General features: G+C 40.3%; 1 protein-coding gene across 1 annotated transcript; it reads left to right on the top strand.

The window, feature by feature from the left end:
- Positions 1-22,733: 22,733 nt before the first annotated feature.
- On the top strand, positions 22,734-58,925 carry LOC119422036 (acidic repeat-containing protein). The gene is made up of 6 exons (XM_037689377.1): positions 22,734-23,629; positions 36,580-36,665; positions 50,749-50,817; positions 54,426-54,477; positions 58,561-58,597; positions 58,679-58,925. Exons 1-6 carry the CDS (start codon positions 23,119-23,121, stop codon positions 58,716-58,718), a joined length of 795 nt encoding a protein of 264 aa, XP_037545305.1. The 5' UTR covers positions 22,734-23,118; the 3' UTR covers positions 58,719-58,925.
- Positions 58,926-65,362: the final 6,437 nt, after the last annotated feature.

Raw genomic sequence — 65,362 nt, 5'->3', positions numbered from 1 at the left:
ATGCTTGATAGGAAATATAAAAAGGTATAAAAATATGAAATCCAACAGTGGCTTCAAGCATCTGTTAAGTTCCTGGCAAAAACCAATGCAGACATGTTCCTGTTTATAGTTCTCTACATCGCCTTATAATATAGATGTTTTTTTTCTCTTTTTTTATGTTTATTTCATTTTTAATGCCATTTTCTTTCATTTGTTCTTCATGATTGTCTACTGTTGTCATCACTCTTTGTTAGAATCAGGTGTCTCTTGTAAATGAGTCCCCGAGGTTCAATGGGACTAACCGGTCTAAATAAAGGTTGAATGATAAAATTGTCTGCACCTTGTCAAACTGAGCAATCCTCACATGTGAGTTGTTCTGAATTAATTTGCTGATCTGACACTTTCTTTTCAGTGATAATAAAGTTTCTCTTAGACAATTCACTTTGTTTTTATGCTCCTCACCTGTCTTTGCTCTTCACTCACTGACATGTGTTTACATCTACATGTGACAAAAATATACGGAACTTTACAGTTTACACTGAACTGAAGTTGAGATGAAATTGATGTCGTCAGGAGGTGGAAGATATACTTCTTGGATCTTCTCAATCCCACCGGCACGTCTCCCATGGAGGAAGGTGAGCCAGGGGACTTCGGAGTTGGTCTGTCCGTAACTGTGGCTGAGGTCATCGAGGTAGTTAAAAAGCTCGGCGGCAGCGGAGCTCTGGGATGGATGAGGTTCACCTTGTTTTCCTTAAGGCTCTGGATGTTGTGGGGCTGTCTTGGTTGACACGCCTTTGCACATCGTGTGGACATCTGGGGCAGTGCCACTGGATTGGCAGGCTGAAGCGGTGGTTCCCCTCTTCAAAAAGGGGGACTGGAGGGTGTGCTCCATCACTCTCCTTAGCCTCCCTGGTAAGATCTATTCAGGGGTACTGGAGAAGCGAGTCTGATCGTTGGTCGAACCTCAGATCCAGGAGGAGCAATGCGGAAACATTTGAAGAAACTATACTTTTAAGTATCCTGATGCATGCTCAATAATCCAGGTAGAAACATCTAAAAAAGTTAAATCTGGTCCTCTGGACATTCAAAAAAAAAAAAAAAAGCAAAACAACAAAAAATGTAGAAACGTTTTGTTTCTCATCCAAGAGACTTCCTCAGTCTGAGGTGCTGTTTTCAGCTCAGTGTCTTAAATAGCACCTTCTCAGAGTGGATCAACCAGTTTTGCTGCTGACAACCAAAACCAGCTGATCACATGCTCAAGAAGGACCATCAGCCCAACAATGGATCATTAGCACACTGATGGCTGTGTACTATTCACAGAGGGCTGAGTGATACTAGCAATCACAGCATTGTAAGAGGGGGACAATTGAACACATAGGCCTCCACCCCTGTTTAATGATGGACGGTTTCTTTTCACAAAGATGGCCTCCTTTACTCCTCTCTCAAACCATCGTTCCTCTCTGTCCAGGATGTGAACATCTTCATCCCTGAAAGAGTGACAGCTGGCCTGGAGATGAGTGTAGACAGCAGAGTCCTGGCCTGATGATGTTTTTTTGTTGTTTTGCTTTGTTTTGGTTTTTTTTGAATGTCCAGAGGACCAGATTTAACTTTTTTAGATTTTTCTACCTGGATTATTGAGCATGCATCAGGATATTTTGAACCACTTTGGCCAGGATTGCCTCAAACTAGTTAGAGAGTTTGAGAAAACAGCAAGGAAGAGGGCAGACTACAGGAACCATTTGCGATTCAACCTCAGATGTCGACAAAGTGGCATCATTCCCAAGAGCCTGGAACTAAAATCTTCGGTCAGCGGGCACCGGGCCAGCAATATCCTTCAGAAGGCACAGACACAGCTGCTGAATGAACGGGTGAGACAGACCAATTTTACTATTGAGGCCTTGAAGGCCAAAGAAGAGCACATTAAACAGAAACTAACTATGTGTCTAGATCAGACCACATTTCAGCAAGTGATGGACTGTACAGATCAGGCACGCATAGCACAGCATGTCAAGTCCAAGACTCGACAACAAAACAAGTTTAACTTACTAATAACTCATCAAAAACATCACTATTCCAATAACAACACATTCAGTGTAGGACAACACTCCAGTAGTCAATTACATGCCAGAGAGACAGAAAAGTGGGTGAAGAATTTATCTGACAGACAGCTCACCCAGCCAGAGACAGAGATTCTTGCCAGGGGACTGAACTTTGCGGTTGCACCAAGTACAATTCCTCTGGTGGAGATGATCACAGCTACTGAGTCAGCCATCCGCAACAACAAAATTAAAGAGGCTGAAGCAGAACAGCTCAGAATCAAAGTTTCAGCCTGCCTCAGCAATGCCAAACCACCACCTTCCAACATCAGTAGAGAGGAGAGGGACGCACTCACCACTCTTAGCAAGGACAAAAACATCATCATTCTCCCAGCAGACAAAGGAAGGTGCACAGTGATTTTGAACCAGAAAGACTATCATGAGAAAGTTATGACACTCCTTAGTGACATAAACACAACCTGTATAAATAAAGGCTAAATGAAATGAAAAAAAAAAACACTTATGAACCTCTGAAAAGAGATCCAGGAAGTGGTTACAAGAAGAAATTGATAGATTGCCTGAAAATTTTGGAGCAGGACAAGGCTATTGACCGTTTTCTGTACCACAGACTGTACCCAGGGGAGGCCACACCTAGTCTGTATGGTTTACCTAAAATCCACAAACAAGGTGTACCTTTAAGACCAATCGTTAGCATGATTAACTCTGTCACTTACAATGTTTCCAAATATCTGGCGTCTGTACTCATCACTTTAGTTGGCAGCTCAGAACACCACATACAGAACACCATGGACTTTGTGGATAAGGTGAGGGATGTCATCATGGAGACTGATGAAACAATGGTCTCTTTTGATGTCACATCACTCTTTACGTGCATTCCTGTTGATGATGCAGTAGAGGTGGTCAGTTTAAGATTAAAATCAGACACCACTCTGAGCAGCAGGACCACGCTTTCCACAGAACAACTGTGTCAACTCTTGAAACTGTGCCTGCAGTCAACCTACTTCACATATGGGGAGCAATATTATAGGCAGAAACATGGGTGTGCTATGGGGTCTCCAGTTTCTCCTATTGTTGCCAACCTGTACATGGAGGAGGTAGAAAAGAGAGCCTTGACGTCCTTTTCAGGGACACCACCAAGTCATTGGTTCAGGTATGTTGACGACACCTGGGTTAAAATCAAATCTCAGGAAGTCCAACATTTTACTGACCACATCAACTCTGTGGATAAATACATCAAGTTCACACGAGAAGATGTAAAAAATGGCAGGTTGGCTTTCTTGGACTGTGAGGTCTCAGTCTCTGATAGAGGACATTTGCAAACTGAGGTGTACCGCAAACCCACCCACACAGACCAGTATTTGCAGTTTGACTCCCATCACCCTTTGGAGCACAAGTTAGGAGTCATCAGGACTCTGTATCACAGAGCAGACAGCGTCCCCACTAGCTCAGGAGCCAGGCAGAAGGAGAAATCCCACACAAGACAGGCTCTAGAGCAATGTGGATATCCTAACTGGGCCTTCCTGAAAGCAGAGAAGAAACCCAAACAGGACTCCAGTCAGCCAACAGGTGAAAAGGAGGAACCCAGACCCAGACCAGTGGTCATTCCATATGTTGAGGGAGTATCAGAGAAACTGAGACGTTTATTTTCTAAACATAACGTCCCAGTGGCTTTTAAACCCCAAAATACATTACGGCAAAGACTGGTTCATCCCAAAGATCCAGTCCCCCGGCACAAACAGAGTAATGTTGTGTATGCTGTTCAGTGTCAGGAGGGCTGTGATCAGTCTTACATCGGGGAAACAAAACAGCCACTGGCCAAAAGGATGGCCCAGCACAGAAGATCAACATCATCAGGCCAGGACTCTGCGGTCTACACTCATCTCCAGGCCAGCGGTCACTCTTTCAGGGATGAAGATGTTCACATCCCGGACAGAGAGGAACGATGGTTTGAGAGAGGAGTAAAGGAGGCCATCTTTGTGAAAAGAAACCGTCCATCATTAAACAGGGGTGGAGGCCTACGTGTTCAATTGTCCCCCTCTTACAATGCTGTGATTGCTAGTATCACTCAGCCCTCTGTGAATAGTAAACAGCCATCAGTGTGCTAATGATCCATTGTTGGGCTGATGGTCCTTCTTGAGCATGTGATCAGCTGGTTTTGGTTGTCAGCAGCAAAACTGGTTGATCCACTCTGAGAAGGTGCTATTTAAGAGACTGAGCTGAAAACAGCACCTCAGACTGAAGAAGTCTCTCGGACGAGAGACGAAACAGTTCTACATTTTTTGTTGTTTTGCTTTGTTTTGGTTTTTTTTTAATGTCCAGAGGACCAGATTTAACTTTTTTAGAGTAAGATATAAAAGTCACAAACAATGTATAATTCATTGCATTTCATTTCCTGTAAGAATTAATAGATAGTGTCAACACAACACAAATCAATTTATACAAATGGAAAACTAATGATTGTTTACTTTTGGTCAACATTATTTAAAGCAAATGTAACTCCCCACTGTCATACGTGCACACAGGAACACCACTCCCCTTGGGTAACTGTATCTTGAAAAGTGATTTCCCTTTTTAGGCAGTCCTTACAAGGATAGAGCTCGGGATGCATTTGGAACTTAGCTCGAAGAGGAAAAATAATCCTGCTTGGGAATTTCAGATCAGGATGATGAATGGGCCGATGAACTTACTTGCTGTCAACTCTTTATATCACACCAGCTCCTTCTCTCCGTTTCAAAAACCCAGATACATCTTATGTGTTAAGGATTACCTATTTTACTCTTCTTTCAACATTCACGTTAAGATATAGGTTCAATTATTACAGTGGGATAATGACTGTCAATTTTTTTTAGTGAACATATGACAGAAGAGGGAGTTAACTAAATAAGCTTTGTGGGTCAACGCAAGCACAGTCATAGGCCAAAGTAAGAGAGAAGAAATGTCTTTGGTATGTCTGAACGCTTCTCCACTTTCAGCCACTTTGCAGTCTTCATCTCGACCTGATCTCCTCTCTCATGCTGCCCTCTGCTCAGTCTAACTCAGCTGTTTCTCTCTGCTACCATATTACCTTTAAGCAAGTGCTACCCTCCAGCCTCTGCTGAAGAATGCAGTCTACAAAGCTAACTTTGTGCAATATAAAGCTAAAATAATAACTGATACTGGTGAGTGATGCTGTGAATTGTCAAATACTGTGCTAAGTTGTGGAGTCTTTCAGTGCACAGGTTTGTTACTGATGTATGATTATGATTATGAAATTAAAATAGAGTTTATTCATAAAGAGCAACTGCGTAAGCCCTTTGACTATTCGGCTATTGGTCCTCTGTTTCTGTCATAGTTTTAGACTTGCTATTCCTCCCACAACTTTGGATAAGCACATCAAAATATGCAGCTCAGTTGGTTTTAACATGCTCTGATGTTGCGCAGCAGCAAATTATATGATGAAAATAAAATGTGAAAAATGTCCCCAGGGAAAACGACAGGATTATTTAAGTTTAAGCAGGTCACAGAGAGTTGGTTTTTACATGTCTGAACTGGCATTTTGATATCTTTACCAGTTTACCTATGAATGTTCCCCTGTGTTTTGTGGATGTGGAGAAGGCTTATGATCAAGTTAAGAGATATTCTCTGAGGGATGATGCAGGATTATGAGGTGCCAATGTTACTTTTAAGAGCTATCCAGTCCCTGTACAACTGAAGCAAGAGCTGTTTCTACATCCTCAGCTCAAAAAATAAGCTTATACCCAATGCAGACTGGATTCTGCTAAGGCTGTCCCTTTCTCTGATCCTGATGTGGTGGTGTTCTTGGACTGGATCTTAAGGCACAGTCATGGAGAGGAGGGTGTCTTGTTTAGGAACCTCAGGGTGTTGTCTCGGCTTTTTTTTTAGATGATGTGGTTCTGTTAGTGTCTTTAAGCCATGACCTTCAGTGTGCATTGTGGTGGTTTGTTGCTTTCTGTGTGTGGGATTGCAGTGTTTTCTCCTCTGCAGCGCCCCCTGTGACAGGCAGGCTTCAATGGGCAACACCTAAGACCAATCCAGTTGTTGAGCTCCAGGAGTATTTAAGTCTGTTGAAGCGTTCCTTCTGACACTGGAACATTACATACCAACTGGTATGTTAACAGCCCCTGGTATTTCTCTGTGTTGCATCTTTGACTTACCAGTTTTTCTTGTGTCCTACTAGTTGTTACTTTTTCCTAAGAACCAAGGCCCTGGATTTACCTGTGCATTCTCTGTGTACGCAAACTATGTTGAAACCAAGGAATCAGTTGCCATCTGCCGGCCTTCAACTTACCTACAGATCCATTCATAACCCCTACCTGCTTGGAATCCCCTGCCTTACTCTTTCCGTGGATTTACTTGGAGACTATTGTAAGGAACATCTCTGAGTTCTCTGGATCCATATTTCTCTGGAGACATACTTACCTGTGACTCTTCGCTTCCACATCCTACCAGTGCCCCTGTACATATCCTCCTACTAATCACTGTAAATAAACTTTATATTTGTATCTCAGTCTCATGTCCTGTTCCTTCTCAGTTCATTGTTTTGATTACTAAAACATTGAAATCATTATAAGATTGTGAAGCAGCTGTGACAACAGTCAGGTCCTCTAAGTTTGCAGTCTTTCCCTTTCTCTGGATGGCATTATTGTGGCCTCCAGTTCTAACGTTAAAATGTTGGTGTTATTTTTGATCAGGACATGTCTTTTAACCCCATATTAAAAATGTTACCAAAATCGCTTTCCTCCACCTGCATAATATCACTAAGATTAGAAACATCTTGTCCAAAAATGATGCAGAAAAACTGGTTTATGTATTTGTCACATTTAGACTGGACTAATGCAATGATTTATTATCTGGGTGTCCAAAAACTTATTTAAAAAGTCTTCAGTTGATCCAAAATGCTGCTGCCAGAGTCTTAATGAGTTAGTAGGAGAGATCATATCTCTCCAGTTTTAGCTACCGTACTCTTCATTGGCTCCCTGTCAAATCCAGAATTGAATTCAAAATCTTACTTCTAACCTACAAAGTCCTCAACAACTTAGCTCCATCTTATATTACAGATCTTACTGTTTCATATTTTCGTAACAGAGCACTTTGCTCTCACACTACAGGCTTAAGGTTCCTAGAGTTTCCAAAAGCAAAATGGGAGGAAGATCTTTCAGTTATCAGGGTCCTCTCTTGTGGAACCATCTTCCAGTTTCTGTCTGTGAGGCTGACACATTGTCCAGTTTTAAGACTGGGATTAAGACTTTCCATTTTGATAAATCCTATAGTTAGGGTTAGTTTGGGTTTCCTGAGCTATCCCTTATGCTGCTATAGGCTTAGACTGCTGGAGGACAAAATGACCACATTTCTTCACTTTACTACTGTCGACTTACTCTGCTCAACCTGTTTTTTATTTGTAATTTTTTTTTCTATCCTTAACATGTGTTTTGGTCTTTCAGGTACACCTGCACCTACACCTGGACTTACCATTCTGTGTTTGTTTGTCTCTCCTTCCTGTTCCTCTCAAACCCAGCTGGTCAAAGCAAATGGCCGCTTGTCCTGAGCCTAGTTCTGCTGGATGTTTTTTCCTGTTAAACTGAGTTTTTCCTTTCCACTGCTGTCTTTATGCTTGTTCAAGAGTTTCTGGATTCCACCCGCTCCCCCATCAACTCTTATCACCATCAAACTGGTTGGCCCACTATGTGAGTATGCTACTTATGTGACTGAGTTTGATGCAGCTCCTCGGACTGACAAAGTCTTTTGGATGAAAGATGAAATATTTCAACAAAAAAAAGAAAGAAAGAAAGAAAGAAATTGTCCAGAGGACCAGTCTTAACTTTGTTGGGGTTTTTTTTTTACCTGGATTTTTGAGCATGAATTTTAAGAGCAGATGCTCTCTTCTTACAGATTGTGAAGTGGTGGCAAGTGTAGAGAGGAGAGTGGAGATTTCCAGGAGCAAAGGAATGAAGGTGAGTGGGTCTTAGTTGGAGTGGCATGATGGAAGCTATGAAGATTGACCCAGTGCTGTTAATTGTACAACATGGAGGTGGTGATCTCACAGGGGCAACTCTCAAAGGAACTCAAGGGACAAAGAGTGAGAAGATGCCATCTCCTCTGTGGTCCAATCTGCTCTCACCCACCTGGAGCAGAAGGACTCTTACGTCCATATGCTCTTTGTGGATTTCACATCTGCCTTCAACGCCATGATCCCTCAAACCCTGATGGACAAACTACTCACACTAGGACTAAGCCCCTCCATTTGCAACTGGGTACTAGACTTCTTAACAAACAGACCACAGTCTGTGAGGATCCACAGCTTCTCCTCCTCCACCATAACCTGCAGCACTGGCTCCCCTCAGGGGTGTGTCACTCTGCTCACGTACAACTGCACACCTACTGGGGGTGTAAATCACCAGCTTTATGACGATACAATATTATATTGATTTGTTTGTATGATGATATGATTTTTCTCGACATTACAAAGTCTGTCACGATACAATTTTGATTCTATTCGATTCACAAGTCTGCGATCGATATATTGCAATATCAAATGCCCATCTCATTTACATATAAATACATTTACTAGACCAATTCAAATATGATTTAACCATTTTATTTCTGTTATTACAGGCACCAGACATTTAAATAATAATAAAAAAAAAATTCTTAATTAATGAAAAAATAAAAATAAATGACCTGCTCAGTGTAGCAGTGTGATGTTGTTACACTAGATTGTGAAGTGATTATTCCGGTAGGTATTCATATGAGCACTAGCAGCTTTTATTTTGAAAAGATGACAGATCCATTGCAAAACAGCGGGTAACTTCGTGTTTCGAAATTATTATTTTAATTTTAATTTAGTGTATTGTGAATGAACATGTGAATTATTATCTCTACTGTTAAATATATTGTGTTCATGGATTTTTGTTTAGAGTGTCAATTCGAGGTTTAAAAAGAAAAATTAATGGATCATACCATTATAGTCCGTGAAAGGTTTCCCCATGCTCTCCGTCGCGCTCTTTCTGTTCGGATTCCGTGGGGGAAGGTATGAAGTTTTGCTTTCTGTGTTCAGTAAGTGTATTTTAAGTATAATAAGTGTTAGCTTAATTACTGTTGTTGTAAAATAATGTGCTTTGTAGCACTTAAACTGTTAAACGGTGATAGAACTGTGTTATCAGATATTTAGCTGCTCTTATGCTACATGAAACATTGCTAATGAAAATGCTATATCCATGTGCTGAAAATAGTACTGTTCATGGTTAAACAGGCGCTGTGGAACACTGATAAAAGCCTGTTTTTGACTACTATTTTCTGCTATGTGAATTCAGGTATGTGATGTCTTGTTATTTTTGGTATGGGTTTATTTTGTTTAATTATTGTTTTTTTTTTTTTGTTATTCGTGTATTGTTTGAGATTATTATGTCCATGTTTGGGCTTAATTATTGTTGTAATTAATTTTATTTCATTACGTGTTATTTTACACAAGTCACACGCGCTCTCTCTCTTTCTGTTCGGATTCCGTGGGAGAAGGCGCTGTGGAACACTGATAAAAGGCTGTTTTTGACTACTATTTTCTGCTATGTGAATTCAGGAGCATTAAAAGTGCCTTCAGATCAGCTGTTGTCTGGCTGTTATTTCCCACAAGAAACAACGCAGAATCAACTACGCTACAAAACTGGTGCTGTGACCTGTCGTCTGGTCAGCTGAAGCAGACCACCGGTGTTGCTGGACGACGTCTTCTGGTTCCATCTGCACCTTGGAGACACTGTCAGTGTGGAGTTCCTCGGACACTTTGGGTTGGGATTTTCTCGTTTCTATTTTTTTATTCTGGACATGTTCATGTCTTATTCCCATAATGGGTAACAGTAAAGTCTCTGAATGGAGGGTCGCAATGTGAATGAAATGTCAACTCCTAGTCATGGGGAATTATCCATGGGTAGAGGGAGAGGGGTTTTGCTGTTAGCAGCTGCTAGGCAGCCTACTCCAGAAAGTCCAGGGGTTTTGGGTTCAAAATTTTCTGGGTCAAGGAGGACAAAGGGGTTTGATGACCTGACTAGTCAACCTTTAAGTTTCACCCCGGGCTTGAGCCCAGTGACTCTTTATCCTCTCCTGTGTTTTCACCTGATGGAGAAGTGGCCTCCACCCAATTAGCTGATCTAATCAGGTCCATTGGGTCAGAAATAGGAGAGTCCATCAAGAAGTCATTGATGCAGAACGCTGCTTCAGAGCCTCAACCCCACCCAACCCCGGATCCCAACAAGAACACTTCACAGTCATTTCAAGGTTCTACTACCGTTATTGATGCATCAAAACTTAATCTTGTGTTACGCTCTGATGTTTATGTTCCACCATATTTCAGGGGTGACAAATCTGATAAATGTTCTGTTTTTGAGTGGGAGGATCTCATGCAGGTCTACCTTAGACAGAAACCTTCCACTAATGTTGAACAGGTTGAAGTGGTTATGAACAGATTGATGGAGAGGGCAAGAGATGTCATTAAAGTTTGGATGCGTAGTAACGCAAAGGCTACAGATGTTTCTGTTATCTTTAGTATTCTCAGGCAACATTTTGGGGACACCGTTTATTCAGATCTACCTCTAGCTGACTTCTACGCTAGCAAACCATACACAAATGAGGGACCTCTTGATTATTGGATTCAACTTAACAAAGCTGCAGAGGTTGCTGAACGGTGCGTGGCTAGTAAAGGGGAATCAATGACTGCCCTGAGTTCACATCTGGTGCTCATGTTTATTCGCCATTGTCCTGACAGAGAGCTGGCACTGGTTTTTAAGACCAAGCCTTCTCGCGACTGGACAGCTAGTGAAGTACAAGAACATTTGGATGAGTATTTAAGAGACCATGTGATTGTTCGGAGCCGTGGGAAACAGAAAGTGGCGGTTACCGAGCTTTTACACGAGGGGCTGGCCGTCAATGAACAAACTGTGTTGCCCACTTCTAGGTTTAGATCTGTTCTAGAGCCAGACAGTTCTAAAACAGTCATTGAAAACACCACAATGGACAGGGTCTTGAGCCTGCTGGAGACAGCTCTGATCAGTTACACTCAGGCTATAGGCAACAGGTCCAATAAGCAGATCTTCAGACGCTCACGGGAATGTCAGATTTGTGGCAATCTGCATCATGACACTAGGTCACACTGTAGGATGCACAGATTATGCTTCCGATGCTTCTCTCCAGAGCACATCAGTGTTCACTGTTCTCAAACTCAGAAACCTCAAACGCATCCGATTGGTCAGGGACAGGCTGATTTGCCTCAGGAAAACTAGATGGCCCTCATTTAGCGGGGGATGGTGTGGGCCTCTGTAGTGTTTCCCCCAATTTTGACGATGACATTCAAACTGTGTACACGGTGGCTTGCAACACAGTATCTACTGATAAAACTGTCATTTTCCAAAATGTGGCAAAACTGCCTATCAGTGATGGCCTGTTTTTCACTACGGTGCTAGTTGGCAACAAGATTGCGCTGCGGGGGATGTTAGATAGTGGATCTATGGCCACATCTGTACGTGCAGACGTGATCCCTCAGCTACGTGAGGCAGGAGTGGTGATGGGAGATGTAATCCCTCCCACTAACATTGTTCTTGTTGGGTGTGGTGGCAAACAGACTGTTCCGGTGGGTATCTGTGAACTGAAACTTAAAATGTTCGGGTTTAACTATGTTGTTCCAGTTTTGGTGGTTGAAGGTCAGGCTGATGAGCTCATTGTTGGCACAAATGTGATGAAACCGCTCATCAAACAGTTTAAGTCTGATGAGGCCTATTGGCGGGTATTGAGTAGACCTGATTCTACCCGTCTGGATGACAATAGCCAGTTTTTCAGATTTTTGGCCAATCTTGAAAGGTGGAGGGGGGAGGAAATCCCGGAGAAGGTTGGGACTGTCAAACTGAAGAAGGCCGTGACTCTTGAACCTATGAGTGAACATGTGGTGTGGGGCCGCCTTCCACCTAATACTGAACTCTCTGTGGGGAGTACTGTTGTGGTTGAACCGAGCACTTCACGCTGTGTGCACCGTAGCGTGATGGTTGGCAGAGTAGTTACTCCACTTTGGAGAGGGGGTTGGCATCCTGTGAAGATCATCAATCCTACTATGTCTCCGATTATGTTGAGAAGGAACGCTAAGGTGGCTGATGTGTATCCATGCATTGCCCTGGAGGATTTTGATGGTAGCATGGAGGTGAAGGTACATCAGAATACAGGTAGGACGGGCAGCTCTCATGGCAACCTAACGGCAGAGTCATGTTGCAGTGTTAAGACAACAGGTCGACTTGGCAAATTGGCTGAGTTTGGGGCTGCAGGATCAGTTTGTTGGTGACTGTGAAGTTTCCGAACATTGGAGAGAGAAGCTGACTGACGGTCGTAAAGTATGAAGATGTATTTTCAAGACATCATTTGGACTGTGGCAAGGCTGCCGAATTCTGCCATCGAATCAGACTTACCGATGAACGCCCTTTTCGTTTGCCTTATCGTAGGCTTTCTCCTGCTCACTACCAAAAATTGAGAGAGACTTTAGATGACATGGAAGAGCGTGAAATTATCAGGAAGTTGAGCAGTGAGTATGCTTCTCCACTCGTTCTTTGCTGGAAGAAAAATGGTGACTTGAGGTTGTGTACGGACTTCAGGTGGTTGAACGCCCGTACAGTCAAAGATGCGCACCCTTTACCGCATCAAGCTGACATCCTTGCAGCATTGGGAGGTAACGCATTTTTCAGTTCAATGGACTTGGCTTCAGGATATTACAATGTCCCCCTTCATGAAGATGATAAGAAATACACTTCTTTCTCCTCTCCTCTTGGATTACATGAGTATAACCGCATGCCACAGGGTCTGTGTAACAGCCCGGCTACTTTCATGCGAATGATGCTCACAATCTTTGGTGACCAGAACTTTTTAAGCCTTCTTTGTTACTTGGACGATCTGTTGGTTTTTGGCAAGTCTGAGGAGGAAAGCCTGCAGAGGCTTGAGATGGTGTTCCGGAGGTTAAGAGAACATAACCTAAAGCTGTCTCCATCCAAGTGTCAGTTTTTGAGAAAGTCGGTCAAGTTCTTGGGTCACATTGTTACGAGAGACGGAATTGCAACAGACCCTGATAAAGTGCAAGCAATCGTAGACGTGTCGGAAGCAGATTTTGTGGAGCAAAATGTATTGTCGTGGTCAGATTTGTAAATTTTTCTTGGTATGTTTATCCTTGTTGTTTTGTTTTGTTTGTTTTGTTTTGTTTTTCTTTGTTATTTGGGTAAGATGCCTGCAATCTAGTGTAAAACAGTGGGGGTGAATGTAGCAGTGTGATGTTGTTACACTAGATTGTGAAGTGATTATTCCGGTAGGTATTCATATGAGCACTAGCAGCTTTTATTTTGAAAAGATGACAGATCCATTGCAAAACAGCGGGTAACTTCGTGTTTCGAAATTATTATTTTAATTTTAATTTAGTGTATTGTGAATGAACATGTGAATTATTATCTCTACTGTTAAATATATTGTGTTCATGGATTTTTGTTTTGAGTGTCAATTCGAGGTTTAAAAAGAAAAATTAACGGATCATACCATTATAGTCCGTGAAAGGTTTCCCCATGCTCTCCGTCGCGCTCTTTCTGTTCGGATTCCGTGGGAGAAGGTATGAAGTTTTGCTTTCTGTGTTCAATAAGTGTATTTTAAGTATAATAAGTGTTAGCTTAATTACTGTTCTTGTAAAATAATGTGCTTTGTAGCACTTAAACTGTTAAACGGTGATAGAACTGTGTTAGCAGATATTTAGCTGCTCTTATGCTACATGAAACATTGCTAATGAAAATGCTATATCCATGTGCTGAAAATAGTACTGTTCATGGTTAAACAGGCGCTGTGGAACACTGATAAAAGCCTGTTTTTGACTATTATTTTCTGCTATGTGAATTCAGGTATGTGATGTCTCGTTATTTTTGGTATGGGTTTATTTAGTTTAATTATTGGGTTTTTTTTTGTTATTCATGTATTGTTTAAGAATATTATGTCCATGTTTGGGCTTAATTATTGTTGTAATTAATTTTATTTCATTACGTGTTATTTTACACAAGTCACACGCGCTCTCTCTCTTTCTGTTCGGATTCTGTGGGAGAAGGTGCTGTGGAACACTGATAAAAGTCTGTTTTTGACTACTATTTTCTGCTATGTGAATTCAGGAGCATTAAAAGTGCCTTCAGATCAGCTGTTGTCTGGCTGTTATTTCCCACAAGACACAACGCAGAATCAACTACGCTACATCAGTATAGTCACACATTTCTCATGTTTAAGTACATTTTTTAAACCAGTTAATTAAAAAGTGCCCTGATTACCTTTCATTTATAAAGAAACAAAAATGGATATTGAGCTTAAATAACATGACTATCAGTGCTGTGTTTCTTCTTCAGGTGAACTGACAAATTTGTTGTTCCCTGAATATTTGAACTTACACTGGCACCTGTTGCTACGGCATGAGTTTTGTCTGTTGAGCCGTCCTTCTGTTGGAATCAAAATATTTCCACAGTGTTGATTTAAATCCAGCAGGAGAGTGAATTTCAGTATCTGTGTTTTCTGCCTCATCTGCCATGTTGCTGAGGCGGCTGCAGAGCGCAGCCATGCACGGAAATGGTGACACAGATGTGCCTTGGGAATTTCAAAATAAAAGTGTATTTTAAAGATGACGATATGAATCTATGTTATAACAACAAAGTCCATGCTCAATAATCCAGGTATACAATCCAACATTTTTCAGTCAGGTCATCTGGACAGTTTCTTTTTTGGCTGAATGTTTCACCTTCCATCCATAAAGGCTTCATCAGTCAAGGAAACACACAACACAAAACTGATTCTTCCCCCAAACAGCTTACTCCAAAGTGGAACAAACTAATTATGTTGGTGCTAAGATGGTCTCTTTGGCATGCCCCCTCCTCCGTTGCCGGCCCTCGTCCTCGTCGACAGTCATGTCAAACTGGTTCAAAACAACACAGTCCATGCTCAATAATCCAGGTATACAATCCAACATTTTTCAGTCAGGTCATCTGAACAGTTTTTTTTTTTTTTTTTTGTGCTGAAACATTTCACCTTCCACCACTTTGTTGTTTGTTGATTTAAATCAATGTATTATTACACCCCTAGTACCCATCCAGGCTGTCATATTGTAAAGTTTGCAGATGATACAGCGGTGGTGGGATGCATTACAAACAATGATGAGTCCAGCTACAGGCAGGAGGTGGAACACCTGGAGAGCTGGTGCAGGAAGAACAACCTTCACATCAATGTGAAGAAGATGAAGGAGATGGTCATGGAATTCAGATGGAACAAATACACCTACCCCCCCCCCCCCCCCCCCCAAACCCCTTAATATAGAAGGATCTGTGGTGGAGGGGGTCTCCAGCTACAAGTACTTGGGGGTGCACCTGAACGACAACCTCAGCTGGAGAAACAACACTACCAGGCTGATCAAGAAAGCTCATCAGAGACTACTTCCTCATGCGGCTGAGGCAAAATGGTCTGGGAAGCTCAGTCCTCACCTCCTTCTACAGGTGTTCAGTGGAGAGCATCCTGTGCTCCAGCATCAATGTGTGGCATGGAGGCTGCACAGCTGCAGAAAGAAAAGCTTTGCAGAGAGTGGTGAAGGCTGCACAGAAGTCTGTTGGAGTCAGTCTCCCCACCATCACAGACATCTACACCTGCAGATGTAGGAAGAGGGCCACCTGCATCATGAAGGACTCCACTCACCCAGCACACACTCTTTTTGCCCCACTTCCCTCAGGCAGGAGGTTCAGGAGCAATAAGTGTAGAACCACTAGACTGAGGAACAGCTTCTACCCTGAGGCTGTTAGACTCATGCATTTCTAATCAGAATAATCACTGTAATGAAAATTGATTGTTGATATGTGCTGCTGACTATCCATGATACTGATCTTATGCTGCTGATCTATTTCACGTTGCTGTATTCATTCGTACTCACTTGCTCACATAGACTCATACTCGTGCTGCTGTTGTTCGGCGTATTGATTTTTTACTATCAGCGCTTAGTGTATTCTTAGTTCAGCAAATTTCTTAGTTCATATCTTAGATCCTAGTACATTTTTTTCTTTACAATTAATACTTTTGTTGGATGTAACTGGGACCCTGTGTACACAGTGTTGTTCCACCACATGTGACACATGTGGTGGAACAACAAATGAAACTTTTGTCTTGGACTTCCCCTCTACTGGAGGACACCAACATGCAAGGGCTTGGAAAACACAAAGGATCCAAAGGTTAGAATCACTAGATTGAGATAATCTGTCACTAGGGTCTGTCACACAGTTTCCAAAAGGTTTCACTGTTCCAGGGCCAAACTACTAAACTGCAGCCTGCAGGACCTTCACAGCAGTAGTCCTCATCAGCATTCAGGGACAGGTGAGAAGGATTGGTTCTGCCCTGACACTCAGGAGTTGCAAGACTATTGTTAGCAGGAGAAACATATAGAATCTCCACAGGAGCAGAATACAGCTTTGATGCAAACTGCAGGTTTACTTAGATAAATTAATTTTACTAAGTTTCATTGCAGGGTAGCATGGTGGCGCAACTGGTAGAGCTGCTGCCTCTCAGTGAGCAGGTCCTTGGTTCAAACCCTGGTCCAGGGGCCTTTCTGGGTCGAGTTTGCATGTTCTCTCCGTGCATGCGTGGGTTTGCTCCGAGTACTCCGGTTTCCTCCCACAGACCAAAAGCATGCATGTTAGGCTGATTGGTAACTCTAAATTGTCCCTAGGTGTGAGTGAGAGAGTGAATGGTTGTTTGTGTCGTTTGTCTCTATGTGGCCCTGTGATGGACTTGCGACCTGTCCAGGGTGTACCCCGCCCCTTGCACAGTGATTGCTGGACACCGACGACCCCCGTGACCCAAATGGAATAAACGGGTAAAGATAATGGATGGATGGAAGTTTCATTGCATAATAGAATGCATACCATGCAATGCCATAACAGCTTTATTTATAAACTAAAGCAGTCACAATATGGAATTAACACAAACTTTAAAGAGTCAATTAAAATAGCCTTAAAAACAAAAACACATTAAAAAAATTAAAATAAACTAAAATTAAACTAAAAGTCAACATCTCAGATGATGTCAAAAGCCAAGGAGAAGAGATGGTTTTAAGATGATTTAAAAACAGACGAAGCCAGAGGGAGCCTGTCTGATGCTCAAAGGCAGGTCATTCCCTGTTTTAGGAGCAGCAGAAATCATGATCCTCTCAAAGCTTTCATTTAGATTTTGGGATGTTCTGGAGCAGCTGGTCTGCTGACCTGAGAGAACAGGATGGTGTTTAAGAGTGTAGCCGCTCAGTGAGATAGGGTGGGGCAAAACCATTTAGGATTTTAAAAACAAATAAAATGACTTTAAAATTAATCCTAAAATGTACAGGCAGCCAGGCAGTGAGGTTGAAATAGGAGAATAGGAGAAGAAGTATTGACCCCTTTATAAAGGGCATTACAGTGATCCAACTGAGTGGTTAGGAAGGGCTGGAGTCTCAAAGTTCCTCCTAGAAAAAATAGGCTTTACTTTTAGCTAGCTGCCTTAACTGACAAAAAAAATAAATTAATTAATTAATCACTGTTCTGACCTGATTACCTAATTTAAGATCAGAACCCAACATCGACCCAAAGGTTTGTGGTGACCGAGCCAAGGAATGTACACAGGGTCATTAATATGTGGTGGTGCCAGTGGAGGTGCCATAAAACAAACTGTATCTTCTTCTCATTAAAATGTAAGAAGTTTACAGACATTCAGGTCTTTAAATCCTCAAGATTCTTTTTCTAAAGTGGGACATAAACCTGACAATCGTCTTCGTAGAAGTGTGTGTAAATTATGTGCTTTCTAAAAATGGGCCAAAGTGGAAGTAAATAAAAACAGAAGTGAAGAGTCCCTAAAACTGAACCCTGTGGGACTCCACAGGAGAGAGGAGCAGAGAAGGGCACATGATTACCATAGCTGACATGGAAAGTTCACTCTGATAAATACTAACTCACTTCAGTGCTGTGCTCGTTATGCCCACCCACTGCTTTAAACGAGAGAGTAAATCTGAAAGTCCACAGTGTCAAAAGCAGCAATTAAATGTAAAAGCACAAGAACAACACAATCTCCAAAAGTCAGTGGGTATAAATGTCATTAAAATCTTTTAAAAGGCTTGATTTCATACAGTGTAGTGATTTAAAGCAAAAGTGCAAAACCTTTCACAAATATTTTGCTCTATCAAGAAGGCCATCAATTTGTTGTAAACTATCTTCTCAATGATCTTTGAAAGAAAAGGTAATTTTGAGTTTATAGTTAACAACTGCGGGATCTAGAGCAGGTTTCTTAACCAAACTGCTTTTAACAAGCTCAAGAGCACAAGACCCGACAGATGAGGTTTAGGTTTGAGATTTAGATGAGTATTTTTCTGGACCGGAATTACTGTGATACTTTACTTGCAGGTAATGCAAGTAAACCTGAATGTCCTTGGTGCAAGGTGTTGAAGTGGGTAGGAGTTTCACTGTGGAGAAGAACAGGAGAGGTTATTTTTATTTTGCTTGTCTGAGGCAGCTCAGAGTGATGGATCTTGGCGAGTGGAGAGAGCAATTTTATCCACCACCAGGAGCAATGGAGAAGCTAGGGGGTGGTCAGTGGTGGCCTTGGGCACCATAGATTAATCTTTGCCACCCCAAATACCACCCCGATCATTTAAAGAAACTATACTTTTACAAAAGTAGGAAAGAAAAAAGCATTTAGTTTTCTAAAATAATAGGTGTGGACAATTTATGTATAAGTGGCGGTGGCCATCTTGGATTTTGATGTGGCAACCCAATTTTTGATAGTGACCTTTATTATGTCTAGATGCAGCCACATACCAAAATGGAAGTTGGCACATTGCCTAATTTTGACCCAATCACTTGAGGAAACTATACCTTTAAACAATATAAAAACTAGAAAGCATTGTTTCTTGAAATGATTGGGGTGGCTAGTTTACATATATGTATGGTGGTGGCCATGTTGAATTTTGGTGTGGCCACCCAATTTTTGATAATGACCTTTCGTACATCTAGATGCAGCCACACACCAAAATGGAAGGCAGCATGTTGATTTTTTTCTAAGTTATCATGCTTACAACATACACAAACAGCTGGAAAGGCTGATGGATGCATGGACAGAGAGTATTTCCAGTTCCTCCATTTTACTTTGTGACAGGAGACAAAAGGCAGTGAATCCATAATGAAACCTTGGATACCGTAAAAGCAGTGGTGTAGTCTACGCGATACGTGGGCATGAGGAGTATACCCACTAGAAAAGCTTAAGAATTTCAGTATACCCATTTAAAAGTGCCCAGTGATATGTAACATATCACTGGGCACGTGTCATTGATACGTTAAACAGAAGTTAAATGCTTCCGTAACAATCTGTCTGTATGCAGCTCTTGTTTATTACATTTGCTCATCCAGCGAATTATTGTGTAATTCTGTACTTACTACTTATTAATACTTGAACATATTTTGCTTTGATACTGTTTTATAAATTCTATAACATATTTTAATACAAAACCAATTGTTGTACAAAGTTTGTTGTGCATTTATTCAAATTTAAGCATCAGAGAAATTTGGAAATGTTCAGCTTAAAAAGCAAAATAAATTACATTGAACTAACCGGTGTATTTTGGTTTCTAAGCACAGTATACCCACTACAGAAATCTAGATTACACCACTGCATAAAAGTCAGATAATATGTAAATGTAAAAAGTCCTTTTGGCCAGGTAGAATTTAAACTAGGATAAAACTGTCTTTGATAACAACAATCTACTTGAGTTGAGATATTACATTCCACAAGTCAGGTCAGATTTATTTATAAAGCACATTTAAAAACAGCAGCTGTGACCAAAGTGCTGAACAATAAAAACAATGGCAGTAATTTAAAGAAAAACAAATATTAATTTAAAGCAACAAAAGAAAAACATCAAACGCAAAATAATAAAATACTTAAACAAATCACACTGCGTTAAGCGTCAGTGAGAACAGATGTGTTTTTAGAAGAGATTAAAAAACAGGAAGTGAAGTGCCTGTCTAATGTTGGGGGGCAGATTGTTCCAAAGTTTAGGGGCCGCGACTGAAAAAGCCCGATCTCCTCTGAACTTCAATCTGGTTTTTGGTAAAACCACAAGCTAAAGAACTGCAGAGGGTCTTTCCTGTTATACTTTCTTATTGAAACTGTAGTTCCTCGTTACTTCATGGTTCTACTTTTGCGGACTCGCTCTTTCACAGTTTTCAAAAGTAAGATTGTACAAGAGGAAAAAAATTGTACACAACACAAAATTGTCAATTTTGTGTGATTGGGACAGTATGGGATATAGTAAAAAGTTAATCAAAAAAATTTTCGTACAGGCGCCACCATTTTGTAGTTTTCTTTCAATAAGCCTATACTGTATCACCAGTCAAAGGGACTACATATCCCAGAAGCCAACAGTGCTTTCAGTCGTTGCTTTCTGCTGAAATGGAGGGATAGTTCTGATCTGATCCGAAAATGTTTGGTCCTTATTCAAAGTGACTTTGGCGCCCAGTGGATGCAGAGAGCCGTATGGAACCGAACCAGAACCGGACCTCCAGACTCATCAGTCAATCTGAGGGCTGCGTGCTGACCCACAAGGGCTTCTGAGCGGGGAGGCACCACCCGGAGGTCCAGCGTTCTCTCCAGAACCCACTGGGATTTCTCCCATCTGGATTTGGACTCAATCGGGACCACCATGTGGTCCCGTGCTGGCCACCCTAAGGTCCAGCTCCCTCCAAAAGCATTTTGGTGCTCAAGGGCTGCAGAGTCAACCAGAACCGGCAGGGTAGATCCAGCAGGGTAGGTCCAGCAGGTTAGGTATGTCAAACCAGAACCGAGCCGAACCGGAACCAAGCCCCTGTGTTCTGCAGCACTGGTGAATATAATTTTGCAGTAATGCACAGTACATATACTCGTGTTGTTAAAATGACGTAGGTTTGAGAGTTTCGAACATTGTGAGCTTCATTGCAGGGTAGGTCTGCAGAACCGGAACCGAGCTGCTGTACACTACTCACTCAACTTAAAATTTCAAGCTGAGCGAATAAACATTACCAAGTTATCCTGATTTATAAATGATTGCTAAATAAACGTTTGCTTTAGTATAGTTGATTTAAATTTATTAGTTGACTGAACTGTTTTGGTTTGTTGTTTCAACTCAGAAATCTGTGTCAGTTTAACTTAAGTGTTAAATAAAAGAAATCCTAAAATAAATATAACGTTTCTACTTCCCCATTTTTCACTTGTTGCAGGGGTGTCCGGAACGTAACCCCCATGATAATTGAGGGACTTCTGTATAAACTTAGATTATACTTCCCTCCTTCTATAAACATTTGGAAGAAAGTCATTTAAACTATTTAAAGGCCTGTCTAAAAACAGATTGCAATTTTAAAAATTTTTTGGCTGTCTGAACGTTCCAAGATCTTTGAAAACTCTTTGAAAATTCTGATTCACATTTCTACAATTTTTATACAATTTATAAATTGTGGGACTTCAAACCAGAGTGCAAACATCCAAACTCTCATCAACTCATGTTGTATATATGCTCAAAAATTTGAAACAAATTATAAGTGTCAAAGAAAGTGTCTCAGATGTTCCTGTCATCAACCACTTTTTCATGCATGTGGAGGTGAGAAATGACAGAGGGCGGGGGTAAAACTGTTGGTGAGATGAACGGAGCCAAGGAGGCTCATATTACACTGACTCCGACTGTGTGGTTTTAAATAGCGTGGGGTTTCAACTCCTCCCTTTACAAATCGTGCTATTTTGGGGATAGTATGTTTGTGGGGTAGACAGGTTGCAGATCATCGCCTTCACTTGAATCAGAAACATGGTGACATATAGGACTTGGCTTGATCAGCAAATTTGAGACTAGATTTTTGAGGACCGATTTGTAAAAATTTAATTGTAAATATTAATCCGACCCATGTAGGCCTTGCACAAACATTAAACTTTGTTAACTACCATCAAGATAATGATCTTTCTTTATGACCATTGAATTTCAAAATATGCCTCAAATCCAAAACTCTATAAACTTTGGATTTTAACTGTGTTCCTTCAAAAGCAACTGAATGTGGGAGTTGGTTTTAGAGCAATGATGGCGTTCTTGAGCAAAATAAGATATTTACCACAACTGTCACCATATACCCGCTGGAAATGTAAAAAATATTTACTGGAAGTCATAAAACCTTGGCCAGAATGTTGTGTCATCTAACTCTACAACAAGTAGAATGGTCAGCCGCTCACCTTCCAAACTCATCTACTGACACCAACCTACTCTTGTCTGAGCTGCCGGAGGGATAGCAAATTTATTGACCTAAGCCTCCAGAATGTTGCAGCATGTTTGTGCGGTGTATTCTAGTCATGTTCCATGTTCATGTCCATACACCTGTTCCTAGTCATGTTTTCCTTCATATGGCCATCTTTGCCTGAACCTAACTCTATAGTCTGACTCTCTAAAGTAGAACCTGAACTTTTGATGATGCTGGAAAATTAAGTCAGCCCCACTTATTCCTTTAACCCCCCTCAGCCACTCCTCTTTCCTCTTGGTAACATCACTTATGAACGGTGTAGACCTGCCCACCAACATTTGCCCCTGTCCGTCAGCCTGAGTGCCCCCCTTCTTCTCAGCTTACCTCTTTTTCTGTTCGCTCTTGCATTAGTCCTGTCTGTGCCTTCATCGTTGACCAGTTACTGACAACTCTCCTCTCAACGTCTTCCAGCACTCTTAACTGATCAGACAAAGGCTCCACCGGACCATAAGACAGCCTGTCTGAAAGTGGCCCCAGACTCAAGGCTAGGACATTTGCTTTCTTGAGGACATTTTTTTCAGGACTTGGGAGCAAGTATCTGAATTTTGTATTGGAATATCTTCTGTAAAGAGGACTCTGCCAACTGGACGTTCAGAACTGAGGTCCATTTATTGCTGTAAGGCTTTATCAAAGGTCGTGCACCTCTAAGGGTTGTTAAAAACAACTAAAGCTGCATTGCTGGACTCCTGCAGTGATTCCAGGTTGTTTTCTCATTAGTTGACCAAGTCTTGGCTGTAAACATGGCATCATTAAGAAGTTTGATTCTTGCATTATTGCTGGCACTGCTCTGCTCCTTCCACACCCCACTGGCACCCACCGCAAAGGCCCAAGACTTGCCATTCCGCAATGAGGAGGGGCTGATGGCCGATGATGATGATGATGATGGCAATGATGACGACGATGATGATGATGATGATGAGGACGACGACGACGATGATAACGACGACGACGATGAAGATGAAGATGACGATGATGATGATGACGATGATGATGACGATGACGATGATGATGACGATGATGATGACGATGATGATGACGACGACGACGATGATGATGACGATGACGACGACGACGATGATGATGATGACGATGATGAAGATGATGACGATGATGATGACGATGATGATGATGACGACGATGATGACGACGATGATGATGACGATGATGACGACGACGACGACGACGACGACGACGACGATGATGATGATGATGATGATGACGATGACGACGACGACGACGATGATCATGAAGGTCAGTCAGTTTAGATGCAGTAGATTTTGTGCTCTCATCTTTCTCGATCGTTTGCAGACACTTTCAGCTGTGCAGTCCAAAACATTTTTAACCTTTGAACTTTAGGTACAGTTCCTGTTGAGCTTTGATTGGCTATTCAATTTTTGTTTATTATACGTGAGTTAATGTGTTCAAAGTGTCAGCAATGATCGATGATGGCATCAGTGCTTAGATAAAAAAATAATGTGAATTTGCTATGGGGCAGTGTGCAAAAAGGGGAGGAGCTAAGACCAAATTTAGCCACTCCCCTCTCAATAACATTCCTATAACCTGATCATCTCTTTGTCAGTGTTTGGTCTAATTTCTCAAAGCTAATGTAATTGGTAATCAGTCCCTCCTCCACCCCTTTCAGCTGTTCATTTGCCCTGCTCTCTCTCTGACACTGTGTTCTTTTCCTTGCTTAACTAGAGTTATGAGCGCTCTGGGAAAATTGAATTGGCCCATCTGAAGTCCATCTGTCCGAAGTCCTTCGTACAATACGCTAGATATGAACTTGGGGACTGCAGGAGAATTGATTTGAGAGAGAGAGAGAGAAAGAGAAAGAACCAAAAACCAATTCCACACAAGCCAAGCCCGACTTGGAAGTCAGTCATTGGGGTCATTAGTCTGAGATCTTTTGATTTGTGCTTCATTTGAAATCACGGTTCCACCACTTGGATCTTCCTTTCTCTTTTATTTTGGATCAGACCGACATGCATTTGTGTCTTTATGTGAACCTGCAGAGAAAGAAAGAGAGATAGTGATATTGAGAGTGAGTTGGGGTATGGGGGGTGGGGCGTTGCGAAAGACAGACGGAGGGAGAATAAAGCGCGAGGGAGGTGCAGGAGGGCCATCAACTAAATTCATTAATTTAAAAGCTTTAATTATCATCGGATTTGTTAAGTTTCTCTCTTTCCCCATATCGCTCAGTCTCTTTCTTTCTCTGTGGAGCATTTATGCTGCTCATTGTTAAGGAGGCCCTGAAATGTATTTGTAAGTCTGGTGTGTGTACTTGTAAAACAGCAAAACACAGGAAACAGGATATTTTTCAGTTATGTACAATGTACCATCATACCTCATTAAGTTTCTACAGTGCTAATGTTGTAAATTAGTGGATGTTAAAATTGGCTTCCAATGCACATTTCAGTAACTTTAACTAATAATGTTTTTTTTTTTTTGTTTAGTGCTATCCAAGTGTTAATATGGCATCAGGTGATCATAAAAGTTAATAAGTTTTCATTTGTTATGAGTTATTACCTTTGTTGGTTTTCAGATAATTTTACAGCTTCAAAGAAAGAGTGTTTGGGAAAAGAGAGAAACATCTCTTTTTGTCTTATTTTATCAAAGTATAAAGAGATGAAATGGGTTGTCTGCTTTTTCTCTTACTGATTGACTAAAACTGTGATTCTTGAACTACAGTGTGGAAAATGTGACTGTCATTGTATCTTTAACCCAGCTCTCATTCATGAAATAAATCATCATTTGATCACAAACGGCCTGAATGAACATTTGTTACCAAAGGCAGGTGGTTTAAATTTGAGCTGTGTAGAACTGCATGAAGAGCATGATTCATCTCAGATCAGAGCACAAACTTGATCGTGAGGACCAATGCTGTAGATGATTGACACTCGACTGAGTAAGTATCTGTTGTGACATTGTTCTTCATTTAATGTGCCATCAATTCTTCATTTGGGCAGTAGTTGTTGAAAGCATAGTCTTATCTTTTTTAAGGTGATGTTCTTTCTAATAGTTATTAATAGTTAACACCTTATCAGCAGTGACATCAGTCATAGAGCACAGACTATTGGCGATAAGGACAGAAGACTTCGTGTAGGCTAGGCTGATGGTAAGCCAGACAAGGGCTCGTTTTAAATGGTTTGTCAAGCTTATAAAGTGTCTTTTTCAAAAATGACATACCTGTGTGAAGAATGCTACATTAGCTAAAAATAAACTGCTACCCGTATTTTTCGCTGTATAAGTCTCGGGTTTTTTGCATAATTTGCATGCCCTGCAACTTATACACCTAAGCGACATATTTATGGATTTTTCCCATATTTATAAGCCAATTTTTGGCTGAGATATGACCGTTTTCATTCATTCTGACCGAAAATATTGGACACTATCATATTCAGCCACTAAATGGCACTTTAGTAGTATGGTATGCCATTGTGTCGTGTAGTAGATACAAGTGGCTATTAATGGCACAATCGGCTTGCCATAGCCTGCCACCTTCGTTCTGCTTGCTGCTTGGAGCGACCGTCAAATTCAGCTACATTTCACTGCGCCTCCCCGGCAAAATGCAGCTGATTTGACCGTTAAAGTCTTTTTATTAAGTAAAAGTTCAACTGAGACACACCTTTGCTGTAAAGTCAAGCAAACAAATTGATTTTAGGTATTTATCTTGTTAAATTTCAAAGAAATGTGCAGTGACTTGTCCCTCTGCGTGTTCCTACTTCCACGTATCAGCTTTTGAAATGCAACTAATTTGACCATCAAAGTGCATTTAAGCAAAAGTTACACTGAGACACACCTTTACTATAATTTTGAGCAAACAAATAATTGTTTTTAAGTGTTGATCTTGTTAAATTTTTGTTAAGACCTCTCGTGCACGCTCCCGCAGTCGCCATTTGTCAGCCAATCGATTTTTGGCACAACACCGGCCCACATTTCCAGGTTATCAGAGGTGACGTATAACAAATGCGACGCATCAGCTGTGACACATATATGTGATGTATACAGCGAAGCGAAATATTTATGGATTTTTCCACTTTATTAGACATATTTGGACTGATGCCACTTATAGTGCAGTGTGACATGTACAGCGGAAAATATGGTACATTTTTCACCCAACAAAGTTCAGTCAGGTCTTCTGGATGGTTTCTTTTTGTTGAAATGTTTCATCTTTCATCCAAAAGACTTCATCAGTCCGAGGAGCTGCAAAAAACTCAGTTTTATAAATAGCATCTTCACATAGTGGGTCAACCAGTTTGATGGTGCGCAGATGGTTTCTGTAGTCCGCCCTCTCCTCTGCCAACTCATCTGAGGCAGTCATGGCCAAAGTGATTCAAAATATAAGCCTACATACAGAGTATGTTGAATCACTTTGGCCATGACTGCCTCAAACGAGTCAGCAGGGGAGAGGGCGGACTACAAAAACCACCCAAGCACCATCAAACTGGTTGACCCACTATGTGAAGGTGCTGTTTATAAGACTGAGTTTGTTGTGGCTCCTCGGACTGATGAAGTCTTTTCGATTAAAGACAAAACGTTTCAACAAAAAGAAACCGTCCAGAGGACCTGACTCAACTTTGTTGGATGCCCCTCATTTGGTTAGTCGTTAGCCTAGCTATTAGCCTAGCCATTAGCCTAGCCTGAACCAAGTCTTTTCTCCATGTTTTGTGACTGATGACAGGACTGATATAGTACTAACATATAGTTATATCAGACAACTAGAGGGACACTTCCTATCCCGTCCACTGTGATGATCTGTGACATCATGGAGGAGCAAAGATGGCGACCAAAGAGGACAACAGTTCACAGCCGACAAACTATTTGATTAACAGCAAACTCAAATGGATCTGTGTCACAAATTATTTGTAATCTCATTACTATAAATTCATAGACTTTAAATTTAATGTTAATTTCATTCAACAGCCATGTAAAACAGCTAGATGATTCGTAAGGATAACACATCATTTATATGTATTGATTATCTAAAGTAGATCTGAAGTCAGTTTATAACACACTCAACTCAGAACTCACATATAAAAGGTATTGGATACAAGTATTGGAATAATGTATATTTATTGTTATTTTCCTGTTCTGTAGTCAACACTGGGAAAATGTTGACTAAATACCCAGACACTGAAGGATGAAACTTGTCTATATTGTTATTTGCTAACTATCTTCTCAATAGGTCATGTCTATCTAATGGAAACCTAGAAGTAGTCAAATATATATTATAATACACAATGTAAATGGGGAAGTGATGGCGTAAATGTTAGAGTAGGTGGGCCTGTGGTCAGAAGGTCACCGGTTCAACTCCCTGGACTGACAACATCAAAATGTGTGTGGGAAAGGTGAAGCACCCACACCTGACTCCACCCTCATTTGCCCCACTCTGGGCCCTTGAGCAAGGCCCTTAACCCCCACCATCTGCCCCCCCCCCCCCCCCTTGGTGCCCTACATGGCAGCGCTCTGCTCCATACAGAGGGCTGTGGTAGCTCGGTGGTTTGTGGTTGCGTCAGGATGGACATCCGGCATAAAAATAATTGCCAAGTCTTCATGCGAGTTAGTTTGCTGTGGCGACCCCTGAAGAAGAAAGCAGCCGAAAGAAAAAAAAACACTTTTACACAATATAAATATTACAGAAATCAGATGTGATACCAGATTGTACTATCTAATAATTTGTGCTAAATTTTAGAAAGGATTCAATGTTCTGTATTGTCATACACACCACATGTGGTACATGTGGTGGAACGAAATTGTGTACACAGGGTCCCAGTTACATCCAACAAAAGTATAAAATGTAAAAGAAAAAGAGTAATAAGATCTAAGATATGAACTAAGAAAAATATTAACTAAAACCACATTAAGCACTAGTAACAGAAAAACAATACAATGAACAGCAGCACAAACATGAGTCTGTGTGAGCAGATGAGTACGAATGAACACATCAGCATGAAACAGATCAGCAGCAACATGATGTGATTTTTCACAGTGATTATCCTGATTAGAGATTCATGAGTCTAACAGCTTTAGGGTAGAAGCTGTTCATCAGTCTAGTGGTTCTACACTTAATGCTCCTCAACCTCCTTCCTGAGGGGAGCGGGGCAAAAGATGTGTGCGCTGGGTGAGTGGGGTCCTTCATGATGCAGGTGGCAGATGCAGATGACTGACAATTTATAAATCTGTGTTACAATATGCAAAAGAAGCTAATATCTACTAGCCAATTCAATACTTAGCAGCGATTACATCAGCTTTATGTTAATTTTAATTGCATAGTTACATTATTAGCTTTAATTATGTCAGATCACATTCACATCGAGGTAAATAAAATAAAATCTGCTTACTTGTGAAGGGAGGTATGTTTTCCTTTTTCCTCTTCATTTGGTACAACCGTAAAACACAGCTTTGTGGCATTTAAACAATTTATATACATTAGCTTATTATAATATTATATTAATATCATCATAAATAATTTTTACAATTTTTACATAATCAGCCCTTACTGTTGACTATTTTACCAACGTCTGCCCTCTCTGGTTATGGCTCCCATCCCTCCAGTGAGTTACATCATCATGTGATCAATGCACCGTCTAGTTGTCTTTAACTCTATGAGTACTGACTACTAATAACATTTACACAGTACATCACTTCAAAAATCACCAGCTATCCCTTTCATAAAAAAACATAAATTGTAAAAGTGTAATGAGAACCAAGCTTAAAAGTATTTTAAGTTGCTGCCAGAGCATCATTAATGCTACCATGGTAACCACAGACCATGTTTGTCACTCCCTGACAGGCACTCCTAATAAAACAAGCAAAAGGAAACACTCAAACTATGTTATCTTTTTTAAAAATTACTTTCTTTAAGCATCAGAAGTGTCTAGTCATCACGTTAGTTTTTCTGTGTGAGACATGATGAGTTCAACCAGGACTTTTCAACTGGTGGGCCGCGGGCCACTTCCAGCCCGCACGTGACTTCAGTCCAATCCACCGATGAGTTCATTATTTTATTTTATTTTTTGCGTTGGTAGGGGGTCTGTGGTTGAGTTTTGGAGTTGGCTTGGGATCTGTTTATTGTATTTATGATTCAGTGCAACAATATAAACTAATTTAAACATTAACTGATCATTGAAATACTTAGTTTTTCAATGACATAATGACTTTAACTGCTGGATGTCTGGCCCCTGCGCTGCTGGCTCTCAGTAACTGTGGCCCCCTGAGTAATTTAAATGAATAGCCCTGAGTTAAACAAATCTATCAACTCCCATTAAAAACAGCAAAAACTGTATTCAGAAATAAAGTTCAAGCTTTTATTTGTCACATCTGTTTTTCCACAGAAGAAAAAATTGGTCCCCAGGGCCAGCAGCATTAAAACAAACACACAAACAACAATAATAATTGGAATACAACAAAAATACTACAATCATATTGAAAGTTTGGTTATGTACACTCTGTAGAAGTAAAAAAAAACTTAATGCCAGCTTCTTTTTTTGAACAATGTTTCTGTAAAATCTGTCAGAGCCCAAAACAGTGCTGTTGTTTTTGTTTTTTTAGTTAGTTTTTTTTTTTTTCATTTTTATGTAATAACAAAGGGAGAAACAGAGATTTCAGTAATTGTAGCTTTGATTTTTTTTTATTAATTAAAATGCAAATAGAAAAATGTATTACTGCTGTTTTTACACCGAAATGTCATTTTTACTGGTATGAAACTTGTTTGTTGCAACTTGCTGCATTTATAATATAAGTAGGTCACACAGATTTAACAACAGTAAAATATTTTTATTTAAAATGTACACTTCAAATAATTAGCAACATACTAGGCTATTATTGATGTGACAATATTGTTTGATTTTCATAATAAGAACCTAACAATATAAAGAGATTAACAGTCAGGATATAAAAAGTGATTTAGCTAATTTACTAATGAAATAATATGAACACGCATGCAGTTGCGTTATAACCAAAGATAAACATTGCACACTGTCAAAATATCCTGCAGACATGGACTGTTTTGTTGGGCTTCACATTATTACTAATAGGCTTGTTTTCTTTCTGAGCATGCACAAATTTTGGTAGCAAAGTCATGACGGTTCGTTGTTGTGGTTACAGTGTATCCATGATGTGGCCTCATGCCTAGGCAATGACTGTGATTGTGATACAATCGAGAAAACCACCTAGAGCAGATCTGATACCCAGAGCTGCAACCTGATGTGGCCAATGACCATTGTTCCAAGGCAGGAGTATATAACGTGGTGGGGGAGCAGGAGACAGGAATGATAAATTTATTCAACAAGTATTATCCTGCTTGTTTAAAATTATGAGCACTGTGAAAATTCAGTATACTGCCATCACCAAGACGAATCACCACAACCTTGCTATATAAGTTTTCTGCAATCTTAAACAGTTTCACAAGCATTTAACACTCCTTTATGCATAATGTGGAGTTCACTGCATACATAACTGAAGACCTGCCAAGAGCCTGCAGTTCCCACCTATTCTGTCTTTCTTTTTGAAGTTACAGGGTTATTATTCAGAATGAGGCTGAGTCTGCTCATTTTGGAAAAACAGAAAGATATTCTCACGGAGGAGTCAGACTACTGTCTATCCAGACAGTAGTCTACTAAAGAGCAGATTTCAGTTGTCTAAAACAAAACAAACTTGAAGTTCACAGCAGGTTAAAGTAGTATCTCTCTGCTTTGTGACTGGTTGGTGAACAGCATTTATGAAGGAGAATTTAAAGTGATTGAAATGCTTTGTGTACTCTTCATTTTGATGCATCACTTGCAGAGAATGCAGTCCCATCATTTGAGTTTTGAACAAGGTCAAAAAATTGTGTGGCAAATTTTCCCTTGAAGGTGTGACAGTCATCATGGGCATCTCTAACCTGATGGATTCCCACTTCATCTTTGTTTTTGTGTGTCTTCAACTAATCTCACGAGCACTAAAGCTGCATTTTGACACCTGCACAGGAGCTCTCCTCTGACAGAAAAACAAAAAAGCATTCATCCATCCATTATCTTATGCTTGTTTCGGAGTTGGGTCGTGGAGTCAGCAGCTTAAATAGGGAGGCCAAGAGATATTTCCTCAGCCACCACCAGGCCAGCTGAGAGACGTAATGTGTGTCTTGTGTCTTCTCTGGGGTCTCCTCCCTGTTGGACATGCCCGTAAATTCTCACTAGGGAGGCGACCAGTGAGCAGGATCCATTGAGAGTTGGAGTTTGTGGTATGATGATGCCAACAGGACCACATCATCTGTAAATATCAGAGATGTAAACCTGAGGCCACCAAACCAGACTCGCTCTATCCCCTGGCCGGACCAAAAAATTCTGACCATAAAACTTATGAACAGAATCGATGACAACCTGCAACAGAGTTCAACAATCACCCTGAAGGGGTTCAACTTACTGTACTTGCAATGTGAATCAAACTCTCACACAACTTGCATAATGATTGAATGGCCCATAGCAACTGACTCCCAATTCCATACTCACAGGGTTCCCTGAGGAAAGACTTCTCCAAGTCTACTAAACACATGTAGACTCATTGGGCAAACTCCCATTGATCCCTTGAGGACCCTAGTAAGGGTAAAGAGTTGGTCCAGTGTTCCATGGCCAGGATGGAACCTGCATTGCTCATCCTGAAGCTGAGGTTTGACCATCCATTGGCCTCTCTTCTCCAGCATCCCTGAATAGACTAAACAGAGTGATGCCCCTGTAATTGGAACATATCCACTGATACCCCCACCCCTTTTTGAAGAGAGGAACTCCCACCCCAGTCTGCCAATTCAAGGACACTGCCCCAATGTCGATGCAGTGTTGCCAAGACATGTCAGCCAAGGCATCCCAGCAACATCCAGAGCCTTGAAGAACTCAGGGTGGATCTCATCCTCCCTCGAAACCCTGTTGCTGTGGAGCTTTTTAACTACCTTGTCAACCTCATTCCCTGCTATGGACAGACCAAACCCAAGTACCGTGACTCTGCTTCCTCCTTGGAAGACATGCTGGTGGGATTGAGATGGTCTGAGTAGTATTCTTTTTACCACCCAATGCCATTAGTGGTTGAGGTCAACAGCCCCCCCACCCCACACCCCCACCTCCACTATACACAGTAAAGTGCTGCTTTTCCCGCTTAACAAAAAAGGATGACTGTGATAAACATCCATCCATTCTTTATCTTTACCCACATCTTCCATTTTGGGTCGCAGGGGTTGCCAGTGCCCATGTCCAGCTATCACTGTGCGAGAGGCAGGGGGACACCCTGGACAGGTTGCAAGTCCATCACAGGGCCACAGAGACAAACAAACAAACATTCATTCATTCAATTCATTCAAGACAAACAAACATTCACTCTCTCACTCACACCTAGGGACAATTTATAGTTACCAATTAGCCCAACATGCATGTTTTTGGTCTGTGGGAGGAAACCCACGCACGCACGGAGAGAACATGCAGACTTCACCCAGAAAGGGCCCCTGACTGGGGTTTGCACCAGGGTAACCTGCTCACTGAGAGGCAGTAACTCTACCAACTGCGCCACCATGCTGCCCCTACAGTGATAAACAATAATTATTTTAAAAATGGTCAAAATTTGCCTAGCTTAAATTCTAAAATGTACTCTAGGAGATCATCAAAGTTCATGCTCAAACATCCAGGTACCAAATCCAATAATGGTCAGTGAGGTCATCTCGACAGTTTCTTCTTTTGTAGAAAGATGTTTCGCCCTCTATACGGAGGGCTTCATCAATCTGAGGAGTCCCAAGTAAACTGTTTCCCAACCAAGCAGTTTACTCCTTAAGTGGACCAACCAGTTTGCTGGAGATAAGATGGTTTCTGGGGGCTGTACTCTAGGAGAATTAATCCTAAATCCTAAATGTGGGAATGGCTGCCATGGTAGGTAAGAAGCAGGCTGAGGCAGGAAAGATGTAGGCTAGGGCTTTAACAGACTACTCGAGTAAATGACAGGTCTAAAACAGTTAAATCTGGTCCTCAAATTCAAAAAAACAAAACAAAGCAAAACAACAAAAAAATGTAGAAATGTTTCGTCTCTCATCCGAGAGACGAAACGGATGAAACATCATCATTCTCCCAGCAGACAAAGGAAGGTGCACAGTGATTTTGAACCAGAAAGACTATCATGAGAAAGTTATGACACTCCTTAGTGACTTAAACACTTATGAACCTCTGAAAAGAGATCCAGGAAGTGGTTACAAGAAGAAATTGATAGATTGCCTGAAAATTTTGGAGCAGGACAAGGCTATTGACTGTTTTCTGTACCACAGACTGTACCCAGGGGAGGCCACACCTAGTCTGTATGGTTTACCTAAAATCCACAAACAAGGTGTACCTTTAAGACCAATCGTTAGCATGATTAACTCTGTCACTTACAATGTTTCCAAATATCTGGCGTCTGTACTCATCACTTTAGTTGGCAGCTCAGAACACCACATACAGAACACCATGGACTTTGTGGATAAGGTGAGGGATGTCATCATGGAGACTGATGAATAATGGTCTCTTTTGATGTCACATCACTCTTTACGTGCATTCCTGTTGATGATGCAGTAGAGGTGGTCAGTTTAAAATTAAAATCAGACACCACTCTGAGCAGCAGGACCACGCTTTCCACAGAACAACTGTGTCAACTCTTGAAACTGTGCCTGCAGTCAACCTACTTCACATATGGGGAGCAATATTATAGGCAGAAACATGGGTGTGCTATGGGGTCTCCAGTTTCTCCTATTGTTGCCAACCTGTACATGGAGGAGGTAGAAAAGAGAGCCTTGACGTCCTTTTCAGGGACACCACCAAGTCATTGGTTCAGGTATGTTGACGACACCTGGGTTAAAATTAAATCTCCGGAAGTCCAACATTTTACTGACCACATCAACTCTGTGGATAAATACATCAAGTTCACACGAGAAGATGGAAAAAATGGCAAGTTGGCTTTCTTGGACTGTGAGGTCTCAGTCTCTGATAGAGGACATTTGCAAACTGAGGTGTACCGCAAACCCACCCACACAGACCAGTATTTGCAGTTTGACTCCCATCACCCTTTGAAGCACAAGTTAGGAGTTATCAGGACTCTGTATCACAGAGCAGACAGCGTCCCCACTAGCTCAGGAGCCAGGCAGAAGGAGAAATCCCACACAAGACAGGCTCTAGAGCAATGTGGATATCCTAACTGGGCTTTCCTAAAAGCAGAGAAGAAAGAATATATAATTATAATAATTTAGAATAATATCATTTTGTAGAATATATTTAGAATTTAATATTAGTTGTAGAATAGAAAAGACCCATGGAGCATGTGGAGGGGCATTAAGTGTATAACAGATTATAAAGGCAGGAGTGAACAATGCCCCAAAGACCCATCATTGCCTGATGCTCTCAACAAGTTCTATCCACACTTTGAAAACCCAAACAGACCACCCAGCGCCAGACTCACCCCACCACCAGATGAAGAGCTTTTCAGTGTGACCTCAGCAGAAGTAAGGAGTACTTTCAGGAGGATTAACCCTCACAAAGCAATCGGCTACCAGTAGAAGCAACCAAATGGATTCCTTCCAGCAGATGGACTGAGCGGAGAAGGCCCAGTCTTGGCAAACAGGTAGAAACATTGCATCAATAGTCTGGAAATATTTCACAAAAGATGAATCTTCCGGTTCAACTACCATAAGGAAACAGAAAATGAATCAACTTCCTGACTATTTGGAGCTCGTTGCAAACCGGTGTTATACCGTATATTTTGACCATAGGGGGCGGTGTTGCATGCACTGTTGCAGATCACAGAATATGGTGTAACACCGGGTCCAATCGACCAAACCAGAACCAGCTTCCTCTGACCTTGTTTCACAAACAAAAAGCAAAAAATATTCATCTCTAAACCTATAAAAACCTATAAATATATTAATCTCTAAAACTAAACCTAATGCGCAACACAGCTGGCGGTGATGCGGGGTGGTCATCCGCCCCACTGTTTTTAGTTTTGTTTTTGACATGCTGCATGTTATTTCTTTCACTTTTGCAGCTTAATAATAATAATAAATAATAGTGTTCGTTTTCCTGTGACTTATTTGCAGTATGATAAATGATAGGAGCATAATATACTCTCCCAATGTTTTGTTGAACTTTTTTTTGGTAAATAATAAATGACTTTTATTTTGCGGTTTTATTATTTTTTATTTTTTTCATCTTGAGATCCTATGACGTCATCAACTACTTGAGTTCTACTCGAGTTGTATTATGTTAATGTCGAGTTTTAAAATTATGTAGTCGTTCAACCCCTAATGTAGGCAGGGGTGAACAACAAAATAATGTCCACAACTTTGAATACTGTTTTGAACACTAAATTTAGATTTGATTTTCAAAGACTGGCCCCTCAAAATGCAGATGCACAACTTGCTGTGGGTTTGGTTGCAAACATTCAGAATTTATGAGTCTGCAACTGAAAATTTGCCAAGTTTTCTAACAATTTGGTTTCACCACCAACAGCCTAGTGAATTACTACCTTTACAAACAAACTTTGTTGGGTAACTTTTTTCCCCTCACTGTTCTTTGGGAAAATTGCCTTGTATTTAACCAGTTTATGATGCAAAACAACACAAACCTGAAAACATTCACAGGAATATAAAAAACACTATGGATTTTTACATAACATTACTTTTACAGTATATCAAAGTTTCACACAAAATGTGCTGCAACAAAGCATGGACAGTGTTCCTCATGACAGGTCTTCAGTGAAAATATTCACAGACATTTGAGCAAATAACCATCAAGAGTAACAGTGCAAATTTTCAACTTGAACCGTTAGAAAATTTTTAATGTTTGAGATAGCAAATTATATTTGGCAGGTAAACCATGTAATTTTGAGTGGTGAAATCACAATTTATGTTAGCTTGGGGGCAGTTGTGGCTGAGTGGTTAGAGCAGTCGTCCTCCAATGCAAGAGCTGGGAGTTCGATTCCCCAAGCAGTCACATGCTGAAGTGTGCCTGGGCAAGACACTGAACCCCTCATTGCCTCCGATGTATTTCCCATCGGTGTATGAATGTTATAAAGCACTGATTATTCTTTGCACAGAAATATTAAAGTGCTGTATGAATGGGTAAATGAAGCACAGACTGTGTTGTAAAGTGCTTTGAGTCTCTCGATCAGATAGAAAGGTGCTATATTACAGTCCATCTAAAGTTATATATTTATAATTTGTACAGGTGACGACGACGATGATGATGATGATGATGATGATGATGGTGCTTATCACAAAGGTTCTCTGTGCTCATACTGTGAATTCTGTGAGGTAAGCAACATTATTTCATGAGAAAATCATTATTTTAAAAACCCGGTGCGAATGCTAAGTTTTTTTTTGTTTGTTTGTTTTTTTCTTCTGTTCTGAATGACTGCTGAAATGTGCTGGGAAAAAATAAAACTGTGCTGAAAGAAAAAAGTAGCAAAAAAGAAAAGAAAAGTTGCCTAAAGTAATATAAATATACTAAAGTATAAAATAAAATATAATATAATATAAAAAGTATAATATAATATAAAAAATAAAGTATAATAATAATATAAGTATTAGCAACAAAAGTAGTCAAATGCTAGCTAAATATAGTCATCCCTCACTGTATCACGGGTTTAAAAAAAAAAAAATCTAATTCTTTATAGCGGAGTTTTTGCTATATACCGCGGGATTTTATGTATTGTATGCCACTACTGCTTGTGCAAGTGGAGGAGGAAGCGATCTCTCATCTCCTCTGCACTGTGCATGCATTCTCCTGCTACATCGTGCACAGCCGCATCATACCACTCTCAGAGTCTGTGCACTTCAGAGATCAGTCTGAAGGGCTTCCTCTGTCTGCTCAGCACCTGTCACTCTGGCTATGTGAGGCTGTTTCACAGGTGTATATTTCCTCTGGATCTCAGCCTCCAGAGGGGCTCAGAGCTCACTCCACCAGAGAAATCTCATCCTCCATGGCTCTGGAAGTGTATGGGGAGTGTCAGTGCAGGACATCTGCACAGCAGCTTCCTGAGCTTCTCTGTGATCATTCATTTGTTTTTATCTGCATGATGTCTCCAGCTTCTCCCTGACTCACTCTGTCCTCAGATTTTTGTCAGAGTGATGATGCAGATGTTTGAGTGAGCTCTCCATCCTGCCTGTTCGCACAGCAGCAGGGTTTGATGTTTCAGCCTTCAGTCTGATGCAGAGATTTTTTCTCTCTGCTGCTCACCGCATCTCAGGCGCACAGATTCAGTGGCGCATAATTACGAATGATTTGAAGGCTAAATATGGACTATTTCAAAGATAGTAAGCAGATATCTGTGTGATGTAGTCTATGTCTCACTGGGTCCATTCAGTACTGAATGGACCCAGTGAGACATAGACTACATCCTGCTTCACATTTAACACGCTAGTGATGGCCTTAAAGGGCAAAGCCTAGACAAAATAGAACGTTGGCTACATTACAGTAACCCCAAATTCTCTGAGTATAGGTGCAGCCCTTTAAGATCTGGTCCTCACTGGCTCCTAAATGGTTGAGGAAAATGTCATTTGGGAGTCTATTCCCAGTCTCAGTGTAATTTATATAGGGGTGGGGCCCACACAACAGGTGGGAATGGAATGAAAATTTCAGTTGTGTGCAAAGGGTAAACCTAAGATTGGGGAAGGTTTGTAGGAGTGTGGGAAGAGTTTATAAAGCCTTAGGTTGTTTTCACACCTGATAGTCCGGTAGACTCGGTTCGGTTCGGGACCAATATTCATAACATTTTGTTTACATTTGAGCTGGTGCGTGTGCATTCACACTGCGCTGTGCAGTTGAGGCAACCTGTTGAACCAACCTATTCCCCTGCTCACCTGTGGGGGCGCTGCACCAAGAACTACTGAAAGAAACAACACAAAAACCTCTGAAGACATGCTTCTTCTTCTGGAAATAAAAATAAAAACGAAGTGGCATCAAGTTTTAACAGTTTTAGGAGTTATATTTTGTCATTTTTCAAAAATGGACTTAGCATGAGCAGAAGATGAGACAGAAGACCATGCAGAATATTGTTTTTCACACAAGGCAGCTGACGGCTCCATATAAGGTCAGAGAAATGCGTGTTTGTTTGTACTGCGGAGCGGCCCAGTCTGGTTGCTTTCACACTGTACTCGAACCGCTCTGGAGTTCGCTTCTACCGGACCGAGACCTAGGTTTTAGCCCGGGCCAGAGTTCGCCTTTTTGTTCCGTGACAGAGTTCGATGGTGCGTTCACACCTCCCTAAATGAACCGGACTTTCTAGTAAAACGAGCTAGAGTTCGGTTAAAGCGGACTAAACAGGGCTGGTGTGAATGCACCCTTAATATATATGTAAATAATAAAATAAATATAACACTGATACTTTGTGGATTTTTACCTATCATGGGATCTCTGAAATATAACCTCCACGATAAGTGAGGAATCACTGTGAAGCAAAACAAAACAAAAATTTGCTAAATGTTAGCAAAAGCTCCAAGTAGCAAAATGCCATCAAAACATAAAAGTAGTAAATTTTTCATTAAAACTTAAATACCAACTAAACTAGCAAAATTCTAGTTAGATATAACAAAATTTTCAATTCAATTCAGTTTATTTATATAGCACCAAATCACAACAAAGTTGTCTCAGGGCACTTTACAGAAACATTCCCATACATAAAAGCATATTAGTAAAGTTCTCTATCTAAGGAATCCAGCAGACAAGTTGAATCTTGGCTTCGTTGCAGTCTCCAATCCTGAGCAAGCACAGTGGCAACAGTGGAAAGGAAAAACTCCCTTTTAAAAGGAAGAAACCTCCAGCAGAACCAGGCTCAGGACAAGCGGCCATCTGCTTTGACCGGCTGGTTTGAGAGGACAGGAAGGAGAGACAGACGAACACAGAATGGTAGGTCCAGGTATAGATCCAGGTGTACCTGAACGACAAAAATACACATGTTAAGGATAGAAAAAATAATTACAAATACAAAACAGGTTGAGCAGAGTAAGTAAAGACAGAATTAGAGTGAAAATTGTGGTCAGTTTGTCCTCCAGCAGTCTAAGCCTATAGCAGCATAACTAAGGGACAGCTTAGGAAACCCAAGCCGACCCAAACTATAGGATTTAGCAAAAAGGAAAGTCTTAAGCCTCGTTTTAAAACTGGCTTATGTGTCAGCCTCACAGACAGAGATTGGAAGTTGGTTCCACAAGAGAGGAGCCTCATAACTGAAGGATCTGCCTCCCATTCTGTTTTTGTAAATTCTAGGAACCACAAGTAAACCTGCAGCCTGAGAGCGAAGTGCTCTGTTAGGAAAATATGGAACAATAAGATCTGTAATATAAGATGGAGCCAGGTTGTTGAGACCTTTGTAGATTAGAAGTAAGATTTTGAATTCTATTCTGGATTTGACAGGGAGCCAATGGAGAGAAACTAAAACTGGAGAAATATGATCTCTCCCACTAACTCCATTTAAAACTCTGGCAGCAGCATTTTGGATCAACTGAAGACGTTTTAAGGAAGTATTTGGGCACCCAGATAATAAACCATTGCAATAGTCCAGTCTAGATGTGACAAATGCATGGACCAGTTTTTCTGCATAATTTTTAGATAAGATATTTCTAATTTTAACGATATTAAGCAGGTGGAAGAAGGCAGTTCCAGTAACATTTTTAATGTGGGGGATAAAAGACATGTCCTGATCAAAAATAACACCAAGATTTTTAACATTAGAACTGGAGGACAGACTAATTCCATCTAAGGAGGGAGAAAGACTGAAAAATTCCTTCCTAAGGTGCTCAGGTCCATAAACCAAAACCTTAGCCTTGTCTGTGTTCAACAGGAGAAAATTAAGGGTTGTAGTGAACTAAGCCTCAGGTCAAATCTGGCCTTGAGGGCCTTCCTGGGACAAGAACTGTATTTCATTGATTTGAGTCCAGAAACACAAGATTAAGTTCATCCAGAGACTTTCTAAGTGTCCTGCACTGATCAATTGAAAGAACACTCTCTTTTTATTATCATTACTATTTTCTTGATTATCAAAGTGTGTGTAGTTCAAACCATTTTTAAATGTTGAAGTGAACTACTCATTTTAAATCAACTGTGAAACAGTATTAGTGATTTTTTAATCCTCATTCAAAGTAGAAATCAAGTTAAAATGTGTTACAAACAAATTATGCATTTTCTGATTTTCTGTCTGAAATGAGCAAGTGTAAGTTGGTCCAAGGTTGGAGACAAACTCAAACAAGTTGTTGGAACGAACTGTCATGTTTTTAAATCCTCTCAGACGTAAATAGAGAAGCTGGCACCTGTTTTCCCCCAACTCGCCTAAACATTTCTCTCGTCTGTCTCAAAAACATCTTCTGTCTGTTCCAAAACAATTTTTCTGTTTTTCTGACTTCTAGAGACCTCTTACGTCACAAAAACACACCCCTGATTAGCTATTTCAGCCAATCAGGACTTCCCAAATGAACCGGAAATAGAACTCTTTAAATGTCGGCACTTCCTAGTTCCAGCCAGTGCGGTGGGAGAGCAGTTCAGTTCGGAGAGCAGTACCGAACAGAAAAGTGCTGGAGAGTTCAGGAGGTTCCAGACATGATCCGAAGTTCTTCCGAGTCTTGTGGGAATTATGCAATCTTCCACATCTGAGTGGAACTCTGACGGACTCACAACTCATGTGAGCCCAACCGAGAGGTGAACGTGTGCTGCACTAAGTACCGTCACTACTCCGGACGTTTCCCAACCATCCTACGGAGACGCTGGAAATGGTAGCGTTAAATGGAACTCCGTACCAGCTGATTCATCTTCAGAGAGGTAACGAGTCGATTTCCTACCGAAGCGTACCGGGGCGAAACTGGGTTCGGATGGAGAGTGCCGTTCTTATACCGACACATAACAACCCCTCATCCATCTTCTCTCTCAATTTTAACTCCTTCATTCCCATTTTTAAACTCTTCTATCTTGCCAGTAATTAATCCAGATATTTTCAGAAATGTCTGTTGGTTTAAAGTTGCAAGGGAAATCATGGCCGTGTGGTTTTCCTGACTGTAAAGCTAATTAATTAAGCTGTTATTGTAATCAATCTTGCCAAATTAATGTAAATGTTTGATGTTAAACTTTGATTCTGTTAATAAATGACCGCATTCATTTGATGGGTCAAAGATAATTAACGTCTCACGTTACATTTAATAATTCAATGCACAATAGAACTCAGTCCAGAAAAATGAAAGAATCCGTTTAATTTATGGATAATATATCACAGATATATGTTCATCTACAGGGTCATCCAGGTTTTTATGTCTTTAAGACATGCTTTTAGTCTGAGTAGCTGATTGGATTCATTGGGTTTAATGGACAAATATAATTGTGTGTCATCAGCATAACAATGAAAATTTATCCCATGCTGTTTAATAACTTTACCTAATGGAAGCATATATAAAGTAAAGCGTATTGGCCCAAGCACTGAACCCTGAGGAACTCCATGACTAACTTTGGTGTATGAATATCCTGATGCATGCTCAATAATCCAGGTAGAAAAATCCAAGAAAGTTCAATCTGGTCCTCTGGACATTCAAAAAAAAAAAAATAAATAAATAAAAAATGTAGAAACGTTTCTACATTTTTTTTTTTTGCTTTGTTTTTTTTTTGTTTTGTTTTTTTTTTTTGTTTTTTTGAATGTCCAGAGGACCAGATTGAACTTTCTTGGATTTGGTGTATGAAGAAGATTTATTATTTAAATTTACAAACTAGAATCTATCAGATAGATATGATTTGAACCATTTTAGAATTGTTCCTGTAATCCCAATATCATATTCAAGCCTCTGTAGTAAAATATTGTGATCAACCGTATCAAATGCAGCATTGAGGTCTAACAGGACCAGTATAGACACAAGTCCATTGTCTGAGGCCATGAGAATATCATTAGTGACTTTTACTAGTGCTGTTTCTGTACTATGATGAGCTCAAAACCCTGACTGAAACTCTTCAGATTATTTCTTTGTAGATGTTTATGCAAATGACCTGCAACTATTTTCTCTAGAATTTTTTAGATGAAAGTTAGATTAGATATAGGTCTGTAGTTGGCCAGAATTTCTGAATCAAGATCAGACTTCTTAAGTAAAGGTTTAATTACAGCAACCTTAAAGTGCTGTGGTGCATAATCATTCATTAAGGACCAGTTAAGTAGGTCCAAACTTATGACATCAGTTAGGAGAAATACAGGTCCTTCTCAAAAAATTAGCATATTGTGATAAAGGTCATAATTTTCCATAATGTAATGATAAAAATGAAACTTTCATATATTTCAGATTCATTGCACACCAACCAAAATATTTCAGGTCTTTAATTGTTTTAATACTGATGATTATGGCATACAGCTCATGAAAACCCAAAATGCCTGTCCCAAAAAATTAGCATTTTTCATCCCACCAATGAAAGACAAGTGTTTTTAATACAAAAAACGCCAACCTTCAAATAATCATGTTCAGTTATGCACTCAATACTTGGTCGGGAATCCTTTTGCATGAATGACTGCTTCAATGCGGCGTGGCATGGAGGCAATCAGCCTGTGGAACTGCGGAGGTGTTATGGAGGCCCAGGATGCTTCGATAGCGGCCTTAAGCTCATCCAGAGTGTTGGGTCTTGCGTCTCTCAACTTTCTCTTCACAATATCCCACAGGTTCTCTATGGGGTTCTGGTCAGGAGAGTTGGCAGGCCAATTGAGCACAGTAATACCATGGTCAGTAAACCATTTACCAGTGGTTTTGGCACTGTGAGCAGGTGCCAGGTCATGCTGAAAAATGAAATCTTCATCGCCATAAAGCTTTTCAGCAGATGGAAGCATGAAGTGCTCCAAAATCTCCTGATAGCTAGCTGCATTGACCATGCCCTTGATAAAACACAGTGGACCAACACCAGCAGCTCACATGGCACACCAGTGACTGTGGAAACATGACACTGGACCTCAACCAATGTGAATTCTGTGTCTCCTCTCTTCCTCCAGACTCTGGGACCTTGATTTCTGAATGACATGCAAAATTTACTGTAATCAGAGAACATAACTTTGGACCACTCAGCAGCAGTCCCAGGCGAGATGCTTCTGACGCAGTCTCTTGTTCAAAAGTGGCTTGACCTGGTGAATGCGGCACCTGTAGCCCATTTCCTGCACACGCCTGTGCACGGTGGCTCTGGATGTTTCTACTCCAGACTCAGTCCACTGCTTCCGCAGGTCCCCCAAGGTCTGGAATCGGCCCTTCTCCACAATCCTCCTCAGGGTCCGGTCACCTCTTCTCGTTGTGCAGCGTTTTCTGCCACACTTTTCCCTTCCCACAGACTTCCCACTGAGGTGCCTTGATACAGCACTCTGGGAACAGCCTATTCGTTCAGCAATTTCTTTCTGTGTCTTACCCTCTTGCTTGAGGGTGTCAATGATGGCCTTCTGGACAGCAGTCAGGTCGGCAGTCTTACCCATGATTGTGGTTTTGAGTAATGAACAAGGCTGGGAGTTTTTAAAAGCCTCAGGAATCTTTTGCAGGTGTTTAGAGTTACGTCGTTGATTCAGATGGTTAGGTTAATAGCTTGTTTAGAGAACCTTTTCATGATATGCTAATTTTTTGGGACAGGCATTTTGGGTTTTCATGAGCTGTATGCCATAATCATCAGTATTAAAACAATTAAAGACCTGAAATATTTCAGTTGGTGTGTAATGAATCTGAAATATATGAAAGTTTCATTTTTATCATTACATTATGGAAAATTATGACCTTTATCACAATATGCTAATTTTTTGAGAAGAACCTGTACATCTTTAAACAGTCAGGTTGGGATGGGATCTAGCAGGCATGTGGATGGTTTGGATGCGGTTATTATTTTTGACAATTCAGAGAGCTCAACAGGACAAAAACTGTCCAAACATAAATCAGGCTCTCGTGAAATTTTTAAAGTTGCCTCATTTAATAGGGGACTAGAGATAGTAGAAGGAAGGATGGTTTGAATTTTCTCTCTGAAATAATTTTATTTATAAAGAATCTCATGAAGTCATCACTACATATAGTTGTAGGGATACATGGATCAACAGAAATGGGACTTTTAATTAGTCTAGCAATAGTACTAAACAGAAACCTAGGGTTATTTTTATTCTCATCTATTAAAGATGAGTAATATAAAGTTCTAGCGTTACGGAGAGCTTTTTTATATGTTAGCAGACTATCTTTCCAAGTTAAATAAAAATTTTCAACATTAGTAGAGCGCCATTTTCTCTCCTGGTTTATAGTTGCCTGTTTTAAAGTATGTAACTCAGAATTGAACCAAGGAGCCAGTTTCCTCTGATTGATTACTTTCTTTTTCAGTGGAGCAATTTTATTAAGTTTGCATTGAAGTTGTAAGATGATCAACTAGATGATCTAAGTCACCGTTCTCTGATGCATTACTCTGCAAGACAGAGGAAAACAATGATGGAAGAGATTGTTTAAATTTGGTTACAGCATTTTCTGATAAGCACCTGCTGAGATTAAATTTACTCTCAGTGACTGTGTAGTCATTTAATGTAAACTCAAATGTTATTAAAAAATGGTCGGACAGAATAGGATTTTGAAGAACTATTACCAAGTCCTTAATCTCTACACCATAGGTCAGAACTAAATCAACAGTGTGATGATAAGAATGAGTAGATGTGCGGACGTTTTGGGTAAAACCAAATGAGTCTATTAAATTATTAAAGGCTATGCTTAAGCTATCACTCTCAACATCCACATGAATATTGAAATCACCCATTATGATGATTTTATCAGTATTTGACAGTAAGTCAGTTAAGAATTCTGAGAGTTCAGCCAAAAACTGAGAGTAAACGCCTGGTGGACAATATATAACAACTAGTAAAAGTGGCTTTTCTGACTTCCATTTTGGATGAGAAAGACTGAGGGACAGTGATTCAAAAGCATCATAACTAATAACTGGTTTGGCATTAATCAATAATCCTGACTGAAAAATAGAAGCTACTCCTCCACCTCGGCCAGTTGTTCTAGGAACATGAAAATTAAAATAATTAACAGGAGTGGATTCATTTATACCGACAAAATCCTCCTGTTGTAGCCAAGTTTCTGTCCGACAGAATAAATCAATATGATGATCATTTATCAGTTCATTAACTAACAGGGATTTAGAGGAAAGAGATCTGATGTTCAATAATCCACATTTAATGATTTTATGATTTTGCTCTGGTAACGTAACTGTGTTTATTTGAATAAGATTTTTATGGTTTATATTTTTAGAGCTGATTTTTTGGTTTATTCAATTTGAGCCGTGGGCGAGTTGACACTGTTTCAATGTGAGTGTGGGTGGGTAACAGAGGAGAAGCAGCAGAGAGGCGTGGAGGACTACAACTCTGCTTCCTGGACTGGACCCTGGGTTGTCAATAATTTGGGGGATAAACAAAATCAGCCATATTTCTAGAAAGAAGAGCGGCTCCGTCCAAAGTGGGATGGAAGCCATCTCTCCACATCAGACCAGGTTTTCCCCAGAAAGAACTCCAGTTATCTATGTAGCCCACGTCGTTGTCAGAACACCACCTGGACACCCAGCGGTTAAACAACAACATACGGCTAAACATGTCATCGCTGGTCAGGTTGGGGAGGGGGCCGGAGAAAACTACGGAGTCCGACATGGTTTTAGCAAAGTCATACACCGAAGCAACATTAATTTTAGTGACCTCAGATTGGCGTAACCGGGTGTCATTACCGCCGACGTGAATAACAATCTTACTGTATTTAGCTTTAGCCTTAGTCAGCAGTTTCAAATAAGATTCTATGTCGTCCGCTCTGGCCCCCGGAATGCATTTAACTATGGCCGCTGGAGTCCCTAAAGCTACGTTTCGGACTATGGAGCTGCCAATAACCAGGGTCTGCTTCTCAGCGGGTGTGTCACTGAGCGAGGAAAATTGATTAGAAACGTGAACGGGTCAGTGATGAACTGGGGGCTTAGCCTTAGCACCACGCTTGCTCCGGACCATCACCCAGCCGGCCTGAGGTCCCGGCTGCTCGGGGTCTGCTGGAAGACTGCTAATGGGAGCTAGCCTCTGTGGTTCCGCACTGTCTAAGGGGACCTGGCTAGCTACTGGTTTTTCTACAGCGCGGAGCCGAGCTTCCAGTTCAGACAGCCTCTCCTCCAAAGCTACCATAAGACTACATTTGTTACATGTATCATTACCACTAAAGGAGGCAGAGGAGTAACTAAACATCTGACACACGGAGCAAGTGAAAACAGAGGAAGCAGAGAGAGAAGCAGCAGCCATGATAGCAAGAGCTAGCAGAGCCAAATACACAAATAAAAACCGAGAAGTGTTGAAAGATAAGAGGTGTTTTAAACACTATCCAACAGTAGAAAAACAATTGTACTAAGTGTGTTTGTGAACTAGAATGAAAATTTTTGCAAAAGACAAATAAATCCAAAAAACAGAGATGACTCGAGCAAACAATTCACTCGAGCTACCAACAGACAAACAGGAAGTGACACAATACGTCTCACCACGAACGTGCAACGTCAGCCATGGAAACGATTCTCAACTACTTCCTAAAAGTAGCAGGCTGGCTAAACCAAAATTAGCTAAAAGCTAGATAAATTCTAAAAAAAAAAAACAAATCTGGTTGAATGATTCAAGTACAAAAAGCTAGTAAAATGTTTCAGAATGTTACAATTAGTATAAGTAGAATTAGCAGTATCAGAATTTGCATTATTAGTTGTAGAATTTATTTAGAATATTAGAGTAATATTAGAATAATATATAATTATAATAATTTAGAATAATATCATTTTGTAGAATATATTTAGAATTTAATATTAGTTGTAGAATAGAAAAGACCCATGGAGCATGTGGAGGGGTATTAAGTGTATAACAGATTATAAAGGCAGGAGTGAACAATGCCCCAAAGACCTATCATTGCCTGATGCTCTCAACAAGTTCTATGCACACTTTGAAAACCCAAACAGACCACCCAGCGCCAGACTCACCCCACCACCAGATGAAGAGCTTTTCAGTGTGACCTCAGCAGAAGTAAGGAGTACTTTCAGGAGGATTAACCCTCACAAAGCAATCGGCCCAGACAACATCCCCGGGAAGGTGTTGAAAGACTGTACCAATAAGCTTTGTGAGGTGCTGGCTGACATATTTAATTCCTCATTTACCCTGGCAACAGTTCCCACCTGCCTGAAGACTGCCACCATCATCCCAGTCCCAAAGAGCTCTATAGTGACTGGTCTGAATGACTATTGGTCAGTGGCCTTCACCCCGATAGTCGCTAAATGCTTCAAAAAACTGGTCATGACCCACATCAAAACAACCATCAACATCAACAAGGACCCTCATCAGTATGCATACGGCGAGAACCGATCAACAGAGGATGCCATCTCCTCTGTGGTCCACAGTGCTCTCACCCACCTCCGTATGCTCTTTGTGGACTTCACATCTGCCTTCAACACCATGATCCCCCAAACACTGATGGACAAACTACTCACACTAGGACTAAGCACCTCCATTTGCAACTGGGTCCTAGACTTGTTAACAAACAGACCACAGTCAGTGAAGAGCCACAACTTCTCCTCCTCCACCATAACCCTCAGCACTGGCTCCCCTCAGGGATATGTGCTGAGCCCTCTCCTGTTCACTCTGCTCATGTATGATTGTGCACCTACTCATCCAGGCTGTCATATAAAGTTTGCAGATGATACTGCGGTGGTGGGATGCATCACAAACAATGATGAGTCCAGCTACAAGCAGGAGGTGGAACACCTGGAGAGCTGGTGCAAGGAGAATAACCTTCACATCAATGTGAAGAAGACAACGGAGATGATTGTGGACTTCAGAAGGAACAAACACACCTACCCTACCTCTCCCGAAAATAAGAGGATCTGTGGTGGAAGTGGTCTCCAGCTACAAATACTTGGGTGTGCACCTGAATGACAACCTCAGCTGGGACAACAATACTACCAGCCTGATCAAGGAAGCTCATCAGAGACTGTACTTTCTCAGGCGGCTGAGGCAAGCTGGTCTGGGAAGCTCAGTCCTCACCTCCTTCTACAGGTGTGCAGTGGAGAGCATCCTGTGCTCCAGCATCAACGTGTGGCATGGAGGCTGCACAGCTGCAGAAAGAAAAGCTTTGCAGAGAGTGGTGAAGGCTGCACAGAACTCTGTTGGAGTCAGTCTCCCCACCATCACAGGCATTTACATCTCCAGATGAAGGAAGAGGCCACCTGCATCATGAAGGACCCCACTCACCCAGCACACACACTTTTTGCCCCACTTCCCTCAGGAAGGAGGTTAAGGAGCATTAAGCGTAGAACCGCTAGACTGAGGAACAGCTTCTACCCTGAACCTGTTAGACTCATGAATCTCTAACCAGAATAATCACTGTGAGAAATCACATCATGTTGCTGCTGATCTGTTTCATGTTGATGTGTTCGTTTGTGCTCATCTGCTCACACAGACTCACGTTCGCTGCTGTTCTGCGGAGTGTTTTTATGCTATTAGTGCTTTGCATATTTTTAGTTGATGTTTTTCTTAGTTCATATCTTAGAAGTTATTACTGTTTTTATTTTACATCTTATTGTTGGATGTAACTGGGACCCTGTGTACATAATTTCGTTCCACCACATGTACCACATGTGGTGCGAACGACAATAAAGCATCTCTGACTCTGAGAGGCCCTTTTTGAGCCCCCTTTTTTGAGTAAGACCGTAGCATTTCTGCTGCATTTCAGATGTTTGTCTTCAAAACAACAGCAATATTTTTCTCTGACACTGAAGCGTTTTAAATCGAGGTCTCAGAGTGTAGGTGTTTGGAAATGTCTGGCATCAATGTGAAATTGTGCATGTACACTAAGAACAGCAGCAGTTAGTAGATTTTCTGTGCAAGTATGAACAACCGTAACAATGGGAGATAGCATTAAAGTGTTTGTGCTGCTCACTCTTTTCTATGTATAAGAGTTTAATGAAATACAAAAATGACACCGCCATCTAGTGACTGGACATGAAAACTATAGAGTTACATGTTTACCCATGAAAACTGTTTACCCATGTAAACATGAAATAATTTTTTTCACAGTCAACATCAGATAAATGCTAACATGTCCAGAGATTGTTCAGGTGCAAACAGTGCCGTAGTCTCATCATTAGTATAATTAGCAAGAGTAGAATTAGTATTAGCAGTTGTAATACTAGAAAAGTATGCTCAAGTGTAGTTCAAAGAGAACAATGTTTTTGAAGGATTTCAAAATATTTTAATGTATGTTTGTAATGTAAAAGTAAAAAAAATAAAAATAAAAAAAAAATAACAGTAAAGAAGGTACTAAACCCAAAAATTAAAATGCAGCACATTTTGGTGTATGAATGGTAGATGCCAAACAAAAAAACAAGTTGTTGCTGCAAAAAACACCTCAGCTCGTGTTTAAACACAAACTCAAAAGCTTGAACAAATCTCCCTGGTGCTAGTTTTCCTTAATTGACATCCTGTTTATTTTAGTATTGTTTTTAAAGTTTTACTGATGACCTACAAGACCTTGAATAGACGGGCTCCTGGACTGTCTGTTTGACATCCTGTGCCTTCCTTGATGTCTAATGATCATTTGTGTTTAGTTGTAGTCATGGAGGTTATCAGCTCTTTAGTTGTCCTGTTTTTTGTTTTTATTGTTTTTTAGAAACATTATAATTGTTTCTATTTGTGTTTGTTTTTGTGGTGTCTTGTGTTTATTAGTCTTTTTCCTATTTGTATTGCATGCAATACTAGTACTAGTTTTTTTTTTTTTATGTGCCTTTGTGTGTTGTCTCTGTACAGGCTCACCGTCCTTGCACCCCCCCCCCCCCCCCCCCCCCCCCCCCCCCCCCCACCTTTTCTCTTTTTTTTGGTCTTTTTTTTTTTTTTTTTTTTTGTTTTTTTTTTTTTTTTTTTTACAGGCCCCCCCCCTTTCCCCCCCCCCCCCCCCCCACTGTGGAATGTCAGCATCATTATGTGCTTGTGTGCAAGGTTTTTTTTTTTCATTATCATGCTCACCTTCAACCAAAGATTAAGAGCATGTTAGGATTTTTTTTTGTCTCCAAATCCTATGTTATCACTTTCACTACTTTTATTGTCTGTCTAAACAGGTCTCACTTGTAAATGGGTCTTCGATGCTCAATGTGATTTATCTGTTTAAAGAAAGGTTGAATGAATGAAAAAAAGTTCCTATAAAAATAAATTTTATTAGATTTGATGCCATTATAGAAGCATCACACCAAGATCATGCCAGTAAATTTTTATTTAATAACAATACCCAGTGTGAAGTGATTGTATGGATGACTGTAATGTATGGAGAAGTTTTAGGAGCGGCTCTACACATATATTCAGTATTTTTTCCTAACTTGTATATTTTCTTCCAGCACTGTGACATCTGTGATAAATGTCCCTGCAAAGAAGGAGATAACTCTGAACACTGTGATGATTGTAAGGTGAGAAGAGACATGTGTGTCCTCCTTTGTGTCCTCCTCAAGCAGCAAAGACGAAGTCTGAACTTCATGAGTTTTGTCATGTGACAGCCATCATGGCTGCTAACTGATGCTATTGTTCCCAAATACTTTTTAATTACAAATATTAATTTTGAAATACAACCTTTTCTATCCAATGGTCAAAAACACTCTTAAAATATTTTAAATGGTTTGATTTTTTTTTTATAAAGTACCAAAAAATTTAGTTACTGACAAACACTAACAAATTAATGATAAGGTTTTTTTACATTTTAAAACTAGCAAAATTAAATTAAAATGCCTGAATTAAATGACTACATTAAAATGACTAAATTAAAATGACAAAGTGACTAAATTAAAATGACTAATTCTTTAAATTTTTCTACACTGAATTTCAAAATGTTTACGATTTATGAGTTATATATTTGTGAAGTAAAATTAAAAGAGGTTTTTAGTTCCCACACCAACAGAAAAACAATTTTCAATGGTGTCCATTATCTGTAAAAGGCATGATTCAGATTCTAATCTGAGTAGTGTTTTTGAAACTATGGTAAAGAGATAAAGATAAAGTCTTCCTTCCCACCTATATGTTGTGTACTATTAGGTTGTAAGTAATATTATTTTACAAATTCAGATTTAATTTAAAAAATATACAAGTGAGTTGGTGAGTACCTGCAATACTTTTGCACTATTCTGTAATATAATATACTTTGTCACAATTTCACTCATTGATCAATTCTACTTGTCCCTTTTAAAATGAGGCTTTATGACTTTGGCTCTGATTCTTCTGTCTCTGAAGCAGCAAACTGGGCTGGTGTCTACAGCTGCTTAGAGACTACAGGACCACAAAGGTGTCACATTTAGGTGGCAGGCCAACAAACTATTTGCAAAGCATCCATTTATTTTTACACAGCCTAGTTCATAACTATATTTTGTGAAATGAAAAATACATATCAGTCAAAAAAGTAAAAAAAAAAAAAAAATAGGTGTTGTACAGGTGCTGGTCATAAAATTAGAATATCATGAAAAAGTTGATTTATTTCAGTAATTTCATTCAAAAAGAGAAACTTGCATATTATATTCATTCATTACACACAGACTGATATATTTCAAATGTTTATTTCTTTTAATGTTGATTATTATAACTGACGACTAATAAAAACCCCAAATTCAGTATCTCAGAAAATTAGAATATTAATTAAGACCAATAAAAAAAGGATTTTTAGAAATGTTGGTCAACTGAAAAGTATGAACATGAAAAGTATGAGCATGTACAGCACTCAATACTTAGTTGGGGCTCCTTTTGCCTGGATTACTGCAGCAATTTGGCATGGCATGGAGTCGATCAGTCTGTGGCACTGCTCAGGTGTTATGAGAGCCCAGGTTGCTCTGATAGTGGCCTTCAGCTCTTCTGAATTGTTGGGTCTGACGTGGCCATCGCTCTGGGAGGAGTTCTGCCCAGCATTTGGGCAGTCCTACAGCCCGAGGGGAACCGAGAGGCCAGCCGAGTCTGGGTGGATGGATCAGACGGCATCTGCAGCCAGTTTCTTAGGATCCACTGTGGGATGGACCTTTACAAGAGATCCTTCCTGTCTACAGCCATCAGTGTCTATAACATCTCTTAATGAAATGAGGATAATGAGTTACAACAACAAAATAATTTCCCTCTGGGATTAATAAAGTATTTTTGAATTGAATTGAATCACATCTTCCTCTTCACAATTAACCCCATAGATTTTCAATGGGGTTAAGGTCAGGCGAGTTTGCTGGCCAGTTAAGAACAGGGATACCATGGTCCTTAAACCAGGTACTGGTAGCTTTGGCACTGTGTGTAGGTGCCAAGTCCTGTTGGAAAATGAAATGTGAATCTCCATAAAGTTGATCAGCAGCAGGAAGCATGAAGTGCTCTAAAACTTCCTAGTAGACGGCTGCATTGACCTTGGACCTCAGAAAACACAGTGGACCAACATCAGTAGATGACATGGCACCCCAAACTATCACTGACTGTGGAAACTTGACACTGGACCTCAAGCAACATGGATTATGTGCCTCTCCTCTCTTCCTCCAGACTCTGGAACCTTGATTTCCAAAGGAAATGCAAAATTTACTTTCATCAGAAAACGTAAGTTTGGACCACTCAGCAGCAGTCCCAGGCGAGACGCTTCTGACACTGTCTCTTGTTCAAGAGTGGCTTGACACAAGGAATGTGACAGCTGAAACCCATGTCTTGCATACGTCTGTGCATGGTGGTTCTTCAAGCACTGACTCCAGCTGTAGTCCACTTTTTGTGAATCTCCCCCACATTTTGGAATGGGTTTTGTTTGTCAATTCTGTCCAGGGTGCGGTTATCCCTATTGCTTGTACACATTTTTTTTTACCATGTCTTTTCCTTCCCTTCGCCTCTCTATTAATGTGCTTGGACACAGAGCTCTGTGAACAGCCAGCCTCTTTAGAAAAGACCTTTTGTGTCTTGCCTTCCTTGTGCAAGGTGTCAATGGTCATCTTTTGGACAACTGTCAAGTCAGCAGTCTTCCCCATGGTTGTGTAGCCTACAGAACTAGACTGAGAGACAATTTAAAGTCCTTTGCAGGTGTTTAGAGTTAATTAGCTGATTAGAGTGTGGCACCAGGTGTCTTCAATATTGAACCTTTTCACAATATTCTAATTTTCTGAGATACTGAATTTGTGGTTTTCATTAGTTGTCAGTTATAATCATCAACATTAAAAGAAATAAACATTTGAAATATATCAGTCTGTGAGTAATGAATGAATATAATATACAAGTTTCACTTTTTGAATGCAATTACTGAAATAAATCAACTTTTTCTTTCATGATATTCTAATTGTATGACTAGCACCTGTATATTGGTCACCACCTTCCCTGATTAATATAGATCAGTATCACAATCAGCTATAGACAACTCATACTGATGGACCTTTAGTTTGCAGATAGTTACCAATATATTCAGTTTAGCACACCAGCTGCCTTATTATACTGTATGCAGATGACTTCCTTTGCTCATATATTGTTGTATGCAGATGACTTCCTTTATTCAAAGTGCATCTTTTCACAGTCTGCATCTTATATTGTTATATGCAGATGGATTCCTTTTCTCATATTGGCATCTTCACTCTCAAACCCAAGGTTTTTATTTAAAAATAAGTCAAGCTGAATGTGCCAGCAGTCCAGTCTTCTCTATTTTAATCATTGACAATTATACATTATTAACAAGTTGATATTCATTTAGCACTGGCCCTTACAGTCAATAAACCCAACCATCCCACTGGGACCTTTCCCAGTGCTTCAGACTGATTACTCGAGACCTGCTTTAAGGGGATTTTTTTTCTTATTATCTACATTTATCTACAGTAAGTTACGTCTGTATATAATCCATCGATCCATCATATATTTTTTATAAAGGTAGAGTATGGTGGGGTTGTAACTTTTTGGACAACCTGTCTCGGACTAATTCATTATTAAACATTAGAGAGAGGCAGCCCTTCCCACTACACATCCAGCCTATCACATATGTCTACTCTGTGGAGGTACAGACAAAGATGCTACATTTATTTTGTCTCTTTCTTTTTCACAGATGTGCAGTTTCTGCCATGTTTGTCCTGTATGTGAAACAGTTTGCAAGCCTGGTGAGTACATTAATTTAAAGCTAATCACAGCAGCAGCTTCAATAGTCACTAAAATAAAGTTTTGTTGTTGCTCATTTTACTCAGTCATCTGGTAATAATATAATTTAAATTGGGGTCAAAGCCAAAGTTAGAAAAATAAATGAGCCAGTAGATGGTTGTCTATCCAGGTCCTGGCCTTCTAATTCTGGTCCCTGTTAATTGGGAGTCATTTCTTTCCACTGTTACCCCATGTTTACTCAGGTCAGACATTACACTGAAAGGAAAAACTTGGTTTAGTCCATTAGCCTCTTTAGATTTTTTTTTTTTTTTTTTTTACTGATTGGCATTTGGTAATGTAGTGAATCTGACTGCATTTTCTACCACCGTGGGCAAAGCAACAACAATGTATTTGCCAATGTGTGTGTTTGTGTGTCCTTTTGACGTGTTCTTGTTGTTTTGTCTATATTTTGTACTTGTAAAGCACCTTGAGTTGCCCCCTGATAAGAAATGTGCTGTATAAATAAATATAAATAATTTGCCTTGCCTTGATAGAAGTTGAGCATCATGTCCAACACATACTTTAAGTGCAAAGTATTGTTTAAACCCATTACTTTAAGTTTTGGATTTAAACCTGTTTATCTGTTAGCAAAATATCTCATAAACCAGAAGATGGTTTCTATTGAGAACCTGATATTTTCTGTACATCTATCTATCAATCAACAGACTGACAGCTGCAGACAGTTCAGTTCAGTTCAAGATGGCTGCCACAATAATTAAACTTAAAAGATGTATATAGCTCAGTGAATTTTCCAAATATGTCTTCTTCTTCTGCTTTCGGCTTTTCCCTCTTCAGGGGTCGCCACAGCGAGTCATCCTCCTCCACCTCACTCTGTCCTCTGTATCCTCTGTCCTCACTTCAACTACCTTCATGTCCTCTCTAACTGCATCCATATATCTCCTCTTTGGCCTTCCTCTTTGTCTTTTTTCCTGGCATCTGCATTTCTAACATCCTTCTACCAATATACCCACGGTCCCTCCTCTTGACATGTCCAAACCATCTCAGTCTGGCCTCCCTAATTTTATTTCCCAGTTGTTCAACATGTGCTGTACCTCTGATGATCTCATTCCTAATCGTATCCATCCTCGTCACTCCTAAGGAGAACCTCAACTTTATTTTTGCCACTTCCAGTTCTTTCTCCTGTCTTTTTGTCAGTGATGCTGTCTCCAGACCATACATTATAGCTGGTCTCACCACTGTCTTGTAAACTTTTCCTTTGACTTTTGCTGACACCTTTTTGTCACAAATCACCCCTGAAACTTTTCTCCATCCATTCCATCCTGCCTGGACTCTCTTTTTCACTTCTTTACCACATTCCCCATTTTCCTGGACAGTGGATCCCAAGTACTTGAAGTCCTGCACCTTTGTGACTTCTGCTCCTTGTAGTCTCACTGTTCCACTGGCCTCCCTCTCATTTACACACATGTACTTTGTCTTACTACAGCTGACTTTCATTCTTGTTCTTTCAAGTGCATACCTCCACCTCTCCAAGTTCTCTTCCACCTGTTCCCTGTTCTCACCACAGATCACAATGTCATCTGCAAACATCATAGTCCACAGGGATTCCTGCCTGACCTCATCTGTTAGACGGTCCATCACCAGAGCAAACAAGAAGGGGCTCAAAGCTGATCCTTGATGCAATTCCACCTCCAACTTGAAGCTATCTGTCACTCCTACAGCACATCTCACCACTGTCCTGCTGTCCTCATACATGTCCTGTTCCAGTCTAACATACTTTTCTGCCACTCCAGATTTCCTCATGCAATACCACACTTCCTTTCTTGGCACTCTGTCATATGCTTTTTCTAAATCCACGAAGCCACAATGGAGTTCTTTCTGACCCTCTCTGTACTTCTCCATCAGCATTCTCAAAACAAAGATTGAACATATTCGTCTTTCTTGGCATGAAACCATACTGCTGCTCACAGATAGTCACCTCTTGTCTAAGTCTTGCTTTTACAACTCTCTCCCAGATCTTCACCATGTGGCTCATACACTTAATTCCCCTGTAGTTGCTACGACATCACCCTTGTTCTTAAAAATGGGCACCAGCACACTTCTTCTCCACTCCTGAGGCATTTTCTCGCCCTAATATATACCATGGAATATTTGAGTCAAAAACCTCACTGCCATCTCTCCAAGACATTTCCAAACCTCCATTAGTATGTCATCCGGTCCTACTGCCTTCCCCTTCTTCATTCTTTTCAGAGCTTTCCGGACTTCACCCTCACTAATCTTTTCTACTTCCTGGTCCACAGTCTCCATGACCTCTACTCTTCTTTCTCTTTCATTCTCTTCATTCATTAGCTCCTCAACGTACTCCTTCCAACTTTCAGTCACACTCTCCTCACTTGTTAGAACATTACCATTCCTATCTTTAATAAGCCTAACCTGCTGCACATGCTTTCCAGCCTGATCCCTCTGTCTTGCCAATTGGTACAAGTCCATCTCGCCCTCTTTAGTGTCCAGTCTCCCATTCAACTCATCCTACACCCTCTGCTTTGCCTTAGCTACTTCCCTCTTTGTTCTACGTCCCATCTCCTTATATTCCTGTTTCCTCTCTTCAGTCCTCTCACTGTCATATTTCTTCTTGGCTAATCTCTTTCTTTGAACGGCGTCCTGCACTTCACTATTCCACCACCAGGTTTCCTTATCATCCATTCTCTGTCCAGATGACACACCAAGTACCTTCCTACCTGTCTCTCTAATTACTGTTGCTGTAGTAGTCCAGTCATGTGGAAGCTCTTTCTTACCATCCAAAGCCTTTAACAGCTCCTCTTTGAATTTCTCACAACATTCTTCCTTCTTCAGCTTCCACCATTTGGTCTTCTTCTCTGATTTTACTCAATTTCTCTTCTTTACAACAACAGTCATTCTACACACAACCATCCAATGCTGTCTGGCCACACTCTCCCCTGCCACAACCTTACAGTCTCCAATCTCCTTCAGGTTTCCTCTTCTACACAGAATGTAGTTGACCTGCGTACTCCTTCCTCCACTCTTGTAGGTCACTCTATGTTCCTCCCTCTTTTGGAAATAGGTATTGTCTATAGCCATTTATATTCTCTTGGCAAAATCTACCACCATCTGTCCTTCCTGGTTTCTTACCTTGACACCAAACCTACCCATCACTTCCTCATCCCCTCTGTTTCCTTCACCAACATGTCAATTCAGGTCTGCTCTGATCACTACTCTCTCCTCCCTGGGAATACTCTCTATCACATCATCCAGATCTTTCCAAAATGTATGTTTTGCCTCCCTATCACTTCCAACCGGTGGAGCATAACCACTGACGATGTTTAGCATCAGACCTTCTACTTCTACCTTGCGGCACATCACCCTATCTGACACTCTCTTCACCTCTACTACTTTGCCAACTCCTCCTTTAGGACCACCCCTACTCCATTTCTCTTTCTATCCACACCATGGTAAAACAGTTTGAACCCTGCTCCAATGCTGCAAGCCTTGCTGCCCTTCCACTTGGTCTCTTGGAAACATAGAACATCTACCTTCCTTCTCTGCATCATGTCAGCCAGCTCTCTATTGTTGCCTGTCATTGTCCCCACATTTAGAGTTGCAACCCTCAGTCCTACATTCTTCACTTTCCTCTTTTCCCTCTGTCTCCTGACCCATTTCCCTCCTCGTGGTCTTTGACTAACAGTAGCACAATTTCCGCTGGCACTCTGTTTGTCAACAGCACCGGTGGCAGTCGTTGTTAACCCGGGCCTCGACCAATCCGGTATGGTTTCGCTTTGATGAACTCGCATTATGGTTTTGACAAAAGTGTTTTACATCAAATGCCATTCCTGACACAACCCTCACCATTTACCCGGGCTTGGGACTGGCACAAGAGATACACTGGCTTGTGCTCCCTAGTGGCTGGTTTCAATTTTCAATTTTATAAATGTGTGTTGAACCAAATTTGGTGTTGCTGACTTTTAAGTCAAAACGAACTCCCGAGTGTGACACGTTGTAATATCACTTCACATTATGTTTAAAACGCCTACAACTCTGTCATTTTTCATCTTTTCATCATTTCTCTTCAGGAGGATTTGTTGACGAAGTCACTGGATCCATCTACAAGTAAGTCTTAGTTACACACATCTAAATCCTGTGGAAGTAGGTTTGAACTAGTTTGTAAAGCGCCGTTTTCTCCCCCCACAGGACTGTAGCTGATGTCTTTGACGACGACGATGCCAACTAAAGCCAACCATATGTTGCCACCATGTGGCCAAACTAAGAATTACACTTCTGATCTGTGTTGTCTTAATCTTTGATCCTCGGGAACCTTAAACAAAGTTTAAGGTTTAAGTGATGCCCAGATATATTTGTGTACTGTTAATGCCTGACAAGTTATACTTTTAAAGAAACTCAAATCTTCAAACTTCTGGATTATGTTAAATAAAAAGTGGGGACATTTTCACTGATCTTTGTGTTGGTTCTTTAAATGCTCAACAGTCTGAGGCCTGTTTATCTGCTGGAACAAACATGCACACCAAGTTCAGTGTGTTGGATCATTCTGCATTCTTTCTACATTAGAGGTCAATTGTTCTTATCGCATCACTTAAAATTGGCCTTCAGACACAGGACAGCATCTACAGAAGAAACGGAGTGAGAAGAATTTGTTTTCTCACAGTGAGCACCAGCTCCAGATGGTGCTGTTTAAACAGCATGAATAACACACGACTGCAAGGAGGAGCTGTGTTCAGGATGGTGTTCCTTAATCAACAAGTGGTACACACACTGATGTCCCTCATCACTGACAGATTTTAATAGTAAATAATTGTAGTTTTGGTAATTAGTGTTTTTCTGGACTGGAAATGAACAGGGAATGTAAGTAAACATATTTTTTGGTGCAAGATATTCAAGTGAGTAGGAGTTACACGGTGGAGAACAATAGAGGTACAGTGCGTGTTTTTTTTTCATGTCTTAGGCAGCGCAGAGTGACGAATCCTGGCGATTGGAGCTGGATCTATTTGAGGTCCTCTGCAAAGCCACCCAACTGGGAGAAGGGGTATCCTTACTCAACCAGAATACCAGAGCTCTGATATTAGCTGCCCAGTAATAGTGCATGAAATTAGGAAGTGGCATGCCTCCAAGCCTGTGGGGCAGATGTAAGACCCTCTTGAAAATCCATGAATGCTTTTTATTCCAAATAAACACTGATAGCTGGCTGTTCGGATTGCAGAAGAGTGATTTAGAAAGGAAAATTGTCAGGTTCTGAAACAAATACAAACATTTAGGTAGAACATTCAATTTTACAGAGTTTATTCTTCCCCTCAGAGAATGAGGTAGGGATTGTCATCTAGCAATGTCCTGCTTAAGGTTTGCCATGAGAAGTAGACAATTAGTTTTATAAATGTTCTGATCTTGTGTTACCCAAATGCCAATGTATTTACATTTTTAAAACAAATTTTAAAAGGTAAAGTGTCCAATTTTTTTTTTTTTCTATAGAGGTCACAGGCATCAGCTCCTTGTTTTGAAGATTAACCTTATAGGCAGATCCAACAATTTTCAGTCAGGTCATCTGGACAGTTTCTTTTATTGCTGAACGTTTCACCTTCCATCCGGAAGGCTTCATCAGTCAAGGAAACACACAACACAAAACTGATTCTTCCCCCAAACAGCTTACTCCAAAGTGGAACAAACCAATTATATTGGTGCTAAGATGGTGTCTTTGGCATGCCCCCTCCTCCGATGCCAGCCCTCTTCCTCATCGACAGTCATGTCAAACTGGTTCAAACCCAAAAAAGTCCATGCTCAATAATCCAGGTATACAATCCAACAATTTTCAGTCAGGTCATCTGGAAAATTTCTTTTTTTGTTGAACGTTTCACCTTCCATCCAGAAAGCTTCATCAGTCAAGAAAACACACAACACAAAACTGATTCTTCCCCCAAACAGCTTACTCCAAAGTGGAACAAACCAACTATGTTGGTGCTAAGATGGTGTCTTTGGCACGCCACCTCCTCCGATGCTGGCCCTTTTCCTCGTTCCAGATGGAAGGTGAAACGTTCAGCAAAAATAGAAACTGTCCAGATGACTTGACTGAAAATTGTTGGATTGTATACCTGGATAATTGAGCATGGACTTTTTTTCTTATATGCAGTAGGGGTTGAACGAGTATATAATTTTAAAACTCGACATTAACATAATAAAACCCGAGTAGAACTCGAGTATTTGATGACGTCATAGATCTCAAGATACAAAAATAAATAAATAAAACCGCAAAAAAAGGTAATTATTTACTAAAAAAAAGACCAACAAAACATTGGGAGCGTATATTATTGTTGATATTTTCTGGGTTGTTAATATAAAAGTTTGATATGTTTACTCAATTTACAGTTTACTTTATAATGATAATTAAAAGGTTTGCCTGCAGTTTTAGCTCTGAGTCTCAGAAAGGATCAGTACATTTTGGAAATGGAAACATTGATACCAGTTTATTTTTCTCATCAAGTTTATCATCACACTTATTAGTCATTTTCTTTATATCACACTCTGTTAAAGCTCATCAGCTAAATCCCTTCAGCATCAGTGTGTGAAGCTCTGTAACTTCCGTTTCTCAAACCCAGCTCCAGAACCAGTCACTGACCACAAACGTACTGTCTGTTTTTTCTCTGATAAGATTGCAAATGAGGTAATGGCTGTTGTGTCAAAGCAAGATCTGTTACATGTGAAGATATATAAATGAAGCTGCATTGCTCATGTTTTTTAGAGAACACACAGAACTCACTGAGCTGCATTTCCGTTCCATGTGTTCTCTCCTTCTGCAGAAGAGAAATAAACCTTGCGATGTGTTCTTTAAACAAAGTTCTCAGTCTGCAAAATTTTACTGAACAACAAAGTTTGATAAAACTCCACAATTTGGCATCACGAAAAGGGTCCTTTGCTGGTCCGTCCACTCGGTGGGACCCAGGACGGTGGCTGATCACCAAGAATCACAGGATTCTTCCTCTAAACCTCTGTTAGTCTTTGAGAGCGAGGGGACGTTATGGTTTTCCATCGGGAGGATTCGACCTTGACAGAATTCGAAACAGACTGAGAACTTTTGGCTGAGACAAACAACTACTTAAGGTAAACTGAAAAACTTTTTAATATATAACAAAGTAGGTTTTAATCATTTAAAACTGAGGTAGATTTTGTATAAAATCAAGGCAGGTCCCTCTAAAAGGACTGAGAAATAAAATAGTAGGTTTTAGTCATTTAAAACTGAGGTAGATTTGTGAATCCAAATCCAGGTAAGTCAATAGAAAGAGACTGAGCGATAAAACGTAAGCAGGAAATAGTAAAACAGAGGATTACATTCCTTGCAGTCCAGAAGCTGACTGGATGCGCAGAATACATGGAGATCCATGTCTCAGTTTTATTTCACAGTGGCATTCTAAATTTAATTTTCAAAAAAATGGTTCTTTTGACCCCAAAGAAATTAAAAAATTAGAAGAACAGTTGTTAAGATAGTTACTATTAAGTGTTCTATTAGAGAAGACTTATACACTTATGCATGCTCACAACCACGCACAAATAGATGCAGGGATGCTTATGTAGGCTTTATATGTAGATATATAGATATGAGAATGAGGTTGGGATTGTGTGATTGTGTCTGTGTATGAATGGGTATTTGTTAGGCCGAGACTCGGACTGACCCCTCTTTGATACAACTGGGGGTGCTTGGCATCGCGCCCCTATTGCGCGGCCCCCTGGTGGGGTATGCCCTTGCCTGCCGGCGCGCTTGGGGCCCTTGGTGTCAGGGGCTGGGCGCTTGGGCGTGTGTCGGCTTGGCCTGGTGTCTGCCTGGTGGGGCTCAGGTCCTCTGGCCCTGTCGGGCCTTGACCTAGGTGGTGTGAGTCCACGGTGCCCGGGCCTCTGTGCCCGGGCCTGGACCTACATCGGTGCGGCGGGTGCCGACTGAGGCCTATGAGTTTGTCGCTGTTGGCCCCGGGGGGTCACTGTATGTGGTCGCTGGTGGGGATCTTCCGGTTCTCCCCTGTGGTCCGATCTGGGGGGTGGGTGAGTGGTTCGTCCTGTGTGGGTGGCCCTGGGGGCTCCGCGGTCGGGGTCCCTCCTGGGGTCTTGGGCTCTGGTCCCCCCTTTTTCGTCTGTCTCTGGTCTTGGGGGTTGGGTCTCTGCTGCTTCACAGTTACTATTAAATGTTCTATTAGAGAAGGCTTATACACTTATGCATGCTCACAACCACACACAAATAGATGCAGGGATGCTTATGTAGGCTTTATATGTAGATATATAGATATGTATATGAATGTATATTCATGTGTACGTATGTATGTATATAGGCGTAGGTATGGGTATATATATTTATGGAAACTTACTGCAAAGCCATGAATATTTTAAGTTCTTTATACATATGTATTTTGTTGCTGTGTTTTGTCATGTTCTTTGCAGGTGAACAGACAGTGGCCGGGTGTTTTGCCGTGTGCTCTCTTTGTGTATATTTCTTATATTTTGGAGTCTTAATTTGTCTTTTCCTTCTTTCTATCGTATTATAAAAAATAAAAAAAAATCACATGGATTGCTCGCTGGTGCTGGGAGGTGATCTTAACTTTGGTCTAGATAACAAAATAGACAGGCTGAATGCAGTAGGAGCTCAACGCAGTTGGCAATCCATAAATGTAGTTAAACAGTACATGAGTGATTATGGACTCTGCGATGCATGGCGGTCTCTTTACCCTAATAGTAAAGAGTATTCTTTCTTTTCACATGTGCATCACTGTTACTCTCGTTTGGATTATTTTATAATCAGCAACTCATTGCTGACCAACATTTCAGACACTAAGATACACCCTATTGCTGTCAGCGATCATGCACCAGTTACTTTATTTTAGATAATAAGAAAGAAATCCCCAAAAGTATAAACTGGAGATTAAATACCTCACTGCTTATGGACGAAGAATTTATACAATACTTTAAAAATGAATGGACATCGTATTTAGAGTTTAATGACTTGCCAGGTACATCAGCATGTACACTCTGGGAGGCTGGGAAAACAGTTATGAGAGGGAAAATAATATCCTACGCAACAAACAAAAAGAAAAAAGAAAATAAACGTATTGAGGAATTAGAGAAATCTATCAAATTATTAGAAAGTTTACAAGGAGAGGAAACACAGAAAAAACTTTGCAAGATAAAATTTGAACTAAATGAATGTATTGACAAAAAAAAACAAATTCTTGGTACAAAGACTTCGCTTAGAACATTTTGAACACAGTAATAAATCAGGTAGCTTTTTAGCTAATCAACTCAAATTAAATAAAGAAAAAACATCTATATATGGTATTAAAGACACAAATGGTAATATAACTTATGACGAAGAAAAAGTAAATAGTGTTTTTAGAGATTTCTATAAAACTCTATACACTCCACAAATAAATCCAACAGATGAAGATATTAATCAATTCTTGGAGAGAGTAATACTTCCAAAACTAGACAGTAGTCAATCTTCAGAACTAGACTCACTATTAACATCAGATGAGCTCCGTGAAGCCATTAAAAACATGCCTAATAAGAAATCTCCAGGCCCAGATGGATATCCAGCAGAATTTTATAAAGAGTTCTGGAACATCCTGGAACCAATATTTCACAGAATGCTACATGAGTCAGAAGAAAATGGCAGATTTCCAACACATATGAATTCAGCCAACATTAGTCTACTATTAAAACCAGACAAAGACCCAGTACTACCTACCAGTTATTGCCCCATCTCTCTTATTAATGTGGATGTTAAAATAATTAGTAAAGTCCTCTCTAAAAGATTAGAGAAAATAATTCCTCTCATTATTCATCCTGACCAAACTGGATTCATAAAAGGAAGACACTCAATCACAAACACACGCAGATTATATAATTTAATAGAGTATTCATATAGTAAAAATATTGAAACAGCTATTTTGTCTTTGGATGCAGAAAAAGCATTTGATAGGGTAAACTGGAAATTTTTATTTGCTACCTTGGGTAAATTTGGTTTTGGGGAACATTTCATTAATTGGTTAAAAATATTATATAACTCACCAAGAGCATGTGTCAGGACAAATAATCAAATATCTTCAAGCTTCTGTTTACAGAGGGGGACTAGGCAGGGATGTCCACTTTCACCTGCGCTATTTGCTATTTTTATTGAACCTTTAACAGCAGCAATAAGACAAACTGCTGATATTAAAGGTATACTGTGTAGAAATATAGAACATCAAATTAGTCTTTTTGCTGACGATGTTTTACTTTTTCTTCAGAACACAGAAAACTCAATATCTAATGTTATCAAATTAATAAACTCGTTCTCAAAAGTTTCTGATTATTCTATAAATTGGTCAAAATCTACAGCTCTTCCAATAAACTGCATGTTTAAATACTTCTCTCAATGAACGACTACAATCAGGTAACATTACATACTTGGGCATTAATATTTCTCCTAGATTGGAAGACTTAATAAAATTGAATCATATCCCAATTTTAAAGAACATTGAAGATGATCTTACTAGATGGAAATCTCTGCCCATATCACTTATGGGAAGAGTTGCCTCAGTAAAAATGATGGTCCTGCCGAGAATAAACTATTTATTCTCAATGATTCCAAATAAACCTTCAACTGAATGGTTTAAGTCACTGGACTCTGATATCTAAATTCCTTTGGAAAAACAAAACTCCATGTATTAGCTTAAAAGCATTACAGAAATCTAAAGATACCGGAGGATTAGAACTTCCCAACTTCTATCACTACTATTTAGCCAATAGGTTACAATATATCTCAAAGTGGTTAAATCCGAATACATTAGATGAAACTTGGATAGACATAGAACAAACTTTATGCAATAATATTAAGATTTCAGATCTACC

Source organism: Nematolebias whitei, chromosome 15, assembly GCF_014905685.2.
Source record: "Nematolebias whitei isolate Nwh7 chromosome 15, NemWhi1, whole genome shotgun sequence".
NCBI lineage: Eukaryota > Metazoa > Chordata > Actinopteri > Cyprinodontiformes > Rivulidae > Nematolebias > Nematolebias whitei.
The sequence above is the reverse complement of the archived record's forward strand: the minus strand, read 5'-3'. Positions and strand labels throughout refer to the sequence as shown.

What these genes read in the sequence shown, in the direction of transcription:
- LOC119422036 (XM_037689377.1), top strand. Translation starts at nt 23,119, where the DNA reads ATGGCATCATTAAGAAGTTTGATTCTTGCATTATTGCTGGCACTGCTC. An exon ending in AACACTGTGATGATTGTAAG is followed by an intron (nt 50,818 to 54,425) that starts GTGAGAAGAGAC and finishes TCTTTTTCACAG; the next exon opens with ATGTGCAGTTTCTGCCATGT. An exon ending in GTCACTGGATCCATCTACAA is followed by an intron (nt 58,598 to 58,678) that starts GTAAGTCTTAGT and finishes CTCCCCCCACAG; the next exon opens with GACTGTAGCTGATGTCTTTG.